Here is a 69697-nt window from a genome sequence, read left to right as displayed (position 1 = left end):
TGCTCCCTCCCTGGAGGTGTTCAAGGCCAGGCTGGATGAGGCCTTGAGCAACTTGGGCAGGTGGGAGGTGTCCCTGCCCACGGCAGGGGGCTTGGAACTGGATCACAGGCTCACAGGATGCCAGGGGTTGGAAGGGACTCAAGGAGATCATCCAGTCCAACCCCCTCTGCCAGAGCAGGAGCAGAGAATCCAGCACAGCTCACACAGGAACACATCCAGACGGGCCTGGAAAGTCCCCAGACATGGAGACTCCACAACCTCTCTGAGCAGCCTGTTCCAGAGCTCTGTCACCCTTCCAGTCAAGAACTTCCCCCTTGTGCTGAGGTGGAACCTCCTGTGCTGCAGTTTCCATCCGTTGCTCCTTGTCCTATCCCAGGGAGCAGCTGAGCAGAGCCTGGCCCCTGCCTCCTGCCCCCCCAGCCCTCAGATATTGATAACCATTTATTAAATCCTCTCTCAGCCTTCTCTTTTCCAGACTGAACAGCCCCAGGTCCCTCAGCCTCTCCTCCCCAGGCACTGCTCCAGTCCCCTCATCATCCTCACAGCCCTCTGCTAGACCCTCTCCAGCAGGTCCCTGTCCCTCCTCGACTGGGAAGCCCCAAACTGAACACAGTACTCAAGATGAGCTCTCAGCAGGGCAGAGTAGAGGGGGGGGGGGGGGGGGGAGGGGGGATGATATTTAAGATCCCTCCCAACCCATTCTGTGACTCTATGAAGCAGGAGCTGATATTCCTGCCCTGCTCAGGGTGAAAATGGCAAGGAGCAAAGGCCATCACTCCAAGGAGCTTCCTGCTTTGATTCTGAGCTAGGCTGCCCTGTATCTACCACCCAAGAGTCCCCACAGGCTCAGGGCTTCCTCACAAGCAGCACAGGAAAGCTTTTGTTCCAATTTTGCAGCTGTTACTGGAGATCCTGAGCACAGCAGCTTTGCATTGCTCACTGGAGGACCTGCTCTTCCAAGAAGAGGACTCTCTTTCCCTGGAATCAAGGTGGGTTGCCAGGGTGCAGGAATTATAAAGAAGTAGGCAGTGAGACCAACAAAAGCACATTACATGGGATTAAAAGCAGAGGAGTACCCCTGGGCTCTTTCCACTTCTCTTCTGTTCTTGCATGGTCAAAGAATAATGGAATGGAAAAGTCAACCAAGGTCCTGTGAGGTCTAGTTTGAGCCAGCCAGACACTGCTGCAGGAGCTGTGGACCACACCAAGCTCCTTCTCCCAGCAGTGATTTGAAAACCTTCAAAAAGCAGAAAGCAGGAGAGCTGCAGAGAGCCCTACAGGGACTCTGGAGTGGCCCCTGGGCAATCTGCTTTAGTTGGAGATGTCCCTGCTCAGTGCAGGGGGGTTGGACAAGGTGACCTTTGATGGTCCCTTCCAACCTGATTCAATCTGTGACTCTTCCCTGGCTAGTTGATATCCATGTTTTAAAAAGATCCAAGGATTTTTAAGTGTCCAGCTTCCCATTCCTTCCTGTGAAAGCCAGGCCTGGAGTCATAGGACCACAGGATGCTGGGGGTTGGAAGGGACCTTCAGAGATCATCCAGTCCAACCCCCTCTGCCAGAGCAGGAGCAGAGAATCCAGCACAGGTCCCACAGGAACACATCCAGATGAGGCTTGAAAGTCTGCAGAGAAGGAGACTCCACAACCTCTCTGGGCAGCCTGCTCCAGGGCTCTGTGTCCCTCACAGTGCAGAAGATCCTCCTCATGTTGAGGTGGAACCTCCTGTGCTGGAGCTTCCATCCATTGCCCCTTGTCCTATCCCAGCTGAGCAGAGCCTGTCCCCTGACTCCTGACCCCCAGCCCTCAGATTATTTATAAACATTTATTAGATCCCAGATGGAGCCTCCTCCACATCCCTGTTCCAGTGTTCCACCACCTTCAGAGTCAAGAACTTTTCCCCCTGCTGCCCAACCTACATTCCAAACCCTTGCTCCTCATCCTATCACCACAAGACCTTTCCCACAAGCCCCCTAAATCCCTCCAGCTCCCCCAGCCTGGGTGCTCTTCAGGTGTCCAGCTGGACTCAGGTGTTTCAACATGACTGGGGAAGAGCTCCTGAAAGCTTGGCCCAGTCTTAGCTCAAAGCAAAGATGATATCTCCCTGGAAGACACCAAACACCTCACCCATCACTACCCAGGGATTACAAGAACAAAAACCTTGCCTGCAAGTTCTCCTGGAGCAAACAAAGAGAGCAACTCAGCCTTTGCTGACTCAGTTGCATCACCTAAGGCAAAATACAAAAAAAAAAAACTTAGGAAAACAAAACAAAAAAAAAAAAAAAAAAAAAAAAAACCAAAACCCAAACCCAAACAGTTTTTGTTGGGTTTTTTATTTTCCTCCTCTTCAATGCAATAAAAATGAAAGGGGATAATGATTAAAGAAGGTCACAGTGATGCAGCAGATAGTAAGACTTGAATGCAACTCAACAAATCATTTCAGTTGCCCTTTTCCCACTTTTATTCCTGCCCCTGTTGGAGCCATCTCAGAACCTCCTGTCACACTGAATGCTTTTAACATGAAGAAACATGATAAGGTTGGGGGCTTTTTGTTCTATTTTTGACTCTGTTCTACAGCTGACAAAAGTCTTTGAAGGTTACAGGGCTCATCTAGCAGAACACTTGAACTTGAGCTGGATCCCCAAAAGCTTTATTCAAAGAACCACAGCATGGCTCAGGTTGGAAGGGAGCTCAGAGATCCTCTCCTCCAACCTCCCTGCCATGGACAGGGACACCTCCCAACTAGACTCAGCTGCTCATGGCCTTGGACAACCCCAGGCAGGAGGCATCCACAAACTCCCTGGGCAGCCTGTGCCAGACTCTCACCACCCTCACACTGAAAAACTTCATCCCAAGATCCACTCTAACCCTGCTCTGCCTCAGCTTCAAACCCTTCCCCCTTGGCCTGGCTCTAGACACCCTCAGCAAAAGTCTCTCTGCAGCCTTCCTGCAGGATCCCTTCAGCTATTGCAAGGCAGCTCTGAGGTCCCCCTGGAGCCTTCTCCTCTCCAGGCTGCACACCCCCAGCTCCCTCAGCCTGTGCTCACAGCAGAGCTGCTCCAGCCCCTGGAGCATCTTTGTGACCTCCTCTGGCCTCCCTCCAGCAGCTCTGTGTCCTTCTTGTGCTGGGGACAGCAGAGCTGGAGGCAGGATTGGAGGTGAGGTCTGAGCAGAGCAGAGCCCAGGGGCAGAATCCCCTCTCCTGCCCTGCTGCCCACACTCCTCTGGCTGCAGCCCAGCTCACAGCTGCCTGCTGGGCTGCAGGAGGGCACTGCTGGCTCCTGGGCAGCTGCTTTCTTCGAGAGCTGCTTTCAACCCACTCTGCACCCAGCCTGGATTTGTGCATGGGGCTGGCCTGATTCAGCTACAGGACCTTGGACACTGATGCTGACAGTTTCCTGCTGACACTTAATCATGGTGTGATTCCTGTCTGTTGGAGTTCAAGGCCAGGGTGGATGAGGCAGCTGAGTCTAGTTGAGAGTCGTCCCTGCCCATGGCAGAGGGGTTGGAGGTGATGATCTCTGAGTTCCCTTCCAACCTGAGCCATTCTAGGATTCAGTGATTAACCCTGGATCTGCTGCCACTGTGCACCTGCACACTGCAGAGAGTGCTGCTGTGCTGTGCCATGCTTCAGAGCATCTTCCCTCTGAAATATTTGACTGAGGCTGTTCTTTAAAACCAATTTTCATTCTTCTCTCAGAACTGAACCAGCAGCAACAACAACAGGAAAGCCAAGCAGCTCAAAGAGAAGCTGCTACTCAGTGTAGCCTCTCCTGTGGAGCTGACCAGCTTTCCATTAAATGCACCTGGAAGTTTGTTTGACTTGATTCCATCTTCAGACTTTTACTTTTTGGTAGGTAACAATCTGAAAGGACTTTTGCCTGTGGAGGTTTGGGTTGGCAGTCTGCAAGAAGTGCTCTTTAGACAGGGTGGCTAAAACCTTCTCCCCTGTACAGATGCAATTTGCAAGCAGCCTGTACTCTGCCTGCAATTAAAAAAAAAAAAAAAACCTACTCAAGCAGGCCAAAAGTCACAGAGAAACCAGGAAAAAAAAAAAAAAAAAAAAAAAAAAGTGGTCAAGAGGTTTGGGCTGAATGACATCAATTAAAGTTTGGCTGTGTTCCAGTGAAGAAAGGAAAATAAATGCAAGGCAGCCACTTCGGAACTGCCTAATGCTGGCTGAGTATGGACAGGCTGGGACAAGGGACTGAGCTGCTGCCTCTTGGGAGGTGAGGTTGAGGGGGGTGAGCACAAGAAGGGGTCACCTGTTAGACCTCAGCCACCACAAGTGTCACTCATAAGCACAGAGTCACAGAACAGGGGAGAAAGAGGAGGGTGGAAGAGACCTCCGGGGTTCATTTAGCTCCCAAGGTTGGCTCCTGCTGGTTGCAGCCCTCCTGTCCACCTCCTGTCTTGGCAGCTTTAGAGCAGCAACCACCTACCCTGTGGAAAGGGCATCCCAATGCATTCATCCTCCCAGAACCAGAAGCACAGAATCATCCAGGCCAGAAAGGTCCTCTGAGATCACCAAGCTCAGCTGCTTCACCCACTCCACCGAGTCTGTCGCTCCAGCATGTCCCCAGGCACCAAATGCGCAGGGGGTTGGAGCAGCTCTGCTGTGAGGTCAGGCTGAGGGAGCTGGGGGTGCTCAGCCTGGAGAAGAGGAGGCTCTGAGGAGACCTAACAGCAGCCTGCCAGCACCTGAGGGAGGCTACAGGAAGGACGGAGAGAGGCTGTTTGCAAAGGGCTGCAGTGACAGGACCAGGGGCAATGGCTTCCAACTGGAGAAGGGCAGAAGGAAGGAAGAAGTCCTTCACTATCAGGGTGGTGGAACACTGCAACAGGTTGCCCAGGGAGATATTTTAGGCCCCAGCCCTGGAGATATTCAAGGTTAAGACTCAGTGAGGCCCTGGGCAAGCTGATCCAGCTGGGGATATCCTTGCTGACTGCAGGGGGGTAGGACTGGATGAGCTTTGGAGATCCCTTCTGGCGCAGACCATTCCATGATTCTATGGCTATCAAACACATCCAGTGATGGCAACTCAACCACCACCCTGAGCAGCCTGTCCCAGTGCCTGGCAACCTTTTCCCTCAGCAGTTTGCCCCCCTTTGAGTGGACACAAACCCTGCTGCAGGCAGGAGGCACACCTTCGAGAGCAGGATGAAACTGGAAGGCTCTCTCTGCATGGGAATCACAGCCAGTTCCTATCATATGACGTGATGGGGCAGGTACATAGCTGGGATGGATGAAACTCGAGAGGGCTGGTGTTTGTCTCCTAGCCTCACTTGTTTTCTGGCTGATTTGGATCTGGAAATATTCCACCACGCGGCCTGAGGCTTATCTGATGGAAGACAACAGTGCGTGGAGAGAGCAAACAGCCACCCTGAGCCTTGCCTTTGTTCCTCCCCTCCTCTGCTCAGCCCCTGTCACTCTCACAGGGCATGTGGAGGTGGCAGGAGGAAGAGGAGCCACACAGAAGCAGCTCCTGAGCACAAGAGGAGGGCAGCCAGAATCACTTCATGTGGAAGTATATTTTGGGTGCTGGAACAACCCTTGGAGAGCTGACACACTCTCCTGTGACCAAATCACTGAGGCTTTGCTCATTGCCTCCCAGCCATGGACTAGCTGCAAGCCCAAATCACTGAGCATGGCTCATTTGCACCCAATCCAGGATTAGCTGCAAACCCAAATCACTCATCTTGGCTCATTTGCACCCAATCCAGGACTAGCTGCAAGCTCAAATCACTCAGCTTGGCTCATTTGCACCCAATCCAGGACTAGCTGCAAGCCCAAATCACTGAGCATGGCTCATTTGCACCCAATCCAGGACTAGCTGCAAACCCAAATCACTCAGCTTGGCTCATTTGCACCCAATCAAGGATTAGCTGCAAGCTCAAATCACTGAGCTTGACTCATTTGCACCCAATCCAGGACTAGCTGCAAGCCCAAATCACTCATCTTGGCTCATTTGTACCCAATCCAGGATCAGCTGCAAAACCAAATCACTGAGTTTGGCTCATTTGCACCCAATCCAGGATTAGCTGCAAGCCCAAATCACTGAGCTTGGCTCATTTGCACCCAAACCAGGATTAGCTGCAAGCCCAAATCACTCAGCTTGGCTCATTTGCACCCAATCCAGGATCAGCTGCAAGCCCAAATCACTGAGTTTGGATCATTTGCACCCAATCCAGGATTAGCTGCAAGCCCAAATCACTGAGCTTGGCTCATTTGCACCCAATCCAGGATCAGCTGCAAGCCCAAATCACTGAGTTTGGATCATTTGCACCCAATCCAGGATTAGCTGCAAGCTCAAATCACTGAGCTTGGCTCATTTGCACCCAATCCAGGATCAGCTGCAAGCCCAAATCACTGAGTTTGGCTCATTGCACCCAATCCAGGATTAGCTGCAAGCTCAAATCACTGAGCTTGGCTCATTTGCACCTAATCCAGGACTAGCTGCAAGCCCAAATCACTGAGCTTGGATCATTTGCACCCAGTCCAGGACTAGCTGCAAGCCCAAATCACTCATCTTGGCTCATTTGTACCCAATCCAGGATCAGATGCAAAACCAAATCACTGGTTTGGCTCATTTGCACCCAATCCAGGATTAGCTGCAAGCCCAAATCACTGAGCTTGGCTCATTGCACCCAATCCAGGATTAGCTGCAAGCCCAAATCACTGAGTTTGGCTCATTGCACCCAATCCAGGATTAGCTGCAAGCTCAAATCACTGAGCTTGGCTCATTTGCACCTAATCCAGGACTAGCTGCAAGCCCAAATCACTGATCTTGGCTCATTTGCACCCAATCCAGGACTAGCTGCAAGCCCAAATCACTCAGCTTGGCTCATTTGCACCCAATCCAGGACTAGCTGCAAGCCCAAAACACTGATCTTGGCTCATTTGCACCCAATCCAGGACTAGCTGCAAGCCCAAATCACTCAGCTTGGCTCATTTGCACCCAATCCAGGATCAGCTGCAAAACCAAATCACTGAGCTTGACTCATTTGCACCCAATCCAGGACTAGCTGCAAGCTCAAATCACTCAGCTTGGCTCATTTGCACCCAATCCAGGACTAGCTGCAAGCTCAAATCACTCAGCTTGGCTCATTTGCACCCAATCCAGGACTAGCTGCAAGCCCAAATCACTCAGCTTGGCTCATTTGCACCCAATCCAGGATTAGCTGCAAGCCCAAATCACTGAGCTTGGCTCATTTGCACCCAATCCAGGATCAGCTGCAAGCCCAAATCACTGAGTTTGGCTCATTGCACCCAATCCAGGATTAGCTGCAAGCTCAAATCACTGAGCTTGGCTCATTTGCACCTAATCCAGGACTAGCTGCAAGCCCAAATCACTGAGCTTGGATCATTTGCACCCAGTCCAGGACTAGCTGCAAGCCCAAATCACTCATCTTGGCTCATTTGTACCCAATCCAGGATCAGATGCAAAACCAAATCACTGGTTTGGCTCATTTGCACCCAATCCAGGATTAGCTGCAAGCCCAAATCACTGAGCTTGGCTCATTTGCACCTAATCCAGGACTAGCTGCAAGCCCAAATCACTGATCTTGGCTCATTTGCACCCAATCCAGGACTAGCTGCAAGCCCAAATCACTCAGCTTGGCTCATTTGCACCCAATCCAGGACTAGCTGCAAGCCCAAAACACTGATCTTGGCTCATTTGCACCCAATCCAGGACTAGCTGCAAGCCCAAATCACTCAGCTTGGCTCATTTGCACCCAATCCAGGATCAGCTGCAAAACCAAATCACTGAGCTTGACTCATTTGCACCCAATCCAGGATCAGCTGCAAAACCAAATCACTGAGCTTGACTCATTTGCACCCAATTAAAGATTAGCTGAAAACCTAAATCACTGAGCATGGCTCTTTGACACCCAGCCAAGGACTAGCTGCAAGCCCAAATCACTCAGCTTGGCTCATTTGCACCCAATCCAGGATTAGCTGCAAGCCCAAATCACTCATCTTGGCTCATTTGCACCCAATCCAGGACTAGCTGCAAGCTCAAATCACTGATCTTGGCTCATTTGCACCCAATCCAGGACTAGCTGCAAGCCCAAATCACTCATCTTGGCTCATTTGCACCCAATCCAGGACTAGCTGCAAGCTCAAATCACTGATCTTGGCTCATTTGCACCCAATCCAGGACTAGCTGCAAGCCCAAATCACTGATCTTGGCTCATTTGCACCCAATCCAGGACTAGCTGCAGACCCAAATCACTGTGCTTGGATCATTTGCACTCAATCCAGGACTAGCTGCAAGCCCAAATCACTCAGCTTGGCTCATTTGCACCCAATCCAGGACTAGCTGCAAGCCCAAATCACTCATCTTGGCTCATTTGCACCCAATCCAGGACTAGCTGCAAGCTCAAATCACTGAGCTTGGCTCATTTGCACCCAATCCAGGACTAGCTGCAAGCCCAAATCACTGATCTTGGCTCATTTGCACCCAATCCAGGATCAGCTGCAAACCCAAATCACTGAGTTTGGCTCATTTGCACCCAATCCAGGATCAGCTGCAAGCCCAAATCACTGAGCTTGGCTCATTTGCACCCAATCCAGGACTAGCTGCAAGCCCAAATCACTGTGCTTGGATCATTTGCACTCAATCCAGGACTAGCTGCAAGCCCAAATCTCTGAGCTTGGCTCATTTGCACCCAGTCCAGGATCAGCTGCAAACCCAAATCACTCAGCTTGGCTCATTTGCACCCAGTCCAGGATCAGCTGCAAACCCAAATCACTGAGTTTGGCTCATTTGCACCCAATCCAGGATCAGCTGCAAGCCCAAATCACTGAGCTTGGCTCATTTGCACCCAATCCAGGACTAGCTGCAAGCCCAAATCACTCAGCTTGGATCATTTGCACTCAATCCAGGACTAGCTGCAAGCCCAAATCTCTGAGCTTGGCTCATTTGCACCCAATCCAGGATCAGCTGCAAACCCAAATCACTGAGTTTGGCTCATTTGCACCCAATCCAGGATCAGCTGCAAACCCAAATCACTGAGCTTGACTCATTTGCACCCAATCCAGGATCAGCTGCAAGCCCAAATCACTCAGCTTGGCTCATTTGTAGCCAGCCAGGACCTATCTGCAGTTTATTTGGTTTTAGCTTAGCAACACCACCTTGGTGCAGGTTCCAGGTTACTCCCCTGCAGGTAAAACTGAGAGTGAGAAGAGCTAAAATCAGTTCTTTATGCCACTGCAGACTTCAGTGAGACCTGGAATCCTTAGGCCTAAACTCTCCAAAGTCCTCCATCTATAGAGCAGGATCCAATAGATGCTTTTGTTTACCTTCTGTCCTTTGATGGCTTGCAGCCTCTTCAGAAAAGGTCATGGCTGAGATCAGGGCTCAGCATTGTCAGCTCTGAACATTCAACAGCATCAGCCAGGCTTAAAAATAAACCAACAAGGAGATCAGGAGATTAAGAGGAAACAATCATCATGCATCTGGTGTTCTTTGTGTTTGCTTTCTCCCTTCTACACTGCTCAGGTTTGTGTTTCCAAGCATTCCTCTAGACCTTTCAGACCTAGATAACTGCTGGCTTTGGAATTAGACTGCAACCTGTTTGCATGGCTGCAGGCATCAAGACTTCAGGGAAAGCAATAAATGTACCAGGAATCATCAGGAAGTTGTCAGGCAGTCTGTGGATTAGCAGCAGACTTGGGTTAATGGTTGGATTCCATGATCTTAAAGGTCTTTCCCAGCCTAAATGATTCTCTGATTGCCCAGGGAAGCCTCATCTCTGGAGGTTTTGAAGGTCAGGCTGGATGTGGCTCTGGGCAACCTGAGTTAGTGTGAAGAGTCCCTGCCCATGGCAGGGGGGTTGGAACTGGCTGATCCTTGAGGTCCCTTCCAACCCTGACAATTGATGGTTGGACTTGATGAAGTAAGAAGGTTGCTTCCTATGAGGACAGGCTGAGAGAGTTGGGATTGTACAGTGTGGAGAAGAGAAGGCTCTCAGGAGACCTTCTTGTGGCCTTCCAGGATCTGAAGGGGGCTCCAAGAAAGCTGGGGAGGGACTTTTGAGGGTGTCAGGGAGTGAGAGGACCAGAGGGAATGTATCCAAGCTAGAGGAGGGGAGGTTTAGATTAGACCTTAGGAAGAAATTCTTCCCCAGGAGGGTGGGGAGAGACTGGCACAGGTTGCCCAGGGAGGTGGTGGAAGCCTCATCCCTGGAGGTTTTTGCAGCCAGGCTGGAGGTGGCTGTGAGCAACCTGCTGTGGTGTGAGGTGTCCCTGCCCATGGATGAGCCTTGAGGTCCCTTCCAACCCTAACAATGCTGTGATTGACCCTAGCAGACTCCTAGGCTGATGTTCTGAATTAGCTGTGCCTTCAAACAGTGTGCACAGGAGAGCTCCTGAGCAGCCCCTCACATCCCAACAGAGCTGGAGTTGAAGAAGGGACTGTGATGTGGTGGAGATCCTGCTCTAGTGCGAGGTTGGAATTAGATGATCCTTGAGGTCCCTTCCAGCCCTGACAGTTCCATGGTCCTATGGTCCATGTGTCCCAGAATGAGGCCACAGCAAACACAGCTGCTGAGAACCTCTGTCCTGCTGTTGTTAAAAGTGGTTCTTCCTTCTCAGAAGGCAGAAGCAGCTTGGTCTGTCCCAGAGGGCTTCTGGCACTGCCCTCACAGCTCTTGCTGCAAGTACACTGAGGAGCAATGGGTTTCAGTGCCCAGCTCTCTGCTCATCCATGGCCCCAGTGGAGACATCCCAGTAGAAATATCACTGCAAAGCACATCTGGCTCTTCAGTACCAGGACTGGAAAGCAACACCCTTCACACATGCCACTAGGCATGGAAAGGGATCAAACACCCCCAACTCAGCACAGCGTTTCAGATCCAGCATCTGAGGCTAGCAGGAGCCTCAGGTACTGCCTGAGAGCAGCTGAAATGTGCAGAGCAGCTCAGAGAAGTAAAAGGAGAGGAGCTGAGTGTGAAGGCAGGTCAGGCAGAGCTGTCTTTAAGGCACTGGTGAGGCCACACCTCGAATGCTGGGTTCAGTTTTGAGCACCTCATTCCAAGAAGGATGTTGAGGGGTTGGAGAGAGTCCAGAGAAGGTCTGGTGGGCAGCAGCTGAGGGACCTGGGGTTGTCCAGCCTGAAGAAAAGGAGGCTGAGGGGAGACCTTCTGGCCTTCTACCACTCCCTGAGAGGAGGTTGGAGCCAGGTGGGGTTGGTCTCTTCTCCCTAGTATCAAGGGATGGCACAAAAGGTCTGATTCTCCTCAGTTAGGAGGAGGTGTAAGATGGTCTTAGCTACATTTGCACCTGCTTAGTGGCCCTGTGTTGAAAGGACAGTGTCAAAGACTGCCTGGGGTCACTCACAGCCACCTCTGTGGCTTCAGAAAGAGGCTTTCAAAGAGCTGAGTTAAGGCACAGACAGTTCTAGAAGGCTGCAGCTGAGAGGGAGTGGGGAGAGCTGTCTCCCTGGTGAGCAGAGCTCAGCTCTGAGGAGACAGCTTTTCAAAGGCTCCAGAGGGAACAGCACAGAGTTGCTGTTGTGGTTGTCCTGGGCTGAGAGTCACACACAGCTGGAAGCAAAAGGAGGAAGCAGTGAAGGAGGAAACAAAAGGCAGACGTCACCTTGGGATCCATTCATCACAGCAAACACTTCCAGGAGGAAGCCAGCAGAAGGTGGCAGGCAGCTGAGCCAGTGGTTGATCCCTCTCACAAGCTGCCTTGCTCAGGGGTCTTGAAAGAATGCAGAGGTGACTCAGTTATTGCAAGGTAAAGTATGGAGTCACAGGATCAGAGGATGTCAGGGGTTGGAAGGGATCTCCAGAGATCATCCAGTCCAACCCCCTGCCAGAGCAGGACCAGAGAATCCAGCACAGGCCATAGGATCAGAGGATGTTAGGGGTTGGAAGGGAATTTCAAAGATGATCAAGTCCAACCCCCCTGCCAGAGCAGGAGCAAAGAATCCAGCACAGGTCACACAGGAACACATCTAGACAGGGCTGCAAAGTCTCCAGAGAAGGAGACTCCACAACCTCTCTGGGCAGCCTGCTCCAGGGCTCTGTGACCCTCCCAGTGCAGAAGTTCCTCCTCATGTTGAGGTGGAACCTCCTGTGCTGCAGTTTCCATCCAGTGCTCCTTGTCCTATCCCAGGGTGCAGCTGAGCAGAGTCTGTTCCCCTCCCTCCCACCCCCCAAGCCCTCAGCTATTGATAGACATTGATCAAATCCCCTCTCAGTCTTCTCTTCTCCAGCCTAAACCCCTGCAGCTCAGCCCTTCCTCAGCCACCTCTGCACCCACACCTGTGAGACAGAACCTCCTTGCTCACAAGTGCAACAGTGCTGGAGGGTTTGCTTCAGGATGGACAGGAGGAACAATTTCTGCCCCCCCAAAAAAAGGGTTGTCAAGGCCTGCAAGAGACTGCCCAGAGCAATGGTGGAGTCCCCATCCCTGGAGATGTGGTGCTGAGGGACCTGTGGTGACCTGGCAGTCAGTGTAGGGTTGGTGGTTGGACTTGATGACCTTAGATGACCTTTTCCAACCTCAGTGATTCCATGATTCTGTTCTGTGTGTTTGATTCTGACTGCTTCATGTTTCTCATAGCCCTCAGGAGAAGGCAAAGGCTGCACTTCGGAGGTCAGAGCAGTCTAAAGGGGTTTGGAAGATCTTCTTTGACAAGGATCAGGGCCTTAAAAAGCAAAAAGCAGCTCCTGACAACGAGCAGCAAACTCCACAAAGCTTTTGAGGCTGAAGGCTGGGCTGAGAAGAACTCTCAGGGTAGAAATGGAGGAAAAAGATGGTTTTGGGGGTAAACTTTTTGGGGGTTCTTTGATAGGATGAAGGCATTCAAAAGCAAAAGGCAGCTCCTGACAACGAGCAGCAAACTCCACAAAGCTTTTGAGGCTGTAGATTGGGCTGAGAAGGATTCTTAGGGCCAGAGGTGGAGGAGGAGAAGGATGTTTTGGGGGCTAAAGAACCCAGACATGCTCCACATGGTACCTGAGCAAGACACCATCACACCTGTACCTGCAGCCCTTGTTTTACCCAAGTGGAAGGAAGCTTTATCCTGCTGCTCCCCAGCACAGTTTGGCTGGTGGTCATCCCTGTCCACACTGGCAGCACTTTGTCAGGATCTACATCAAGTTTCCTACACCAGAAAAAAAAAAAAAAATCTCCTGCTGGGGTGATAGCTGAGGTTGGACAGTGGCTTCTTTGTTCATGCCCTTGCCTGGAGCACAGAGGTGAAGTGACTCAGGAAAATGTTCCCTGTGTACTCCATGTGTGTGGGAAGCAGTTGCAGTCCATCAGGCTGGAGACACTCTGCCAGGTCATCCAGGTGAAATAGTTCTGCTCCCCCTTTCCTCTGGTGGCCAGAAACAAGCTGCAGGCTTTGCCAAGCTTGCTCCAAGCTCCTGGGGAGGGGAAGCAGCTGAGCTGAAAGGCTTGATTGTGGCACAGCAGGGCAGGGCAGGCAGGTGCAAGACCTTCTCTGGACTATATTGGGGTGAAGGAAGGAGAGGGTGGCCAGAGATGGGGAGGGCTAAGGCCATTCTTGGTCATGCAAGCACTGCACCTTGCATGGCTCTAACATCACCTAGGAGGTCTGCCCACAGCTTCCTCCCTCCTAAAACCCATCTCTGAGGACTGGGCTGCTCTTTGCCCTTGTGCATAGCCAGCAGAGCCCCAGGGAGGTGGTGGAAGCCTCATCCCTGGAGGTTTTGAAGGTCAGGCTGGATGTGGCTCTGGGCAACTTGAGCTAGTGTGAGGTTGGAACTGGCTGATCCTTGAGGTCCCTTCCAACCCTGACAACTCTCTGCTTCTATGGATGGTGGCCAGCCAGAGGGCTGTGCTGGGCACCACGTCTCAGCTTGCAAGATCCCCCTGCTGCCGGCCAAACTGAGCCAGACCTCACGTACTCACCTGGAAACGACTCCATGAGCACCACCTTGCAAAACAAAAGGCCAGAGAAAGGAAAGAAAGCAAAGCCCCAAGAGCAGGGTGCTCGACTCACAATGATCTGCATTGTCCCTCCTGCTGTGCAGGGGGAGAACATTAAACAGCTTCTGCATGTGCACACAGATTGCACAACGTGGGGCTGCATGCACCTCCCAAACATTTCTGGCACAAACAGCCAGAAGTGGGGTTGCATGCACTTCCCAAACATCACCTTCAGCACGGTGAGACCTGCTGAGAAGTCAGTGAGCCTTGAGAAACGTCTTGAAAGGTGGTGGAGAGAGGTCCTGTGCCTTCAGTTAGCTGCCTTGGGTCCACGGGAGGTGCCACAGGGCAGCAGGCAGGAGGATGAGGCCAACTGCAGCTGATGAAGAGGGAGGTGAGAAGGAAGGTGAAGTAAGCATTTTTTTGCTGTGTTCCTACAGTGAGAAGAAAAGGGGAGGGAAGGAGGAAGCAACATGCTTTGTAGCACACCATATATGTCCTTCAGCCTCTCCAAGGCTGAAGGGTAATGAGGTTTCATTAGTCAGAAGCAAATGACAGGCTGGGAGCTGATGAGGGCCACCCCAACAAAACCTCCTCTTTCCTTCCCTTTTCTTTGCACTGCAGGACACAGCAAGAATGGTTACTTCATCTTCCTTCTGCATCCCTCTTCATCAGCTGCATTTTGCTTCATCCTCCTGCCTGCTGCCCTGTGGTACCTGCAGCAGACACCTCCTGGGGACTGGAGGTGGCTAACTGGTGATGGTTCCAGTGTCTTCCCCCACCCTCACTGCAAAGGATTTCTTCTCCATCTCCAGTCTAAGTCTGCCCTCCTCGAGCTTCAATCCATCCCTTCTCATCCTATCAGACCTTATCTCCTCCAACCCCCCCTGCCATGGGCAGGGACACCTCCCACCTGCCCAAGTTGCTCAAGGTCTCATCCAGCCTGGCCTTCAACACCTCCAGGGAGGGAGCATCCACAGCCTCCCTGGGCAATCTGTTCCAGTGTCTCCCCACTCTCACTGGGAAGAATTTCTCCCTAATCTCCAGTCTCAATCTCTTCTCTTTCTTCTCTTATCACTACCAGCCCTCCTGTGGACTTGAGGTGGCTAACTGGTGATGGTTCCAATGTCTCCCCACCCTCACTGCAGAGGATTTCTTCCCCATCTCCAGTCTAAGTCTGCCCTCCTCCACCTTCAGTCCATCCCCTCTCATCCCATCCCTGCACCATGGCTTGTTTTGCACTGCTGATCCTTTTTTTGCCCTCTATGTGAAGCTGGCACTGGTCCCAAGGGGATGTTGCAGCCTGACCTCTTGGACCTGCAAGGCCACCTCTGCCCACAGGCATCTGGTGCACTGGCAGGCAGCAGTTAGCCATCCCTCAGAAGCTGTCTGGAGGTGGCATGGGGCAGTGGATGGGCAGGGCATGGAGCTCACCAGACCTGTAGCTGTTGCAGAGACCTCTCTTTGCCTGCAGGGTTGGCTTTGCTGCCAGCTCTCAGTGACAGAACTCCTTGGGGCAGCAGCCAGCTTCTGATGGGAGGGGGAGTTGGAGAGCCAGGGTTGAAGGAACCATTCTTGTGGTGTCCTACAATTAGAAGAAAAGGGAAGGAAAGGAGGAAGCAACATGCTTGTAACACACCATCTATGTCCTTCACCTTCTCCCAGGCAAAAAGGGGTGAGAAAGATATCAACCAAACTGTCGTGAGGTTTCAGGCCTGCACAGAATTGCTGAAGCAAAGGCAGAAACATCAAAATGCTTCTCCAGTCACAAAAGGTGATTAGATCCAAATCCCTTTCAGCTCTACCCAAGACCTCCACCACATCACAGTCCCTTCTTCAACTCCAGCTCTCTTGGGATGTGGAGGGGCTGCTCATGAAGAGCTCTCCTGTGCACATTGTTTGAAGGCACAGCTAATTCAGAACATCAGCCTAGGAGACTGCTGGGGTCAATCATAGAGTCAGAGAATTGTCAGGGTTGGAAGGGAGCTCAAGGCTCAGCCAGTTCCAAGCCCCCTGCCACGGGCAGGGACACCTCACACCACAGCAGGTTGCTCACAGCCACATCCAAAACCTCCAGGGATGAGGCTTCCACCACCTCCCTGGGCAACCTGTGCCAGTCTCTCCCCACCCTCCTGGGGAAGAATTTCTTCCTCACATCCAATCTGAATCTCCCCATTTCTAGTTTTGCTCCTTTCCCCCCAGTCCTATCACTCCTTGACCCCCTAAAAAGTCCCTCCCTAGTTTTCTTGAAGCTCCCTTCAGATCCTGCAAGGCCACAAGAAGGTCTCCTGGGAGCCTTCTCTTCTCCACACTGCACAACCCCAACTCTCTCAGGCTGTCCTCATAGGAGAGCAGCTCCAGCCCTCTGCTCATCCTCGTGGCCCTTCTCTGGACACCTTCCAGCACCTCCAGATCCTTCCTGGAACAGAGGCTCCAGAACTGGACACAGAGCTCCAGGTGTGGTCTCAGCAGATTGGAGCAGAGGGACAGAATCCCCTCCCTGGCCCTGCTGGCCACACTTCTCCTGCTGCAGCCCAGGATGTGTCAATGCATGACTGCATCAGGATGGCCTGAGAGAAATGTTTGGAGGGCAGCCACTGAGTCCTAAAACCAATTCTCCACAGCTCTCTGCCTTCATCACTGTGGTAAGGCAGAGCTGCAGTCCAAGAGCACACTGCTTGCTGCCACCCACAGAACAACTGAAGCACTAAGAAGTGGCCAATTTTTAGACCATCTTTAACTTCAGAACATCTTCTCTGGATCTTGACAGAACTGGAAAGACACTGACATAGGATCACAGCACCACAGAATGATGGCCATGGCACCTGGGACCATGGTTTAGTGAGCATAGTGGTGTTGGACTTGACCTTAGAGCTCTTTTCCAACCCTAATGATTCTGTGATATGGAAGAGGACTCTGTGGGTGTGCTCTAAGTCGTAGAGTCCCGGAATGGTTTGGGTTGGAAGGGACCTTAAAGATCATCTAGTTCTGACCCCTGGGCAGGGACATTTCCTACTAGATCAGCTTGCTCAAGGCCTCCCCCAAGTTGGCTTTGAACACTGCCAGGCTTGCAGCCTCCACAGCTTCTCTGGACAACCTGTTCCAGTGCCTCACTGCCTTCCTGGGGAAGAATTTCCTCCTAATGTCTGATGACATCAATTAAATTCCACAGCTGCCCTCTGATGCTCACTGAGGCTGAAATGGACACCTTGGCTGGGCTATGTCCAAACCCTTCCTGAATTCTTTGCCTGAAGTGCTCTTTCATAACCTGGGCTGGCAACATGGTTTGTGTGGTATGTGACTTTTCCTGCAGAAACTAAGCTCCCTCTGTCTCCAAGCTATAGTGTCCCAAACAAGTCACTACCCAAAAAAGCATTCCTGTCTCAGAAGTGTCAGGTTGCAGCTCTGTCCTGGGAAAGCTCAGCTCCCAAGGCACTCAGAGGAGATGGAAGCTCCATGTCCTTCAGCCGAGCACAGTGCCAGCTGAAATCAGGGCTGCTACAGTAGCAGCTGAGAGGTTAACACTGCCCTGGGTTGCTGCAGCTCAGCAGAGCTCCTGGGTTCCAGTCCTGCAGCAGAGAAGAGGTTTGAGGGTAGTTATCAGGACCCTTTCCCTCCCTAAGTTCCTCTCCCTGCCACTAAATCCTGCTCCAGGGGCTCTCAGCTACTGGCAGAGACCTTTGCAACCCAAGGTTACTCATGAAGTGACTCAGTGCTTGCACCAGCACATCTCAGAGCAGGCTTGGAGGCCAGACAAGGTGTCTGAAGGAGTATTTTACACTTCCATACGCCCTGTAACAATGTGGAGCTGCTGCCAACACAGAGCAAACCCTCAGCAGAGCAGAAGACACAACCCCTAGAGCACAACTGCTGAAGGAAGGCCCAGGAGCTAAATGGCAAAGAAAGCTGCACAAAGGTTTTGCAGGTGCATCCAGCCCAGCATTCCTCAGAGCAGCTCCAGCCAAGTCAACATGCCCTAGGGGGGCAACCTCTGCACAGGGAAGAGAGAAGCACAGAATGGCTCAGGTTGGAAGGGACCTTAGAGATCATCTACTCCTGCACCACTGCAAAGTGATGTGAAGCTCTCCTCCTCCTGTTTAGCAGCACCTTGCATGCATTTTAAACTCACTTGGCCTCCCTGTGAGTGGCTAAAGGAAGACACAGAGCTCCCCAGGCTCTGCCTGAGATTCAGTTTGCACTGTTGAACTGCCAGTTCCACACCTAAGCTGGCTCTGCAATCAGCACTACCCTTAAACTGATATTAATCAGCATCATTCTGTCCTTTGCCAGTACCTCTTACATTAGACTCAGGTTGGAAAATACCTCTGAGGTCATCAAGTCCATAGAAGTGTGGACTTTGGTTAGTTATGGCAGGAGAAGTTCTCCTGTAGATTGAAAAGGACCTTTCTTGATAGCTGAAGATGCACAGTGCTGTGCAATGGGGATTGCTGATACCAATTTATATTCCCATGGTGCAGTGAACAGCAGGACTGGAGAGTGAGATACTGCTTGGACTTGATGGTCCTAGAATGATAGAATGGAAGAGGTTGGAAGGGACCTCTGGAGATCATCCAGTCCAACCCCCCTGCCAGAGAAGGGTCACCCAGGGCAGGGCACAGAGGAACACATCCAGGAGGGTTTGGAAGCTCTCCAGAGAAGGAGACTCCACAACCTCTCTGGGCAGCCTGCTCCAGGCCTCCAGCACCCTCACACCAAACAACTTTCTCCTCCTCTTCAGGTGGAACCTCCTGGGTTCCAGTTTGTCCCTCTTGTTCCTTGTCCTATCACTGGGCACCACCAACCAGAGCCTGGCACCTTCATCCTGACCCCCAGCCCTCAGCTATTGATAGACATTGATCAGATCCTCTCTCAGCCTTCTCTTCTCCAGACTAAACACCCCCAGGACTCTCAGTCTTTCTCCATAGCAGAGATGTTCCAGTCCCTTCATCATCCTCAGAGCCTCTCCTGGACTCTCTCCAGCAGATCTCTGTCTCTCTTGAACTGGGGGAGCCCAAAGCTGGACACAGGATTGGAGCTGTGGTCTCAGCAGGGCAGAGCAGAGGGGCAGGAGACCCTCCCTAGCCCTGCTGGCCACACTTGCTGCACCCCAGGATGCCTTTGGCCTCTTGGGCACACTGCTGACCCATGCAGAACTTGCTGCCCACCAGCACTCCAAGATCTTTCTCCACAGAGCTGCTTCCCAGCAGGACAACTCCTAGTCAGGACTGGTGCCTGGGTTTGTTCCTGCCCTGATGCAGGACCCTGCACTTGTCCTTATTGAACCTCAGGAGGTTCCCCTTTGCCCAGCTCTGCAGCATGGAAGCACAGCCTGGGGGGTCTCTCAGCCACCCCTCCCAGTCATCCAGCTGCAACAATTCCATGCTTCCATGATCCCTTCTAGCTCTGTGTGCTCTGGAATCCCTCTAGGAAAAACTACATTTCTAGAAAGCAGCCCTGTGGTGCTCAGGAGGACACAGAGCAGGTTTGTGCCAAGTGGCTGAGTCAAGGTGAGCAGTTTCTGCCACAGGACTGCAGAATTCTCTTGGCCAAGTCTCACTTTGATTGCTCACTCCTCTGCATCCCCTTTCCTTCAGGACTCCCACCTGAAGCTCGAGCAAACATTACTAATATCCACAGACAGAAAAGAACCTACTCAGTGTTTGTACTGGAGATATGATTCACAGATACCACATTCCATGGACCTTGACTGGTGCTCCAAGCCCTTCCCTTCTGTCCAGACCCAATGATCAGCAAGAGGAACTGAGGCACATCTTCAACACCAGCCCTGAGTTCCTGCTGTACCCTCTGGAGATGCCTCCCAGCCCCTGAGCCGCCGCTGCTTCAGTCAGAGCATTTTACCAACCAGCCTACAAAAAGACAACGTTGAGATCAGTCCATTCTCCCTCTTTGCTTACTGCTTGGGGTTTTGGGGTTTGTTTTTTTTTTTGGGGGGGGGGGGGGTTTGACACCCTGCTGAGCAGCTGAGGGAGCAGCTTGGGAAGCAGCAATCGCTCCCATCCCCGCTCGTGTGACACCGAGGCACCGGCAGCAACTTCCGCTTGCCGTAACGCTCTGTGACTTGAGGGTTGTGCAACACCTTCAGCAAACACTTCCTCATATAAGAGCAAGACCCAAAGCTGAACAACTCACTCCCTCTCATTCACTGCACCAGAGAGGACTGGGAGCAGCGAGGGACAGGCTGGGAACTTGGTTCTCCCTGCCCGCAGAGCCCGCGGCCGGCCAAGCGCGCCGAGATGATTCACCTCCTCCTTGTTTCTCTCCTTTTGCTAGACTGCCTCCAGCAAGGTATGGGTTTGGTTGGGTTTCTTTTTGAGGGAGAGGTTTATTCCTTTATCAGTTGTTGCTCTGGGTGCCTTCTTTTATGATTTTTTTTTTTTTTTTAATTATTAACAGGGAGCTAATAGGGGAAGGAGGAAAGGCGCTGGGAAAGCAAAGGCGTCGCTGAAGTTGGGAGCTGTTTGCTTCTTTTTTTTGCCTCTTTCTCTTCGAGGTGATTAGCTCAAAAAAAAAAAAAATCCCTCAGTTACAGGAGCATTGTGTCAAAAGTGGCCCAGGGATTGCCCTGAAGACCTAGGGGAGCCAATTAACAACAGACTTTGAGCCAATTAATAGCATACTGCCCCTGTGAGCAAGCAGAGACCGCATCCAATTGGGACAACTTCTTGCCCTGACAGCCTTTTGGCCCTAAAAGAAAAGAATTCTGCAGGAATTCAATGAATGGCATTACCTGAGCTAAAAGAGCACCTTCATTACCCATGTGACAGTCCAGCTTAAGAGCTTTGATGTGATTTAACCTTAGCAGGTTTTTTTCCTCCTCTTTCCTCACCCCCACGTGGATTGTTCCTTTCCATTCATGTCAAGAGGCAGCAGCTTTGTTTCCAGCCTGGCAGGCACAAGCAGGCACAGGTTTTTTAGGTGCATAATTACACACACCATTTGTTTGCAGGCAGGGACCTTGATGATTCCATCAGAGCAGCTGAAGAAGTGCCCAGCTCTAAGAAGCCCTTAATTGGCAGCTCCTTCTTAGCTCTTTTCCTAGAGGCCCAAGGAATTTCTTTCCTCCTCATAGCTCCTGACTCAAGACAATGCCTGCAGCAAGGCAAAGACATCACACTGAGCTGATTTAGAGAAATAAATGAAGGAGCTCTAAGAAACTCTTTGTTCCAGGACCAGACCAAACCCTTTTCCTTGAAATGCAGGGAAGGGACACCTTGGGTCCTGAGGCTCCATTCACAGCCAGCCTCAGCTTGAACGCCTCGGCTTTGTAGAGTCTGCCACAGTGAGTGGAGAGATTAACCTGGAGCACAGAAAGTTCTTTCTAGACATATAAAGAGCTCTCTGATTTAGGATGAAATAGGGGTAGGATGGGAATAGGGATAGGAATGGGACAGGGAGGGTAGAATGGGACAGGGAGGACAGAATGGGACAGGGATAGAATGGGGATACGAATAAGATAGGGACAGGAATAGGATGGAATAGGAGTAGGAATGGCTCAGGTTGGAAGGAACCTCAGAGCTTATCTCCTCCAACCCCCTCTGCCATGGGCAGGGACACCTCTCAACTAGACTCAGCTGCTCAAGGTCCCACCCAGCCTGGCCTTGAACACCCCCAGGGAGGAGGCAGCCACAGCCTCCCTGGGCAACCTGTTTCAGAGTCTCATCACCCTCCTACTGAAGAGCTTCTTCCTCAGCTCCAGTCTAACCCTGCTCTCCCTCACCTTCAAATCATTCCCCCTTGGCCTGTCTCTAGACACCCTCAGCAGAAGTCCTTTGCAGCCTTCTCCTCTCCAGACTGAACACCGCCAGGGCTCTCAGCCTCTCCAGTCCCTTCAACATCCTTGGAGCCCTCCCTTGGACTCTCCCAAGTAGATCCCTTGTGCTCTGCTCTTCCACACATAGAAAGCTGCAGGAATTGGATGCCCCACACCTGTGCAAATCTGGCCTTGAGGCTGACAATTAAAATGGGAGTTGCACTCTCCCTTTGTTGTTTGTGGTTTGGTTTGAGTTTGGTGCTTTTCTTCCAACACCAGCCCATTGTTCTCAGGGCTGAGCCCTCCAGAATTTGCCTGTTGAGGTGAAATGACCTTTTGGAGGAGATTAAAGAGCTTAGGAGGCACACAAAAGCTCCTCTTGCCTTGTTGGAAGCTAACACACCCCTTGCAGGACCCTGGTTTCTCAAAAGCTGTGCACCAGCTGCTCTTAACTGACTTCAAATGCTGCTGACCAAGCCTGCAAGCCAAGCCACCAATTAGCTGGGGTCCAGAGTCACTCAGGCTTAGAAGCAGAAAACAAAAAGCCATGCTTTCCAGCAGCACTTTTACTTCCTCAGCAAGTTCTTTACAGCCCTTGCACCAGTACGAAGGGCCATGCATGTTCAGGACTCACCTGGGTTCCTTACCACCTTCACGGGTTTCCTTTTCTATTCTCTATCTCCTATTATGTTCCCCAGCTTTGTTCAAGCCTCTCCTCCAGCCCTGCTGTCACCCTCAGCCTGACTCAACAGAGAATGGTTTGGGATGGGAAGGGACTTTCCAAGGTCATCTAGACCAACCTATTGGCTATTCAGTCTGGAGAAGAGAAGGCTCCCAGGAGACCTTCTTGTGGCCTTCCAGGATCTGAAGGGAGCTTCAAGAAAACTGGGGAGGGACTTTTTAGGCTATCAGGGAGTGATAGGACTGGGGGGGATGGGAAAAAAGTAGAAATGGGGAGATTCAGACTGGATGTGAGGAAGAAATTCTTCCCCAGGAGGGTGGGGAGAGCCTGGCAGAGGTTGCCCAGGGAGGTGGTGGAAGCCTCATCCCTGGAGGGTTTTGCAGCCAGGCTGGAGGTGGCTGTGAGCAACCTGCTGTGGTGTGAGGTGTCCCTGCCCATGGCAGGGGGGTTGGGACTGGCTGAGCCTTGAGCTCCCTTCCAACCCTGACAATTCTATGATTCTGCCTGCAATCAACATGCCCATCCCCAACTACAGCAGGCTGCTCAAAGCCCCAAGCCTGACCTGGAATGGTTCCAGGGATGGGGAATCTCCCACCTCTCTGGGCAACCTGGGCCAGACTCTCAGCATAACCAATTCCTTTCTCCTCTCTAGCCTGAATTTCTCTCTTGAAGTTCAAACCATCACCACTTGTCCTGTCACAACAGGTCCTGCTCAAAAGTCTGACCCCAGCTTTGTTCTCAGCCTCTGAAAGGCCACCAGAAGGTTTTCTTGGAGCCTTCTGCTTTCCAGAGCCTTGCCTTATCTTACCTTGCCCTCTTCTCTAAGAGTCTCCCTATTCAAGTGCTGTCATCACCACTGATGTGGGTTGAACGAGCTGGAAAGCTTTCTAAAGGAGCACTCAAGGCTTGGTCCAGACTTGTTAGGGACCTGGATGGATTTATTTGCTTATCTAGAGGCAGTCTTAACTTGTATGCCATCAGGTGATAAGGTTTGGAGATCATTAATTCCAGCCAGCAGTGGTAAACCTGATTCAGGTCACCTGCAAAACAGGAAGGCAAAGGTTGCTCCTTGTGTGACTGCTCTGCTGCTCCAGCACCCTTACACTAAACAACCTTCTCCTCCTCTTCAGATGGAACCTCCTGGGTGCCAGTCTGTGCCCCTTGCCACCACTGAGCAGAGTCTGGCCCCAGCCTCTTGCCCCCCACAGCTCCTTTAGCTCTTGCTGAGCATTGCTCAGCTCCCCTCTGGGGCTGCTCTTCTGCAGGCTCTCAGCCTCAGGGCTCTCAGCCTTTGCTCCTCACAGAGCTGCTCTAGGCCCCCCAGCATCTTCATGGCACTCCATTGGACCCTCTCCAGCAGTTCCCTGTCCCTCTTGGACTGGAGAGCCCAGAACTGGACATAATGCTCCAGGTGAGACCTCACTGGGGCAGAGGAGAGGAGGAGGAGAACCTCCATCAACTTCTTACCCACGCTCTTCTTCATGCACCCCAGGACACCATTGGGGCCTTCTTGGCCATGAGGGTACATTGCTGGCTCAGGGGCAATTTTTTGGCCACAACACCTCCTCCAAACCTCCTCCTCCTGGAGCTGCTCCCCAGCAGGTCCCCCCTCACCTGTACTGCTGCAGGAGGTTGTTCCTCCCCAGGTACAGGACCCTATACTTGCCCTTGCTGAGCTTCACAAGGTTCTCACCATGAGGAGGAACTTCACTGTGAGGCTCACAGAGCACTGGGACAGGCTGCCCAGAGAGGTTGTGGAGTCTCCTTCTCTGGAGACTTTCAAGCCCCATCTGGATGTGTTCCTGTGTGACCTGTGCTGGATTCTATGGTCCTGTTCTGGCAGGCGGGTTGGACTGGATGATCTTTGAAGATCCCTTCCAACCCCTAGCATCCTATGATCCTCTCCCCCAGCTCTCCAGCCTGGCCAGGTTTCACTGAATTGCAGATCCTGAGGAGGTGTCAGCCACCCCCCTCCCAGCTTTGTACCACCACAAGCTTTGGTGCATTCTGCTCAGCAGAGGCAGAGCAGAGAACACGGGAGGTAAATAAGTGGTGGAACAGCTGAAAAACTGTAGAGCCCAGAAGGATCAGCCTTGACAGGGAGGAAAAGTGAGGTCCAGAGCCCACTATTATCTTCTCATAAAGCCACATCTGCTTCTCCCTAGGGAGCATGAGGAAGGAATTACCTGGAGTTGAGCACTACGACGTCGTCTACCCACGGAAGCTGCACACAGCGCAGAAAAGAGCTGCAGAAAGAACCAGAGAGGTACTAAAAGGGGTGAGGTGGTTTGATGGCTTTGGCTGGGAGGTGGGGGAGGGTTTGCTGGAGGCAGAGCAGCCTCAATTTTCAAGGGACTCAAATGTTTGTCTCCTGCACAAGGAAATGAAAGAGGAAACCTGGAAGAGTGAGCTCACTGCCGGTGCCGATGGGCTGCAGGGTAAGGTCCCTGTGCAGAACCACTGGGTTGGAAGGGGCCCTCAAAGGTCCTCTTCTCTAACTCCCCTGCACTCAGCAGGGACACCTCCAACAAGATCAGGTTGCTCAGAGACCCATCGAGCTTGACTTTGGGGCCTCCACCACCTCCCTGGGCAATCTGCTCCAGTGTTCCACCACCCTCACTGTAAACAACTTGTTCCTGATGTCCAACCTAAATCCACCCTGCTCTAGTTTCAAACCATTGCCCTTCATCCTAGCCCTTGGAAACAACTTCTCCAACCTTCTTGTAGCCCCCTTCCAATACTGAAATGCTGCTCTAAGGTCTCCCTGGAGCCATCTCTTCTCCAGGCTGAACAACCTCAACTCTCCCAGCCTGTCCCCATAGGAGAGGTTCTCATCTTTGTGGACTCATTCCAGCAGGTTCCTGTGTTGAGGACTCCAAGAACTCCAGAGCTGGACACCTTATGCCAGCATGGGTGTCTCCTGCATGTCCATCTCTGCAGAGATGGAGGCTCTGGTAGCTTTTCAATAACCTAGGGGACAGCTGAATTTGAAGTAAATTCACTCAAATGCTTCAAACTGAGCATGCCCTGAGAGGTTATGAAAATGTTTGAAATCCAACCTCTGCTGCAGCTCTTCCCCAAGTATGCAGAGAAATGGAGATCCCCCTGCAAAGCTGAACTGGTTCCTCTCACTCCAAAAAAAAAAAAAAAAAAAAAAAAAAAAGACAAAGCAAAGTTCTGTGCCTGCCAGAATGGTTCTGCTTGTTCTGTACCTGCCAGGATACAAATTTGTGGTGGGAAGAGGAGGAAAAGAATGCAGCTGGCAGCTCAGTAACTAAGAGACAGCTCACAGTGAGGTCAGAAATTCCAACAGGCCACCTCCTAAGCCTTCAATCTCTTTGCAGACAGAATATGAGGACACAAGGAAGTATGGAATCACAGCCAACGGAGAGGAAGTCATCCTGCACCTCCAGAAAAATAAGTAGGTTTGGTTCAGTTCTTTCCTTCAGCATTTTTCCTCCCTCTGAGGGACTCTGCAGGGGGTTTGGGGTACTAAGAAACAGGAGGGAGGCTCCTGGAAGGAGGAGGTGTTTTGGTACATCCAACCTTTCCCCTCCAGTGATGGAGGAGGAGGGAGGAAGGAGATGACTGCCCAGGTAGACAACATTGCTGTGAGGGAAGGGCACCTGCTCTGCTCACCCTGTTAGCTCCTGCCCAGTTAGCTCCTAAATGGCTAAATCATGGAATCACGGAATGGGTTGGGTTGGAAGAGACCTCAGAGGTCATCTGCTCCAAACCTCCCTAGGGCCACCTCTAAACTAGACTCAGCTGCTCAAGGCCTTCAACACCCCCAGGGAAGAGGTATCCACAACCTCCCTGGGCAGCCTGTGCCAGACTCTCACCACCCTCACACTCAACAACTTCTTCCTCAGCTCCACTCTAACCCTGCTCTGCCTCACCTTCAAACCATTCCCCCTTGGCCTGGCTCTAGACACCCTCAGCAAAAGTCTCTCTGCAGCCTTCCTGCAGGATCCCTTCAGCTATTGCAAGGCAGCTCTGAGGTCCCCCTGGAGCCTTCTCCTCTCCAGGCTGCACACCCCCAGCTCCCTCAGCCTGTGCTCACAGCAGAGCTGCTCCAGCCCTTGGAGCATCTTTGGCTGACCTCCCTCCAGCAGCTCTGTGTCCTTCTTGTGCTGGGGACAGCAGAGCTGGAGGCAGGATTGGAGGTGAGGTCTGAGCAGAGCAGAGACTCTTTAAAGTTTTCATAGGATTTCTGCACCCCTGGCTAGTCTCTGGTTCTATTTCTTTGTTCCCTGCTGGTAGGAAGTGCAGGGAACAAGAGAAATATCCCTGAGATGGGCTCTGTGTGCTTTACAGAACCAGAAAATGAAGTAATAAAACCCACAAGAACTCTTAAGAACTGGGCTTGCAGCACTCTGCTGCTGCTGAACTTTGAGTAGCCTGAACTTTGATTATTCTGATGTATCATAGGATCATTAGGCTTAGTCAAGCCCTCTGAGATCACAGATCCCAGGATGTTAGGGGTTGGAAGGGACCTCTGGAGATATTCAAGTCCAAGCCCTTGCCAGAGCAGAGGCAGAGAATCCAGCACAGGTCACACAGGAACACATCCAGATAGGGCTGCAAAGGCTCCAGACAAGGAGACTCCACAACCTCTCTGGGCAGCCTGCTCCAGGCCTCTGGGAGCCTCCCAGTGCAGAAGTTCCTCCTCCTGCTGAGCTGCAACCTCCTGTGCTGCAGTTTCCATCCAGTGCCCCTTGGCCTAGCCCAGGGTGCAAGTGAGCAGAGCCTGGCCCCTGCCTCCTGCCCCCCAGCCCTCAGCTCTTGAGAGACATTGAGCAGATCCCTCTCAGCCTTCTCCTCTCCACACTCAGCACCCCCAGGGCTCTCAACCTCTCCTCCCCAGGCAGTGCTCCAGGCCCTTCAGCATCCCTTGTAGGTCATCCAGTCCAACCCCACCACCATCCCCACTAAACCATGGCCCCAGGTACCATGGTCACACCTTCCTGGAACACCTCCAGGGATGGGAACTCCACCACCTCCCTGGGCAGCCTGGCAGTGCCAAAATGTTTGATGGAACCTGAAAGCAAGGAGAGCTCTTCCTGACTCCATGAGAGCCAAAGCATTGAAAAGCAACCTGAAGAGGGGCTAAAGAGGCAGGGAGCTGCCAGCTTGGTTCCAGACAAAGCATCCACAGCAAATTCCCCAGCTGCCCAGAGGAACCCAAAGTAAAGCCCAGCTGACATTTCCTGCTTGCTGGCTCTGCCACAGTGTTTAAGATGGGATCAAAGCCATCTTCCTTCCCTAGGTCCTGTTTTAATGGCTGTGTAAATACAGCAGTGCTACAATCAGGTGATGTTAGAGGGAGATTGCAATCAAATGCTAAAGAGAGATTGCAACCAAATGTTAAAGAGAGATTGCAACCAAATGCTAAAGAGAGATGGCAACCAAATGCTAAAGAGAGATTGCAACCAAATGTTAAAGAGAGATTGCAATCAAATGCTAAAGAGAGATTGCAACCAAATGCTAAAGAGAGATTGCAACCAAATGCTAAAGAGAGATTGCAACCAAATGTTAAAGAGAGATTGCAATCAAATGTTAAAGAGAGATTGCAACCAAATGTTAAAGAGAGATTGCAACCAAATGTTAAAGAGAGATTGCAACCAAATGCTAAAGAGAGATTGCAACCAAATGCTAAAGAGAGATTGCAATCAAATGTTAAAGAGAGATTGCAATCAAATGTTAAAGAGAGATTGCAATCAAATGTTAAAGAGAGATTGCAACCAAATGCTAAAGAGAGATTGCAACCAAATGCTAAAGAGAGATTGCAACCAAATGTTAAAGAGAGATTGCAACCAAATGTTAAAGAGAGATTGCAACCAAATGCTAAAGAGAGATTGCAACCAAATGTTAAAGAGAGATTGCAACCAAATGCTAAAGAGAGATTGCAACCAAATGCTAAAGAGAGATTGCAACCAAATGCTAAAGAGAGATTGCAATCAAATGTTAAAGAGAGATTGCAACCAAATGCTAAAGAGAGATTGCAACCAAATGTTAAAGAGAGATTGCAACCAAATGCTAAAGAGAGATTGCAACCAAATGCTAAAGAGAGATTGCAACCAAATGCTAAAGAGAGATTGCAACCAAATGCTAAAGAGAGATTGCAATCAAATGCTAAAGAGAGATTGCAATCAAATGCTAAAGAGAGATTGCAATCAAATGCTAAAGAGAGATTGCAACCAAATGCTAAAGAGAGATTGCAACCAAATGCTAAAGAGAGATTGCAACCAAATGTTAAAGAGAGATTGCAACCAAATGTTAAAGAGAGATTGCAACCAAATGTTAAAGAGAGATTGCAACCAAATGCTAAAGAGAGATTGCAACCAAATGCTAAAGAGAGATTGCAATCAAATGTTAAAGAGAGATTGCAACCAAATGCTAAAGAGAGATTGCAATCAAATGTTAAAGAGAGATTGCAACCAAATGCTAAAGAGAGATTGCAATCAAATGTTAAAGAGAGATTGCAACCAAATGTTAAAGAGAGATTGCAACCAAATGCTAAAGAGAGATTGCAACCAAATGCTAAAGAGAGATTGCAATCAAATGCTAAAGAGAGATTGCAATCAAATGCTAAAGAGAGATTGCAACCAAATGCTAAAGAGAGATTGCAACCAAATGTTAAAGAGAGATTGCAACCAAATGCTAAAGAGAGATTGCAATCAAATGTTAAAGAGAGATTGCAACCAAATGCTAAAGAGAGATTGCAATCAAATGTTAAAGAGAGATTGCAACCAAATGTTAAAGAGAGATTGCAACCAAATGCTAAAGAGAGATTGCAACCAAATGCTAAAGAGAGATTGCAACCAAATGTTAAAGAGAGATTGCAATCAAATGCTAAAGAGAGATTGCAACCAAATGCTAAAGAGAGATTGCAACCAAATGTTAAAGAGAGATTGCAATCAAATGCTAAAGAGAGATTGCAATCAAATGCTAAAGAGAGATTGCAACCAAATGCTAAAGAGAGATTGCAACCAAATGCTAAAGAGAGATTGCAACCAAATGTTAAAGAGAGATTGCAATCAAATGCTAAAGAGAGATTGCAATCAAATGCTAAAGAGAGATTGCAACCAAATGCTAAAGAGAGATTGCAATCAAATGCTAAAGAGAGATTGCAATCAAATGCTAAAGAGAGATTGCAACCAAATGCTAAAGAGAGATTGCAACCAAATGTTAAAGAGAGATTGCAACCAAATGCTAAAGAGAGATTGCAATCAAATGCTAAAGAGAGATTGCAACCAAATGCTAAAGAGAGATTGCAACCAAATGCTAAAGAGAGATTGCAACCAAATGTTAAAGAGAGATTGCAACCAAATGCTAAAGAGAGATTGCAATCAAATGCTAAAGAGAGATTGCAACCAAATTTTAAAGAGAGATTGCAACCAAATGTTAAAGAGAGATTGCAACCAAATGCTAAAGAGAGATTGCAACCAAATGTTAAAGAGAGATTGCAATCAAATGCTAAAGAGAGATTGCAATCAACTGTTTGTCTCTGCTTTAAGCTCACTTAAATATTTGGAAGAGGAGGTTGTGGGGAGGAGAAGGGAAATGATCTTGTACTCAATCTCACTCCTGGGATGGTGGCAGCTTGGGGGAGTTGGCCAAGGTGCAGTGACTGAAGGCAGCTTGGGAGAAGAAACCAACTCCAGCCTCACTCCAGCCTCCTTGCAGGGAGCTGTAGAGAGCAGTGAGGACTCTCCTCAGCCTCCTCCTCTCCAGGGTAAGAATTGGATTAGCAGGAGAAGCTGGAAGGGCTCTCAACCTTTTGAACAGGCTGCCCAGGGAGGTCCTCATCTGCTGGGTAGCTTTCCAGCCTCACCAGCACTGTGAATGAGCTGATCACCAAAAATACCCTCAACAACCTGGGTGGTGGTTGGAGTTCCCTGCAGAGTTTGCTGTGTTGTGCACTTGTCCCTTCTCCAGGTGTGAATTATAACTTCTCTTGCCTCCCTGCAGGCATCTCTTAGCTACAGACTACACTGAGACAGTTTACTCTGATGATGGGCAACAGATAACTACAAGTCCTCAGATCAAGGTAAGAGCAAACCTCTTCTTTCCCTCACCCTTGCAGCCCTGAGGAGGATCCACAGCTCTTTGAAGTTTCACTTCAGCTTTCCCTAGGCTGAGCAGTTCTCCCAGCTGCAGGTTTGGGTTGGAGGGTGGTTAAATGTCCACAGCAAACTGCTGCTGTTCAGGTTTTGGGTTCCCTTCTTCCTTGGTTGTCTGCCCTGGGAGAGGAGGGAATTTGTCTGTCTGTCACTGTGTCTGTGGTGAGCTTTCTGAAGCAGCTGGCTTTACCTTTCCTGCTCCTTCTTGATGGGGCAAGTCCAGAGAAGGGCAATGAAGCTGGGGAAGGGTCTGGAGAACAGGGCTGGGGAGGAACAGCTGAGGGACCTGGGGGTCTTTAGTGTGGAGGCTGAGGGGAGACCTTCTGGATCTCTACAACTCCCCCAAAGGAGGTTGGAGCCAGGTGGGGTTGGTCTCTACTCCTTAGGACAAAAAGAAACAGCCTCAGGTTGCACCAGGGGAGTTGGAAACAAGGAACAATTTCTTCCCCAAAGGGTTGTCCAGGCCTGACCCAGGGCAGTGGTGGGGTCCCCATCCCTGGAGGGCTTTCAAAGCCCTGGAGATGTTGTGCTGAAGGCCATGGGTTGGTGGTGCCCTGGCAGTGCTGGGTTAAGGGTTGGGCTTGAAGGTCTCTTCCAACCAAAATGATTCCATGATTCCATGAAATAGCAGCACAGATCAGACAGAAAGAAAAGATTTTCAGCCAGGGTTCTAAGCACTGTCATTTAGGGTCATTAAGGTTGGAAAAGACCTTTAGGATCATTGAGTCCAGTCAGAACCACTAATTTATATCCTGAAGCTCCACATCTACAGCTTCTTGAATGCCTTCAGGGGTGGGGACTCCACCACCTCCCTGGGCAGCCTCTTCCAATCCCTGACCTCTCTTGCAGCAAAGAAATTTTTCCTAATCTCCAACCTCACCCTCCCCTGGCACAACTCCAACCCATTTCCTCTCATCCTATCTCTGGCTGCTTGGGAGAAAAGTCCAACACCAGCCTCACTCCAACCTCCTTCCAGGAAGCTGTAGAGAGCAATGAGGTCTCCCCTCAGCCTCCTCCTCTCCAGGCTAAACACCCCCAGCTCCCCCAGCCACTCCTCATATGATGCCCTCCAAACCCCTCACCAGCCTTGGTGCTGTTCTCTGGATGTGCTCCAAGACCTCAATGTCTTTTCTTATCCTGTGGTGCCCAGAACTGAACCCAACACTCAAGCTGTGGCCTCAGCAGGGCCACAGGATGCCTCTGAAGGGAGAGGGAAGATGGGACTGGTGGCTTTGGCAGACCTATGGAGGTTGGAGCCAGGTGGGGTTGGAGGTTGGAGCCAGGTGGGGTTGGAGGTTGGAGCCAGGTGGGGTTGGAGCCAGGTGGGGTTGGAGGTTGGAGCCAGGTGGGGTTGGAGGTTGGAGCCAGGTGGGGTTGGAGGTTGGAGCCAGGTGGGGTTGGTCTTTACTCCTTAGGACAAAAGGAAACAGCCTCAGGTTGCACCAGGGGAGTTGGAAACAAGGAACAATTTCTGATTCAGACCTGTCAAGAGTCAGGCACAAGGTTTGTCCTGCAAGCAGAGGGGAGCTTTCCACCTTGGTGTGTGATGGACACAGCCCCTGAGCTGGTCTCTTCTTCTGCCAGCCAAGGGAGTGGAGCCAGCCTCATTCCCCTGCTTTCTACCTGCTGACTTTGCCCTCCTGGCTGTGCCCGTTCTGCCCAGCTCCTGCCTCTTATCTGGGTGAGATCAGACATGCTGACAAGGGCACACTGCCTGCCTGGCTGGCTCACATGTCCAGCCATGCTCCCAGCAGAGGCACTGCAGGCTGAGCCCAGGTGGCTGCTCTGAGCCATGACAAATCAGTCAGGGAGTGAGGCAGACACAAAAGGAAGTGACTGCAGAAGTCCTTTTGTCAGCTGTGCTCTCATGGGGCTGACCTCCAACAAAGCTCTCCCCTGAAGCTTTGTGGCCAATGCCATCTCCTGTCCTTCACTCTGTGTTCTTTGGAGTACAAACCCTAAAGCTCTCTGGCATGGAGCAGTCAGCAGGGAGAATCTGGAGTGAAGTTAAATGGACAGCAAAGGTTCTGGGGTGGGTTTTCTGGTGGAAAAATGATGTCACTGCTGATGGCTCCAATGGCTTTCACTCCCCAAATGGATTCTGTGAGCAGTAAAGAGCCCCTAAGCCTGCTCAGAGACCAGCTCAAACAGGTCCAGCTGTGCTGGAGAAGGAATTCCTACACTTTGGACACTGTTATGACCTCAGAGGTATGTGTCTGGTATCCTCAGGCTCATAGAATCGCAGAATGGGAGGGGCTGGAAGACCTAGAGATCATCCAGTCCAACCCCCCATCCAGAGCAGCATCACCCAGGGCAGGGCACACAGGAACACAGCCAGGAGGGTTTGGAAGCTTTCCAGAGAAGGAGACTCCACAACCTCTCTGGGCAGCCTGCTCCAGGCCTCCAGCACCCTCACACCAAACAACTTTCTCCTCCTCTTCAAGTGGAACCTCCTGGGTTCCAGCTTGTCCCTCTTGTTCCTTGTCCTGTCCCTGGGCACCACCAACCAGAGCCTGGCACCTTCATCCTGACCCCCAGCCCTCAGCTATTGATAGACATTGATCAGATCCCCTCTCAGCCTTCTCTTCTCCAGACTAAACACCCCCAGGACTCTCAGTCTGTCTTCACAGCAGAGATGTTCCAGGCCCTTCAGCATCCTCAGAGCCTCCCCTGGACTCTCTCCAGCAGATTTCTGTCTCTCTTGAACTGGGGAGCCCCAAACTGGACACAGCATTGCAGCTGTGATCTCAGCAGGGCAGAGCAGAGGGGCAGGAGACCCTCCCTAGTCCTGCTGGCCACACTTGCTGCACCCCAGGATGCCTTTGGCTCTCCAGAAGTCACATTGCTGGCCCGTGGAGAACTTGCTGTCCCCTAGGATTCCAAGGTCTTTCTCCATGGAGCTGCTTCCCACTGAAAAATCACTGGATCTAGGCCAGTTCAGTGCAGTCATTGAGTCTGACAGGATGATTTTTTTTTCCCCTTCCTAACCAGGATCACTGTTACTATGAAGGCCACATCCAGGATGATGCTGATTCCATAGCAAGCATCAGTGCTTGCAAAGGTCTAAGGTAAGATGCAGCTCTGGTTTCCATAGGGTACCAAGGGCAGAATATCCAGAATGGAGTTATCTGTGAGGATAAATTTTCCTCATCTCCAGTCTCAGTCTCCCCTCTCCCAGCACAAAGCCATTGTCCCTCATCCTGTCACTCCAAGCCCTTGGCAAAAGTCTTTCCCCAGCTCTCCTGCAGCTCCTTCAGGTACTGCAAGGCTGCTCTAAGGTCTCCCTGGAGCCTTCTCTTCTCCAGCCTGAACAGCCCCAACTCTCCCAACCTGTCCTCATAGGAGAGGTGCTCCAGCCCTCTGCTCTTCTTCATGGTCTCCCCTGGACCTGCTCCAGCAGTTTGAGGTCTTTCTTATGCTGGTGGCACCAGAACTGGGCTCAGTGCTCCAGGTGGGGGTCTCATGAGAGCAGAGTAGAGGGAGACAGTCTCCTGCTTGAAGACTTCACTGCCCAGCCAGATCCTTCCCTTGACTCAGCAGCTTTGATTCCTGCTTTTAAACTGTTGCCCACTCTGCCTGGATGCTGCCAAACTATTCCACTTGTCCATGTGCAATGGTCCACAGGCTTGGGCTGAGTGCTGGCAGGGAGGATGTTGCTACCCTGACCCCATCCTGGGGATTCAGCAGGTCAGGGTCTCTCTGATTTTCTTAGTGGCTACTTTGAGACCCGTGGCCAGAAGTACCTCATTGAACCCTTGGGGGCTTCAGACACAGAGGAGCATGCAGTCTACAAGTATGAGAAGCTTGAGCAGAAGTCCATAAAAACCTGTGGCCTGATCAACAACACCTGGGAGGGGGATTCAGCTGACCCCATCAATGACATCTTCAAATCCAGCAACAGCCCAGAGGTAAGCACAGACTCAAACAGCAGCTCCCTAAGGAGATGGCAGAAAGGAAACCACAGCCAGGGGAGAACTCTGTGAGGAGCACACATCTCAACTTTGGCTGAGAAGAAGCAATGGTGCCCAGAGAAGCACAAGCAGATCTTGAAGAAGCAGTGCAAAATCTCCAAGATCTGAGAGTCCAGAGCCTCCAGCTGAGTTTAGCCTCTCTGCATGTACTAAAAGGTTTAGCCTCTCTGCGTGCTCAGAGATCCATGGAATGGGTTGGGTTGGAAAGGACCTTAAAGCTCATCCATGGCCAGGGACACCTCCCACCAGCCCAGGTTGCTCAAGGCCTCATCCATCTAGGAATAGGATGGGATAGGAATAGGATGGGATAGGAACAGGAATGGCTCAGGTTGGAAGGGACCTCAGAGCTTATCTCCTCCAACCCCCCCTGCCACGGGCAGGGACACCTCTCAACTAGACCCAGCTGCTCATGGCCTTGAACACCCCCAAAGAGGAGGCAGGACAGGGATAGAATGGGACAGGGATAGAATGGGACAGGGATAAGATAGGGACAGGGATAGGATGGGATAGGAACAGCAATGACTCAGGTTGGAAAGGAACCTCAGAGCTTATCTCCTCCAACCCCCCCCCTGCCGTGGGCAGGGACACCTCTCAGCTAGACTCAGCTGCTCAAGGTCTCATCCTGCCTGGCCTTCAACACCTCCAGGGAGGAGGCAGCCACAGCTTCCCTGGGCAACCTGTCCCAGTGCCTCCTTACCCTCACTGGAAAGAATTCCTCCCTAATCTCCAGTCTAAATTTCCCCTCCTCCAGCCCAAAGCCATTGCATCTTCTCCTATCCCTCCCAGCCCTTGTCAAACATCCCTCCCCATCTCTCCTGTAGCCCCTTTCAGGTGCTGGAAGGCTACTCAAAGGTCTCCCCAGAGCCTTCTGCGGGCTGAACAGCTCCAACTCTCTCAGCCTGTGCCCATTTGCATCTGCAAATACCTAAATGCTCTTCACCCTGCATAATCTCAATACTCACAGCAGCATTCAACCTGCTTTTCACCCCTTTAAAACAAGGCAGCCCCATTCCCAACGGGCTGGCCAAAGCAACACCCTCACAACTACCACGTGGGCTGGGAATTGCAGAGCTTGAGACTGAAAACTGCCCTGAGGAGTCATTTGAATGCATCTTTTTTTGTTATCTTACTCTTTTTTTGGTAGATAAAAGCATACCTGAAATCCAAAAAGTACCTGGAAGTTTACATAGTTGCAGACAACACTTTGGTGAGTAGTGAAATGGTTTGGTTCTCATCTCCCTGGCTGGCACAGGCTGACCCAGGCAGGTGGTTGAATCCCCATCCCTGGGGGTGTCTAGAAGAGGCAGAGATGTGGTGCTGAGGGCCATGGTTCAGCACCAGACTTGGTAGAGATACAGAATGCTTGGGCTGGATGAGCTTGAAGGGCTTCTCATAGAATCATCACAGAATGGCTCAGGCTGGAAGGGAGCTCAGAGATCATCTCCTCCCAACCTCCCCACCATGGGCAGGGACACCTCTCAGCCAGACTCAGCTGCTCAAGGCCTCATCCAGCCTGGCCTTGAACACCCCCAGGGAGGAGGCAGCCACAGCCTCCCTGGGCAGCCTGTGCCAGACTCTCACCACCCTCACACTCAACAACTTCTTCCTCAGCTCCACTCTAACCCTGCTCTGCCTCACCTTCAAACCATTCCCCCTTGGCCTGGCTCTAGACACCCTCAGCAAAAGTCTCTCTGCAGCCTTCCTGCAGGATCCCTTCAGCTATTGCAAGGCAGCTCTGAGGTCCCCCTGGAGCCTTCTCCTCTCCAGGCTGCACACCCCCAGCTCCCTCAGCCTGTGCTCACAGCAGAGCTGCTCCAGCCCTTGGAGCATCTTTGTGACCTCCTCTGGCCTCTCTCCAGCAGCTCTGTGTCCTTCTTGTGCTGGGGACAGCAGAGCTGGAGGCAGGATTGGAAGTGAGGTCTGAGCAGAGCACAGGAGAGAGGCAGAACCAACCAAAAAGGATTCTATGATTCCACAGGGTACTTCTTTTTTTGCTAAATCCCTTTTTCCCTTCCCTTTATCCTAACACTCTCCATTTCCTTTTTCAGTACAAGAAGTATGATCAAGATGTCTCAACTGTGAGGCAAAGGATATTTGGAATAGTCAATTACATCAACACGGTGAGAGCAGGGTGCTGGGGACAGAAAGGACTTCTGATTGTCCTCCTTTTGCAAACACCCCAAAGTTTCATCCTTAGAACACAGGGAAGAGGGAAAACTGAACTTGGTTGTAATTTATGAACCAAAGCGAACACCTCTGCCCCTCTTATCCTGTTCTTTGCCTTCAGGTTTCTGTACAGGCAGGTTGGGACCATATTTTCTTAGCATTTGTGACAGTGAGTGACTGAAATCCTTCAAAAGGCAAGGAAAAGGTTCCCCAAAGGCAAGGAAAAGATTCCCCAAAGGCAAGGAATGGATTCCCCAAAGGCAAGGAAAAGGTTCCCCAAAGGCAAGGAATGGATTCCCCAAAGGCAAGGAAAGGGTTCCCCAAAGGCAAGGAAAAAGTCATCAAAGGCAAGGAAAGGATTACCCAAAGGCAAGGAAAGGAACCCTCTATTACAAGAGGGATATGGACATGCTGGAAGGTGTCCAGAGAAGGGCCATGAGGATGAGCAGAGGGCTGGAGCTGCTCTGCTATGAGGACAGACTGAGAGAGTTGGGGTTGTGCAGTGTGGAGAAGAGAAGGCTCCAGGGAAACCTTCTTGTGGCCTTCCAGGACCTGAAGGGGGCTCCGAAAAAGCTGGGGAGGGACTTTTTAGGCTATCAGGGAGTGACAGGACTGGGGGGAATGGAATAAAGCTGGAAGTGGGGAGATTCAGACTGGATGTGAGGAAGAAGTTCTTTCCCATGAGAGTGGTGAAAGCCTGGAATGGGTTGTCCAGGGAGGTGGTTGAGGCTCCATCCCTGGAGGTGTTTGCAGCCAGGCTGGATGAGGCTCTGGCCAGCCTGATCTGGTGTGAGGTGTCCCTGCCCATGGCAGGGGGGTTGGAACTGTCTGATCCTTGAGGTCCCTTCCAACCCTGCCTGCTTCTCTGATTCTAACCCAAACAGTTCTCAGATTCTATGACACAAGCGAAGCAACTTCCAGGATGTTGTTTTTTTTTGTTTTTTTTTTTTTTTTTTTAATGGAAGCCTTCCCAAGGTTCCTCAGGTTCTCAGCATCACTGTGTCTCTCTGCTGCAGGTTTATAAGCCCATCAACATCTATGTGGCTTTGGTTGGCCTTGAAATCTGGACAGATGGGGACAAATGCCCCCTGGGCCACGTTGCCAGCTTCACCCTGGACAGCTTCTCCAAGTGGCGCCTCTCGGACTTGCTGAAGAGGAAGAGGAACGACAACGCTCAGCTCCTCACGTGGGTGTCCTCCTGCTCCCTCCTGCCACTTCCAAACACCTTCAAGGGCTTCAAAAATTGCTCCCCCCACCACGATGTGCTCAGAGCCTTCAACCTGCTGAGGGCAGCAAGCCTCAACTTCAGAGCTGCTCCCTGCTCCTTGCTCCCCTGCAGCGCATCTCACTCTGCTTTTCTTCTTCCTTCCAGAGGCTACGACTTTGAGGGCACAACCATTGGCTTGGCCTTTCTGAAATCCATCTGCAGTGAGATTTATTCTGCAGGTATTATTCAGGTCTGCTTTAGTTTTGTTTTATTTGATTTTTCTTTCTTTCTTTCTTTCTTTCTCTCTTTTTTTTTTTTTTAAAGGCTTTTGTTCTTGTTTGGGGTTTTTGGTTGGGTTGGGTCGGGTTTGATTTTTCGCTCCACCAGCAAAGGTTCTTGATGCAAATTATTGCCTGTGCCACACTCTGGTTCTCTCTCTGGTTCATATCATGGTTTTTTTTATTAGACTGCAGAAATTCAGAGGCAAAGGTTGGATGTGAAATGGGAGAGCAGAGGGAAAATAAGGCACACACAAAGCAGGGGATCTGTCTTAGCTACCTGCCAACATCAAACCCTTGGGGACAGCAGGCTCCAACAGGGTCAGAAGAGAGCAGTAACTAATCCTGTGCCTCTGTCCAGTTCAGAACTGGGAATTGCCTCTGGTTTTCATGGTGCACATCCCCACTTCATCTCCTCACCTACTGCACTTTACTCCAGCCCAAACAGGGAAGCAGAGCCCAGACTTTTACCAGCACCACCAGGAGCTCAGCTCTTGCACTCAGCTTCAGAGCTGGGCTTGCTGCTAAGAGGAATGATCCCCATGAAGGTTCAGCTTTTCCACACCATAGGGGAATCCCAACATACTTTTCCAGGTGTCAGGATGCACTTTGCAGCATCAGGATTTGCCCTGCCATGCTGGGAGAGGACCACCTTGCTCTTCATAAAACTGGATTTCCCTCAATAATAAAAACAAAAGGCAGGGAAATTCTGCTCCAACCAAGGATTTCCCACCAGGAAAATCCTCTCTCCCACCAAGGATTTCCCACCAGGAAAATCCTCCCTCCCACCAAGCATTTTCCACTAGGAAAATCCTCTCTCCCACCAAGGATTTTCCACCAGGAAAATCCTCTCTCCCACCAAGCATTTTCCATCAAGGAAAATCCTCTCTCCCATCAAGCATTTCCCATTAAGTAAAATCCTCTCTCCTACCAAGGATTTCCCACCTGGAAAATCTTCTCTCCCACCAAGGATTTTCCACCAGGAAAATCCTCTCTCCCACCAAGCATTTCCCACCAGGAAAATCCTCTCTCTTCCACCAATCATTTCCCACCAGGAAAATCCTCTCTCCCACCAAGCATTTCCCACCAGGAAAATCCTCTCTCCCAGCAGGCAAGACAAAACACAGCATCTGCCTTTCCTCTGCATGCACAGCAGCCCTGTAGATAACTCTAGAGCTCTCTGGCACCCATGGGACTCACCCTAAGCACAGAGGCAGCCACCCAGAGAGAGGATTGAGATGATTCAGAGATTCAGCTGTTGAGTTCCCTTCCACACTCAGGTGTTTCTTGGCAGCCTGACTTCCTCCTGTGTATCTAAAGACTGAACCACACCAATCCACTCCTGCTCATTAGTGCTCCCATCCCACTGCTGCTCTGCTCCAACCCAGCACCAGCTGTGGCAGGGATGCATGGACCGAGGACCATCTCAGCCCTCAAGTAGGAGTCAGGGTAGTGTCACTTGAAGAAAACCTCTCCTGTTTTTTTTTTTTACCCACAGGGCTTCTCTGATGTTCCTACTTGCTCTGAAGTGCTCACTGAAACCAAACAGCTTTGCTCCTATCTCTGCAGGACCACAACAGGAATGAAATTGCAGTTGCAGCTACCATGGCCCATGAGATGGGACACAACCTTGGCATGAGTCATGACACCCAAGCCTGCACATGTAGTGGTGTTGTCTGCATCATGACAGACACAGTCAGGTAGGAGTTTGGATCAAGGGCCAGGCTGTGACTGCCTGGGGTGGTGCAAGATGAGCTTTGGATCCGTTTCCAGAAGTGGGGACAGGCTGGGAGAGTTGGGAACTGTTCAGGCTGGAGAAGGGAAGGCTCCAGGGAGACCTTAGAGCAGCCTTCCAGTACCTGAAGAGGGCTACAGGAGAGCTGGGAAAGGACTTTGACAAGGGCTTGTGGTGACAGCATGAGGGGGAATGGATTGAAGTTTGAGGAAGGGAGATAGAGCTTGGAGTGGTATGAGAAGGAGCTACAGGAGAGCTGGGGAGGGGCTTTTGACAAGGGCTTGGAGTGATATGAGAAGGGACAATGGTTTGGGGCTGGAAGAGGGGAGACTGAGACTAGAGATGAGGAAGAAACTCTTCCCAGTGAGGAAGGGGAGACATTGGAACAGGTTGCCCAGGGAGGTCGTGGATGTCCCCTGCCTGGAGGTGGTCAAGGCCAGGCTGGATGAGCTGGGGAGGGGCTTTTGACAAGGGCTTGCAGTGACAGGATGAGAGGGAATGGATGGAAGTTTGAAGAGGACAGATTTAGACTGGAGATTGGGAAGAAATTCTTTCCAGTGAGGGTGGGGAGAGGCTACAGCAGGTTGCCCAGGGGGGTGGGGTGGATGTCCCTTCCCTGGAGGTGCTGAAGGCCTACACCAACTAATGTAACTCCTCCTGCTTTCTCACCCCAGCTCTATCATCCCCAAGAGATTCAGCTCTTGCAGCCTCCAGAGCTTTGAGACCTTCATGATGAGTAAGATGCCTGCATGCTTAACGAACATCCCAGAGGTGAACAGCATCGTCGCGCCCCCAACCTGCGGCAACCACTTCGTGGAGAAGGGAGAGGAATGTGACTGTGGCACTCCTGAGGTACCTCCACCCCCTGGGGACAAAGCAACACTTGGGAGAAGCAAAGAGTTTTATTCAGGCTTGGGAGGTCGCCAGTTCAGAGCTGGCTGAAATATTTATCACAGGATCGTTTCGGCTGCAATCACAGAATCAGAGAATTGTCAGGGTTGGAAGGGAGCTGAAGGAGCAGCCAGGTCCAAACCCCCTGCCATGGGCAGGGACACCTCACACCACAGCAGGTTGCTCACAGCCACCTCCAGCCTGGCTGCAAACACCTCCAGGGATGAGGCTTCCACCACCTCCCTGGGCAACCTGTGCCAGTCTCTCCCCACCCTCCTGGGGAAGAATTTCTTCCTCACATCCAATCTGAATCTCCCCATTTCTAGTTTTGCTCCATCCCCCCTGTCCTATCACTCCCTGACACCCTCAAAAGTCCCTCCCCAGCTTTCTTGAAACCCCCTTCAGATCCTGGAAGGCCACAAGAAGGTCTCCTGGAAGTCTTCTTCTCCACACTGCACAACCCCAACTCTCTCAACCTGTCCTCATAGGAAGCAACCTTTTTACTTCATCAAGCCAGCACTGCCAGGTCACCTCTAAGCCATGTCCCTCAGCCCCTGTGCTCATCACATGGTTGATCTGTGATGCAGTCACCCCCATAAAGTGCATGTCAAAAGGTGGGTGTGGTGTGGGGGATGCTGTGCTGACAGAGGAACTGAGAAGGGGAGGAAAAAAAAAACCCAACCAAAACCCATCCAGAGAAAACCACCTCAGCAGAAGCAAGCAACATCCCCAGGTGGCTTCCATCAGCACTTTCATAACCAAACCCACTTCAACTGCTGGCATGGATCCTGGTGAAAATGCTTTTCAGAGAAGCCAAGTGCAGGTCCAAGATTCCTGCCCTCCCTCAGTAACAGGGTGGTTGGTGGGGAAGACAGAGCAGAGGGGATTTAAGGCCTGGGGGAGAGAGCAGAGCTCTGACTGCTGCTTGTGTCACAGGAGTGCACCAACAAGTGCTGTGACCCCAAGACCTGCAAACTGACAGCAGGATCCAGCTGTGCACAAGGAGAGTGCTGTGAGAACTGCCAGGTAAGGCTCCTCCTCACCTCTGGTTTCTGTGCCTGTGAGGAAGCAGCAATGGAGCTTTCAAAAGAGCCATTCCCCTCTGCTTGTAATCACTGACAGGGCACTGCAGTGCCAGCTGAGCTTTGGCCATCCCAAACCACTCCACAGCTACCAATTCTCTCCAGCTTTCTGCATCCTGGAGAAGCCACAGAGCCAGAGAACCACAGAGCCAAAGAGCCACAGAGCCAGAGAGCCAGAGAACCACAGAGCCACAGAACCATTTTGATTGGAAAAGCCCTTTGAGCTCATCCAGTCCAACCATTCCCAAACTCTACCAAGGCTGAGGCTGAACCATGGCCCTCAGCACCACATCTCTGTGGCTTTAAAACCCCTCCAGGGATGGGGATTCTTCCACTTCCTTGAGCAGCCTTTGAGAACCCTTTCAGGGAAGGAATTTCTTCTGATGTCCAACCTCAACCTCCCCTGGGGCAACTTGAGGCTATTTCCTTTAGTCCTATCATTTATTCCTTGGGAGAAGAGACCACCTGTCTCCAACCTCCTTTCAGGGAGTCATAGAGGGTTGGAAGGGACCTCAAGGATCAACCAGTTCCAACCATGGCAGGGGGGTTGGAACTGGCTGATCCTTGAGGTCCCTTCCAACCCTCTATGCCTCACAGCAGAGCAGGTTGCTCACAGCCACCTCCAGCCTGGCTGAAAAAACCTCCAGGGATGAGGCTTCCACCACCTCCCTGGGCAACCTCTGCCAGTCTCTCACCACCTGCCTGGGGAAGAACTTCTTCCTTATGTCCAGTCTAAATCTAACCACTTCCAGCTTTGCTCCATCCCCCTCAGTCCTATCACTCCCTGACATCCTAAAAAGTCCCTCCCCAGCTTTCTTGGAGCCCCCTTCAGATCCTGGAAGGCCACAAGAAGGTCTCCTGGGAGCCTTCTCCTCTCCAGACAGCACAACCCAACTTTCTCAGGCTGTCCTCATAGCAGAGCAGCTCCAGCCCTCTGCTCATCCTCATGGCCCTTCTCTGGACACCTTCCAGCACCTCCAGATCCTTCCTGGAACAGAAGCTCCAGACCTGGACTCAGTACTCCAAGTGGGGTCAAGTTTCGTTTGTCCAGCTAGGGGTCTGGGTTCTTTCTTCAGCTTCTGCCCCCCCCAAATCAAGGATAGGTGTAACCCATCACATCCCCCCTTGCAGTTCAGGAAGCCAGGAGTCATCTGCAGAGCAGTGCAGCACGACTGTGACCTGGCTGAGATGTGCACAGGCTCCTCTGCCAGCTGCCCTGCCGACCGCTTCCGCGTCAACGGCCACCCCTGCGGCTACGGCCAGGGCTACTGCTACATGGGCAGCTGCCCCACCAGGGACAGCCAGTGCAAAGCTGCTTTTGGACCAGGTGAGTACAAGGCAGTGCTGGGGCAAAAAAAAAAAAAAAAAAGTTTGCCTAGGTCAAAGGAAAGAGAGAGAGAGAGAGAGGCAGGCTTCATCTACTAGCAAATCGTCAGAGGATCAGAGGGTGTTAGGGGTTGGAAGAGAGCTCCAGAGATGATCCAGTCCAACCCCCCTGCTAGAGCAGGACCAGAGAATCCAGCACAGGTCACACAGATCACAGGATGCTAGGGGTTGGAAGGGACCTCCAGGGATCATCCAGTCCAACCCCCTCCCAGAGCAGGATCATAGAATCCAGCACAGGTCACAGGATCAGAGGATGTTAAGGATTGAAAGGGACCTCCAGAGATCATTCAGTCCAACCCCTCTGCCAGAGAAGGATCGCAGAATCCAGCATAGGTCACAGGATCAGAGGGTGTTAGGGGTTGGAAGGGAGCTCCAGAGATCATCCAGTCCCACCCCCTCCCAGAGCAGGATCATAGAATCCAGCACAGGTCACACAGGAACACATCCAGATGGGGCTCAAAGGAAAGAGAGAGAGGCAGGCTTCGTCTGCTAGCAAGTGGTCAGAGGATGAGAAGATGTTAGGGGTTGGAAGGGACCTCCAGAGATCATCCAGTCCAAGCCCCTGCCAGAGCAGGATCATAGAATCCAGTACAGGTCACACAGCTCACAGGATGTTAGGGGTTGGAAGGGACCTCTGGAGATCTTCGAGTCCAACCCCCCTGCCAGAGCAGGATCATAGAATCCAGCACAGGTCCCACAGGAACACATCCAGACAGGGCTTGCAAGTCTCCAGAGAAGGAGACTCCACAACCTCTCTGGGCAGCCTGCTCCAGGCCTCTGTGAGCCTCCCAGTGCAGAAGTTCCTCCTCCTGCTGAGCTGCAACCTCCTGTGCTGCAGTTTCCATCCATTGCTCCTTGTCCTATCCCAGCTGAGCAGAGCCTGGCCCCTCCCTCCTGACCCCCAGCCCTCAGATGTTTATAGACATTTATTAGATCCTCTCTCAGCCTTCTCCACAGAGCTTTGGTAAGTCAGGAACAGCAAATCTGTGTCAATCAGTCACAGAATCGTGAAGGTTGGAAAAGGGTTGGACTTGATGATGGGGTTGGACTTGATGTTCTTCAAAGGTCCCTTCCAACCTCTAACATCCTATGACCTTCAGGATCATTGAGTCCAGCCAGAGCTCAGCTACCATGAGCACTGAACTATATCCTGAAGCTCCACATGTTCAGATTGCTTGAACCCCTCCAGGGATGGGGACTCCACCACCTCCCTAGGCAGCCTGTTCCAATCCCTGACCTCTCTTGCAGCAAAGAAATTTTTTCCTAATCTCCAAACTAACCCTGCCCTGGCACAACTCCAACCCATTTCCTCTCATCTTATCTCTGGCTGCTTGGGAGAAGAGTCCAACACCAGCTTCACTCCAACCTCCTTTCAGGGAGCTGTAGAGAGCAATGAGGTCTCCCCTCAGCCTCCTCTTCTCCAGGTCCCTCAGCTGCTCCTCGTGTGACACCCTCCAAACCCCTCACCAGCCTCATTGCTCTTCTCTGGACATGCTCCAGCACCTCAGTGCCTTACACTGTGGTGCCCAGAACTGAACCCAGCACTCACCAGGGCCCAGTACAGGGGCACCATCACTTCCCTTACTCCTGCTGGGCACACTGGTTTTGATCCAGGCCAGGATGCCATTGAGGTCTGGTCTGTAGCATGGACTTAGTTCTTGTTTTGCTGTCTGACACTAAGTGGTGATAACCACAGGAGCTGAACAGACAACACAGCCAATTTGCAGAGAAGTGGGAAGCAGGAAGCCTGTTCCTCTTCTGCATTTGTAAGATAGGTCTGGGATGGAGCTGGGTGAACATTCTCTGCTTGGTAGGAAGAGGAAATGTCTCTGCTTCAGATTAATGCCCAAATTTAGCACTGCTTTCTGTGTCTGAAGGAGTGTGGTAGCTTTAACCTCTTCCCAGTCTTAAACCATCCCCAGGTGCTTCTCTTAGCCGAGGTCAGCTGGGTTGTACTGGAGAAAGAGAGAGAGAGCACAGGAGAGGTTCACAGTCTCACAGTAATCAGAGGTTGGAAGGGACCTCAAGAGATCCTCAGGTCCAACCCCCCTGCCAGAGCAGGAGCACTTAGGGCAGTCTGCACAGGAATGCATCCAGGTGGGTTTGGAAAGTCTCCAGAGAAGGAGACTCCACAACTCCCCTGGGCAGCCTGTCCCAGGGCTCTGTCACCCTCACTGGAAAGCAGTTTCTCCTCATGTTGAGCTGAAATCTTCTCTGTTCTAGTTTGAACCCATTGTTCCTTGTCTTATCACTGTGCACCACCCAAAAGAGCCTGGCCCCCTCCACTTGACCCCCACCCCTCAGGTATTGATAGACATTGATCAGATCCCCACTCAGCCTTCTCTTCTCCAGACTAAACAGCCCCAGGGCTCTCAGTCTCTCTTCACAGGGGAGATGCTCAAGTCCCCAAATCATCCTCATGGCTCTCCGTTGGATTCTCTCCAGCAGGTCTCTGTCTCTCTTAAACTGGGGAGCCCCAAACTGGACACAGCATTGCAGCTGTGGTCTCAGCAGGGCAGAGTAGAGAGGTAGAAGAACTTCCCTAGACCTGCTGGGTCTGCTCTGTGCACACAGCAGAATGAAGACATCAAATGTCAGGCTTGGGGCAAATGTCCCTTTCCCAGCAAGGAAAACGGAGGATTCACAGAGGCACAGAATGGGTCGGGTCGGGTTGGGTTGGAAGGGACCTCCAAAGGTCATGCAGCTCCCCTGGCAGGGGACACTGGCACTGGAGCAGGTTGCTCAAGGCCTCAGTTATCAGTCCTCACCTGAACTAACCCTTTTTTTTTGCATCTCCCTCTTCCCCAGAGGCCACTGAAGGGGCAGCTTCCTGCTACCAGATGAACGAGAGGGGAGTGTACTACGGCTACTGCCGCAAGGAGCAGGGCAGCCACGTCCCCTGCCAGAAGAAGTAAGCACTGTGCCACAGACCTTGCAGGGCCTTGGGAGGAGAGAGACCATTCCCATTCCACTTAAGAGGCAGAAGCCACCTCCCTTTGTGTTGGGTTTTTCCTTGCTCACTTTGAATGCTTGTGGTAAAGCCAAGCCATGAAGTGCAGCCAGGGCAAGCGGAGGGTCCAGCCCCTAGGAGGGAGCAATGAGCCCCAGCAGCAGCACAGGTGAGGGGGGAAGGAGCTCCACAGAGAGGCTGTGAAGTCTTCTTCTCTGGAGTGCTTCCAACCCCACCTGGTCATTGTGATCCTGGGCAAGCTGTCAGTGGTGCCCAAGGACAGGCCAAGGGGTAAGGGGCACAAACTGGCACCCAGGAGGTTCTATTTGACCAAGAGGAGAAAGTTGTTTGGTGTGAGGGTGCTGGAGCAGGCTGCCCAGAGAGGTTGTGGAGTCTCCTCCTGTGGAGAGCTTCCAACCCACCCTGGGCATTGTGATCCTGGGCAAGCTGCTGTGGGTGATCCTGCTGGAGAAGGGGGGTTGAACTGACTGAGCTCCAGAGCTCCCTTCCAAACCCTAACCATGCTGGGATTCTAACAAACAGTTTTCCAGATGATGAGATCAGCCTGAGAAGGAGCAGGGATGTGCACAGCCACACACAGCCCTGCCTGTGAGGTTACTCTGTGTGTCCTGGGGAGCATGGGGAAGGGGCGTATGGGGAGGGAACTTGAACCCCAGGTGAGCTCAGAAGAGACCTCAGCTAAATCCTCATTCCTACAAATGACTCTGGGCTCCCTAAGAAGCTCAGGAGGAATTAAGAAGCTGCAATTTTCTGCTCACAACCCAACCCCAGAACCTGCCTCCTCCTGTTCACAACCCACCCCCAGAACCTGCCTCCTCCTGCTCACAACCCACCCCCAGAACCTGCCTCCTCCTGCTCACAACCCACCCCCAGAACCTGCCTCCTCCTGCTCAAAACCCACCCCCAGAACCTGCCTCCTGCTCACAACCCAACTCCAGAACCTGCCTCCTGCTCACAACCCACCCCCAGAACCTGCCTCCTGCTCACAACCCACCCCCAGAACCTGCCTCCTCCTGCTCAAAACCCACCCCCAGAACCTGCCTCCTCCTGCTCACAACCCAACCCCAGAACCTGCCTCCTCCTGCTCACAACCCACCCCCAGAACCTGCCTCCTGCTCACAACCCACCCCCAGAACCTGCCTCCTGCTCACAACCCAACTCCAGAACCTGCCTCCTGCTCACAACCCACCCCCAGAACCTGCCTCCTTCTGCTCACAACCCAACCCCAGAACCTGCCTCCTGCTCACAACCCAACCCCAGAACCTGCCTCCTCCTGCTCACAACCCAACCCCAGAACCTGCCTCCTGCTCACAACCCACCCCCAGAACCTGCCTCCTCCTGCTCACAACCCACCCCCAGAACCTGCCTCCTCCTGCTCACAACCCAACCCCAGAACCTGCCTCCTCCTGCTCACAACCCAACCCCAGAACCTGCCTCCTCCTGCTCACAACCCACCCCCAGAACCTGCCTCCTCCTGCTCACAACCCAACCCCAGAACCTGCCTCCTTCTGCTCACAACCCAACCCCAGAACCTGCCTCCTCCTGCTCACAACCCAACCCCAGAACCTGCCTCCTCCTGCTCACAACCCACCCCCAGAACCTGCCTCCTGCTCACAACCCACCCCCAGAACCTGCCTCCTGCTCACAACCCAACCCCAGAACCTGCCTCCTCCTCACAACCCACCCCCAGAACCTGCCTCCTCCTGCTCACAACCCAACCCCAGAACCTGCCTCCTGCTCACAACCCACCCCCAGAACCTGCCTCCTCCTGCTCACAACCCACCCCAGAACCTGCCTCCTGCTCACAACCCACCCCAGAACCTGCCTCCTCCTGCTCACAACCCACCCCCAGAACCTGCCTCCTCCTGCTCACAACCCAACCCCAGAACCTGCCTCCTCCTGCTCACAACCCACCCCCAGAACCTGCCTCCTCCTGCTCACAACCCAACCCCAGAACCTGCCCCCTCCTGCTCACAACCCACCCCCAGAACCTGCCTCCTCCTGCTCACAACCCACCCCAGAACCTGCCTCCTCCTGCTCACAACCCACCCCCAGAACCTGCCTCCTCCTGCTCACAACCCAACTCCAGAACCTGCCCCCTGCTCACAACCCAACTCCAGAACCTGCCTCCTCCTGCTCACAACCCACCCCCAGAACCTGCCTCCTGCTCACAACCGACCCCCAGAACCTGCCTCCTGCTCACAACCCACCTCCAGAACCTGCCTCCTGCTCACAACCCACCCCCAGAACCTGCCTCCTCCTGCTCACAACCCACCCCCAGAACCTGCCTCCTCCTGCTCACAACCCACCCCCAGAACCTGCCTCCTCCTGCTCACAACCCACCCCCAGAACCTGCCTCCTCCTGCTCACAACCCACCCCAGAACCTGCCTCCTGCTCACAACCCACCCCCAGAACCTGCCTCCTCCTGCTCACAACCCACCCCAGAACCTGCCTCCTCCTGCTCACAACCCACCCCCAGAACCTGCCTCCTCCTGCTCACAACCCACCCCCAGAACCTGCCTCCTGCTCACAACCCACCCCCAGAACCTGCCTCCTGCTCACAACCCACCCCCAGAACCTGCCTCCTGCTCACAACCCACCTCCAGAACCTGCCTCCTCCTGCTCACAACCCAACTCCAGAACCTGCCTCCTGCTCACAACCCAACTCCAGAACCTGCCTCCTGCTCACAACCCAACCCCAGAACCTGCCTCCTCCTGCTCACAACCCAACCCCAGAACCTGCCTCCTCCTGCTCACAACCCACCCCCAGAACCTGCCTCCTCCTGCTCACAACCCAACCCCAGAACCTGCCTCCTGCTCACAACCCACCCCCAGAACCTGCCTCCTGCTCACAACCCACCCCCAGAACCTGCCTCCTGCTCACAACCCACCCCCAGAACCTGCCTCCTCCTGCTCACAACCCACCCCCAGAACCTGCCTCCTCCTGCTCACAACCCACCCCCAGAACCCAAATTCCTCTCTGCAGCTTTCTCTTGCCACTTCCCATCCACACCAAATCCAAGCTGGAGGAGGCACCAGCTCAGCTCAGCTCAGGTGGTTTTGGCTGTGCTGTGTCGTGTTTCCAGCAGCTCTTCTTCTTCTTCTTCCCAGGGATATCATGTGTGGAAAGTTGTTCTGCTCTGGGGGGGAGGAGATGCCTCGTGATGGCAGCTTGGTGATTTTTCATTCCTGCAAAGCAAGTTTTCCTCCAAGTGGAGTAGATGACCCAGGGATGATTCTGGATGGAACCAAGTGTGGCAATGGGATGGTCAGTAGAGAAAAGTTCTTCCTTATTTCTCTCCCCTTTTTTCACTCTTGATTTTGTTGGAGCTCCTGTAGCAGACAAGAAAGATTTTTAAACTGAAGTGGACAGGCTGAGAGAGTTGGGGTTGTGCAGTCTGGGGAAGAGAAGGCTCCAAGGAGACCTTCTTGTGGCCTTCCAGGATCTGAAGGGGGCTCCAAGAAAGATGGGGAGGGACTTTTGAGGGTGTCAGGGAGTGATAGGACTGGTAGGGGGATGGAACAAAACTATAAGTGGGGAGATTCAGATTGGATGTTAGGAAGAAATTCTTCCCCATGCAGGTGGGGAGAGACTGGCAGAGGTTGCCCAGGGAGGTGGTGGAAGCCTCATCCCTGGAGGTTTTTGCAGCCAGGCTGGAGGTGGCTGTGAGCAACCTGCTGTGGTGTGAGGTGTCCCTGCTCATGGCAGGGGGGTTGGGACTGGCTGAGCCTTGAGCTCCCTTCCAACCCTGACAGTTCTGTGATTCCACGTGGGTCTAAGATCAAAACCCTTCATGTGGCTCTAAGCCTTAATCCCTTGTATGGGTCTCAGACCCAGCTCCTCACATAGGTCTCAGACCAAGCTCCTCACAGGGATCTCAGATCCAGCTCCTCACATAGGTCTCAGATCCAGCTCCTCACATGGGTCTCAGATCCAGCTCCTCACATGGGTTTCAGACCAAACTCCTCACAGGGATCTCAGATCCAGCTCCTCACACAGGTCTCAGACCAAACTCCTCACATGGGTCTCAGATTCATCTCCTCACATGGGTCTCAGATTCATCTCCTCACATGGGTCTCAAACCAAACTCCTCACATGGGTCTCAGATTCATCTCCTCACATGGGTCTCAGATTCATCTCCTCACATGGGTCTCAAACCAAACTCCTCACATGGGTCTCAGATTCATCTCCTCACATGGGTCTCAGATTCATCTCCTCACATAGGTCTCAGACCAAACTCCTCACATGGGTCTCAGATTCATCTCCTCACATGGGTCTCAGATTCATCTCCTCACATGGGTCTCAGATCCAGCTCCTCACATAGGTCTCAGACCAAACTCCTCACATGGGTCTCAGATTCAGCTCCTCACATAGGTCTCAGACCAAACTCCTCACATGGATCTCAGACCCAGCTCCTCACATGGATCTCAGACCCAGCTCCTCACATGGGTCTCAGACCCAGCTCCTCACATGGATCTCAGACCCAGCTCCTCACATGGATCTCAGACCCAGCTCCTCACATGGGTCTCAGACCCAGCTCCTCACATGGATCTCAGACCCAGCTCCTCACATGGATCTCAGACCCAGCTCCTCACATGGATCTCAGACCCAGCTCCTCACATGGATCTCAGACCCAGCTCCTCACATGGGTCTCAGATTCATCTCCTCACATGGGTCTCAAACCAAACTCCTCACATGGGTCTCAGATTCATCTCCTCACATGGGTCTCAGATTCATCTCCTCACATGGGTCTCAAACCAAACTCCTCACATGGGTCTCAGATTCATCTCCTCACATGGGTCTCAGATCCAGCTCCTCACATAGGTCTCAGACCAAACTCCTCACATGGGTCTCAGATTCAGCTCCTCACATAGGTCTCAGACCAAACTCCTCACATGGATCTCAGACCCAGCTCCTCACATGGGTCTCAGACCCAGCTCCTCACATGGATCTCAGACCCAGCTCCTCACATGGGTCTCAGACCCAGCTCCTCACATGGGTCTCAGACCAAGCTCCTCACATGGATCTCAGACCCAGCTCCTCACATGGGTCTCAGACCCAGCTCCTCACATGGATCTCAGACCCAGCTCCTCACATGGATCTCAGACCCAGCTCCTCACATGGATCTCAGACCCAGCTCCTCACATGGGTCTCAGACCCAGCTCCTCACATGGATCTCAGACCCAGCTCCTCACATGGATCTCAGACCCAGCTCCTCACATGGATCTCAGACCCAGCTCCTCACATGGATCTCAGACCCAGCTCCTCACATGGGTCTCAGACCAAACTCCTCACATGGGTCTCAGACCAAGGTCCTCACATGGATCTCAGACCAAACCACCCTCCCATGTGTCTGAGTCCCCTGCAGCCCCTTTTCTGCACCTCCTTTTTCTCTCCAGCTCTCTCTCCACAGCCATGGGCCAGCTCTGCACACTCTGGAGGTGCTCAGTCCCTTGGCTAACCTTTGCTCTGTACATTCCAGGTGTGCAGCAATGGAGAATGTGTCTATGCTGAAGATGTCTTCAGGTCAACCAACTGCTCTGCCAAGTGCTCTGGCCATGCTGTAAGACTCCAGCTCTTAAAAGACACTTCAAAAAATATTATATCAGCTACAGACCTTATTGGTCTGCAGCATTTCAGGGCAGCATTGGTGACAGCAGCCACTGGGGTAGGAATTTGCACACCTGGGGCCATCAGAAGCTTCCTGTGTTAATTTTCCTCAAAGGAAACCTGAGCTGATACCAACAGCAACAATTTTTTTTCCTACAGAGGTCACAGGGGATGGACACAGATTGTGTCCCCGACCCTGCCTCTGAGCCACAGCATCCCAGCAATTCTCTCTTCTGTTTGGGGAAGGTGATTGTGTTCATCTTCTTTGAGCACTGAGAGATGTGCAGATGTAAAGAGTGGTTTTGTGCTGTGTGCTGGAGCTTTCAGAAACACCCAGCAGGTCAGGAGAGAGGGGATTCTGCCACTCTGCTCTGCTCTGGGGAGACCTTACCTGGAGGACTATGTCTGCTTCTAGAGCCCTGGGACATGGACCTGCTGGAGAGGGTCCAGAGGAGGCCTCAAAGAAGATCAGAGGGCTGGAGGACCTCCCAGACTGGGAGAGTTGGGGCTGTTCAGCTCCAGGGAGACCTTAGAGCTGCATTTCAATGTCTGAAGGGGACCTGCAGGAAGGCTGGGGAGGGACTTTTTACAAGGGTTTGGAGAGACAGCACAAGGGGCAGTGGCTTGAAACTGGAGCAGGGGAGATTTAAATTGGACACCAGGAGGAAGTTCTTCCCCATGAGGGTGGGGAGACACTGGAACAGGCTGCCCAGGGAGGTGGTGGAGGCTCCATCCCTGGAGGCATCCAAGGTCAGGCTTGGTTGGGCTGTGAGCAACCTGCTCTAGTTGAGGATGTCCCTGCTGCCTGCAGGGGGGTTGGGGTTAGATGATCTTTGAAGGCCCCTTCCAAGCCAATGCATTCTGTGTTTCTGTGATGCTGTAAGGCAGCAGACACTCAGCCCTGCCCTTTGCAGTACAGAGCTGCTGCTCTGCCTGCTGAATTTCAGCCCAAGGCAAAGGAGAGGAAGTTTCCAGACCTGGCTTCAAGAAGCTTATCAGGACCCTGACCACTGCAACTGGCTGGCAGGAGATCTCCACTCCCATTTCCAACCTGAAGCTCTCTGTGCTTCCCTAGGTGTGTAACCACGAGCTGCAGTGCCAGTGTGAGGAAGGATGGGCACCACCAACCTGTGACAGCTCATCCACACTCATCAGTAAGTGCTGCATGGGGGCCTGTCCTCTCCTCTAACCCCAGCCAGACAGCCTGAGCCTGCAGTGGGTGCCAGACTTCCTTTGCAGACATCCAGGGCTCTGATTTCTCTGCATCTTGAAGCTGCTGCAGCCCTGAGGAATGCCTGGAGTGAGTCAGTTTGCTTTCTGAGCTGACAGAAGTGGTGCACCCAGGAGGCTGCTCAGAGCAGCAGGCTCTGCTGTTCCCCACCCTGAGATAACAAACAGACCACCTGGGCTCACGGGGTCAGATTTGAGAGCAGGAAAGCTCCCAGGGGCTTTGCTGTCATGGAGCCAAGCAAGTTCATTCCTTTATCATCTGCATGCAGCTGGCCTTTAGCTGATCTGCCTCTGAGGGGAAAATAACTTTGTGTACAGCAGGTCAGAGGGCTGGAGCACCTCTCCTACAAGGACAGGCTGAAAGAGTTGAGGTGGTGCAGCCTGGAGAAGAGAAGGCTCCAGGGGGAGACCTTGGAGCTGCATTTCAATAGCTGAAGGGGACCTGTAGGAAGGCTGGGGAGGGACTGTTGGGAAGGGCTTGGGGTGATAGGATGACAGGCAATGGTTTGAAACTGGAGCAGGGCAGGTTTAGGTTGGACACCAGGAGGAAGTTCTGCACCATGAGAGTGGTGAGAGACTGGAACAGGCTGCCCAGGGAGGTAGTTGAGGCTTCATCCCTGGAGGCATCCAAGATCAGACTTGATGTGGCCCTGGGCAGCCTGATCCAGTTGGAGAAGTCCCTGCTGCCTGCAGGGGGGTTGGAGAAGATGACCTTTGGAGGTCCCTTCCAACCCAAACCATTCTCTGATTCTGTGATCTTGGAGTTCTTTCCAACCTTTGTGACTCTCTGTTTCCCATCACCAGCTGTGGCAGGAGAAGCAGTCCTAAGCCTGAGGAAGGCCTTTGACTCCATCCCCCACAGCAAACTCCTGGCCAAGCTGTCAGCCAGGAGCACTCTGGGCTGGGTTAGGAACTGGCTGAAGGGCTGAGTCCAGAGAGTGGTGGTGAATGATGCCCAGAGAGTGGTGGTGAATGGTGCCCAGGGGGTGGTGGTGAGTGGTGCCCAGAGAGTGGTGCTGAGTGGTGCCCAGGGGGTGGTGGTGAGTGGTGCCCAGAGAGTGGTGGTGAATGGTGCCCAGAGAGTAGTGCTGAATGGTGCCCAGAGAGTGGTGGTGAATGGTGCCCAGAGAGTGGTGCTGAGTGGTGCCCAGAGAGTGGTGCTGAGTGGTGCCCAGGGGGTGGTGGTGAGTGGTGCCCAGAGAGTGGTGGTGAGTGGTGCCCAGAGAGTGGTGGTGAATGGTGCCCAGAGAGTGGTGCTGAGTGGTGCCCAGAGAGTAGTGCTGAATGGTGCCCAGAGAGTGGTGGTGAATGGTGCCCAGAGAGTGGTGCTGAGTGGTGCCCAGAGAGTGGTGCTGAGTGGTGCCCAGGGGGTGGTGGTGAGTGGTGCCCAGAGAGTGGTGCTGAGTGGTGCCCAGAGAGTGGTGCTGAATGGTGCCCAGAGAGTGGTGGTGAATGGTGCCCAGAGAGTGGTGCTGAGTGGTGCCCAGAGAGTGGTGCTGAATGGTGCCCAGAGAGTGGTGATAATTGGTGCCCAGAGAGTGGTGCTGAGTGGTGCCCAGAGAGTGGTGGTGAATGGTGCCCAGAGAGTGGTGGTGAATGGTGCCCAGAGAGTGGTGCTGAATGGTGCCCAGAGAGTGGTGGTGAGTGGTGCCCAGAGAGTGGTGGTGAATGGTGCCCAGAGAGTGGTGGTGAGTGGTGCCCAGAGAGTGGTGCTGAATGGTGCCCAGAGAGTGGTGGTGAATGGTGCCCAGAGAGTGGTGCTGAGTGGTGCCCAGAGAGTGGTGGTGAATGGTGCCCAGAGAGTGGTGGTGAATGGTGCCGAGAGAGTGGTGCTGAGTGGTGCCCAGAGAGTGGTGCTGAATGGTGCCCAGAGAGTGGTGCTGATTGGTGCCACATCCAGCTGGCAGTCAGGCACCAGTGGTGTCCCCCAGGGATCAGTGCTGGGCCCCATCCTGTTCAGTATCTTTATTGATGATCTGGATGAGGGCATTGAGTCCATCAGCAGTAAGTCTGCAGACCACACCAAGTTGAGGGCAGGAGTGGATCTGTTGGAGGGTAGGAGGCTCTGCAGAGGGACCTTGCCAGGCTGGACAGATGGCAGAGTCCAACAGGATGGCATTCAACAAGTCCAAGTGCCAGGGGCTGCACTTTGGCCACACCAACCCCAGGCAGGGCTGCAGGCTGGGGACAGAGTGGCTGAGAGCAGCCAGGCAGAGAGGGACCTGGGGGTGCAGGTTGGCAGCAGCTGAACAGGAGCCAGCAGTGTGCCCAGGGGGGCAAGAAGGCCAATGGCATCCTGGCCTGGATCAGCAACAGTGTGGGCAGCAGGAGCAGGGAACTCATCCTGCCCTGTGCTCAGCACTGCTCAGGCCACACCTTGAGTGCTGTGCCCAGTTCTGGGCTCCTCAGTTTAAGAAGGACATTGAGAGACTTGAAGGTGTCCAGAGAAGGGCAACAAGGCTGGGGAGGGGTCTGGGGCACAAGGCTGGGGAGGGGTCTGGGGCACAAGGCTGGGGAGGGGGAGGGGGCTGGAGCACAAGGCTGGGGAGGGGTCTGGGGCACAAGGCTGGGGAGGGGTCTGGGGCACAGCCCTGTGAGGAGAGGCTGAGGGAGCTGGGGGTGTTCAGCCTGGAGAAGAGGAGGCTCAGGGCTGACCTCATTGCTGTCTACAACTCCCTGAGGGGAGGTTGTAGCCAGGTGGGGGTTGGGCTCTGCTCCCAGGCTACCAGCACCAGAACAAGAGGACACAGCCTCAAGCTGTGCCAGGGGAGGTCTAGGCTGGGTGTGAGGAGAAAGTTCTTCCCAGAAAGAGTAATTGGCCCTTGGGATGTGCTGCCCAGGGAGGTGGTGGGGTCCCCATCCCTGGAGGTGCTCACAAAAGGATTGGATGTGGCACTTGGAGCCAGGGTTGAGTTAGTCATGAGGTGCTGGGTGATAGGTTGGGCTGGATGATCTCTGAGGTCTTTTCCAACCTTGTTGGATATGATTTTATGACAAAGAGGGTCTAGACCTTGAGGGGGGGGGGGGGGAAGTTTGTGATGGGAAACTGTTCAGTAAGAGTGGAACATTTAAGAACCAGCTGCTTGTGTCCTCTCTTCATGACAGGCTTTGCTGTTGTTGTTGGGGTGCTGGTTGTCCTTGCAGCCACAGCAACCACAGCTCTGCTGCTGATCCGTTGCAGAGTGTTCCAGAAGAGGTAAAATGCTGCCCCCAGAGAGCCAAAAATCCCTAAAGCCAAGCAGCTCCTGCACAGGTTTTAGCCTGGGGTTTGCTGAGGGAGGAGAGGGGAGGGAGTCAGGCACTGGGAAGCCAAGGAAGTTGGGCTGTGATCTTTGGGGAGATGGTTCAGAAAGCTCCTAGCTGGGGGAGGAATGAAGTCCTGGAAGTGTGAGAGGGATGGAGGGAGAAAGAAAGGGAGGGGGAAAGAAAGGGAGAGAAAAATAAAGGGAGGGAGAAAGAAAGGGGAGGGGGGGAGAAAGGGAGGGAAAAAGGAAGGGAGGGAGGGAGGGAGGGAGGGAGAAAGGGAGAGGGGGGGAAGTGGGAGGGGGAAAGGGAGAGGGGGGAAGGGGGAGGGAGAAAGAAAGGGAGGAAGAAAGAAAGAAAGAAAAGGAGGAAGGAAGAAAGGGGGGAATAAGAGAGGGAAGGAAGGGAGGGGTGGAGAAAGGGAGAGGGAAAGGGGAGGGAGAAAGAAAGGGAAGGAGAAAGAAAGGGAGGAAGAAAGAAAAGGGGGGGGGAAGAAAGGGTGGGATAAAGAAAAGGATGGAGAAAGAAAGGGAGAGAGGGAAAAGGGAGGGGAAGAAGAAAAGGGGTGAAAAAGAAAAGGGAGGGACGGAAAAAGGGAGGGAGGGGAACTGACAAGGCCCTGGCTGTGTACCACAGCAGCTGGGATGAGGCAGGCACTCCACTCCAGCAGGTATTTTTTACCTCAGCCAGGTAAGGTTTACACTTATATGTGATGTTTGCATAGCTGCCAGAGCAGGAGGGGACCTGGAGCCTCTAACCAAGTCTTTGTGGATCAAGAAGAAAGACACAGAGAGCAGCCTGTGCTGGCAGTACCTGCCCAGAAGGTAAGAGCAGGGAGGCACTGGCTCAGCTGCCATCCCCCTGGGACTGTGACCAAGGGCTTGAACCATCCAAACTGATCAGGCAAAGGGTGCTGCACTTCCACCAGGGGTTCCAAGCACTTCTCTGTGCCTGAGGGGGTGGTGCTGTGAATCCCAGCATGGAGAGGGAGTGGAGAAAGCAGGTGGCCCTGAGTCCTGGAGTGAGTGCAGTAAAAGGGCAGGTGAAGGTGAGGGAGGAGATAAGGGCTCCAGCCCATTTTCCTGTTCCCTCTTTCCAGATCAATGATAAGAAACTTCTCCTTCCCATACCTCCACCACAGGAGACCAAACCACAGCTCCAGAGGGTGAGTACTTGGAGAGGATTTCTGTGCCTTCCTGCTGGCTTTGGGGGCAGCAGCAGAGAGCAGCACCTGTGGTGGTGGGAGGCTCACAGTGACAGCCTGATCCCAAAGGCTGGGGAGATCTCTGCCCTCCAGACACAGCCCTGCAGGTTTCCTCAGGGCCAGAGAGCAGAAAGCACCTCTGCTTCTGAAACCAGAGTGTCCTTTAACCCTAGTGATGTGTGGGACATGGGGTGGTTGGGGTCAGACTAAAAGAGGGAGAGATTTAGATGGAGAGAAGGAAGAAATTCTTTCCAGAGAGGATGGTGAGACACTAGTGAGACATTCTTCAGTATGAAGGGGATGAGACTCTGAAAAAGGTTGCCCAGGGAGGTTGTGGCTGCCCCCTTCCTGGAGGTGTTCAAGGCCAGGTTGGATGAGAACTTGAGCAACAGGTTGAGAGAGTTGGGGTTGTTCAGTCTTGGGAAGAGAAGGCTCCCAGGAGACCTTTTTGTGACCTCCCAGGATCTGAAGGGGGCTCCAAGAAAGCTGGGGAGGGACTTTTGAGGGTGTCAGGGAGTGATAGGACTGGGGGGGATGGAACAAAACTAGAAATGGGGAGATTCAGATTGGATGTTAGGAAGAAATCCTTCCCCATGAGGGTGGTGAGAGACTGGCAGAGGTTGCCCAGGGAGGTGGTGGAAGCCTCATCCCTGGAGGTTTTTGCAGCCAGGCTGGAGGTGGCTGTGAGCAACCTGCTGTGGTGTGAGGTGTCCCTGCCCATGGCAGGGGGGTTGGGACTGGCTGAGCCTTGAGCTCCCTTCCAACCCTGACAATTCTCTGATTCTATGAAAGAAAAGTGAGACACTGGGAGGTAAGACACTGGAACAGGTTGCCCAAGGAGGTGGGAGATGCCCCACCCCTGGAAATATTCAAGGTCAGGTGGTTTGGGACTCTGAGCAACTTGCTCTAGTTGGGGGTGTCCCTGCCTGCTGCAGGGGGGTTGGACTGGCTGAGCTTTAGAGGTCCTTTCCCACCCAAACCATTGGATAATTCCAACAAGCCTGTAGGTTCCCAGGGGAGCATGAGTATCCCAACATGTCTCTAGGGTCAGGATGCTTCACCTCCTCTTCTTTTACAGCCTGCCATGAGGCCCAAAGGTCCCCCACCTCCTGTTCCTTCTACCAAGCCAACTTCTTCTCACACAGTAGAGATTTGTGTAAGTACCACCCTGCCACTTCTCACATCCAAGCTGCCCAGGGAGGTAGTTGAAGCCCCATCCCTGGAGATATCCAAGGTCAGGCTTGAAAGGGCTCTGGGCAACCTGATCTAATGGAGGATGTCCCTGCTGACTGCAGGGAGCTTGGACTTGATAGCCTCTGGTTGTCCCTTCCAACCCAAACCATTTTTCTCAACACCCACCTTGGCCACAGGACCACCTTTGGCTTCCAGGCAGCTGAGTGTGGATCCTCAGTGCAGATGAATTTAAACACTGAGAAGAGCTCAGTGGTCTTCTGAAAGAGGAAACTCTACAGCCCCCCATGCCCTTGGGCTGTTGTGGCCTCTTGTGTGTGGGCAGATTCATTCACCTCTGGCTGTTCCACTGGGAGGTAGCAGCAGCAGCAGCTGAGGTGTGCAGAGGTGCAGTAGCTGAGGTCTGCAGGGGTGCAGTAGCTGAGGTCTGCAGGGGTGCAGTAGCTGAGGTCTGCAGAGGTGCAACAGCTGAGGTCTGCAGAGGTGCAGCAGCTGAAGTCTGCAGGGGTGCAACAGCTGAGGTCTGCAGGGGTGCAACAGCTGAGGTCTGCGGATGTGCAGCAGCTGAGGTCTGCAGGGGTGCAACAGCTGAGGTCTGCAGGGGTGCAACAGCTGAGGTCTGCAGGGGTGCAGCAGCTGAGGTCTGCAGGGGTGCAGCAGCTGAGATCTGCAGAGGTGCAGGAGCTGAGGTCTGCAGAGGTGCAACAGCTGAGGTCTGCAGAGGTGCAACAGCTGAGGTCTGCAGAGGTGCAGCAGCTGAGGTCTGCAGGGGTGCAGCAGCTGAGGTCTGCGGATGTGCAGCAGCTGAGGTCTGCAGGGGTGCAACAGCTGAGGTCTGCAGGGGTGCAACAGCTGAGGTCTGCAGGGGTGCAGCAGCTGAGGTCTGCGGATGTGCAGCAGCTGAGGTCTGCAGGGGTGCAACAGCTGAGGTCTGCAGGGGTGCAGCAGCTGAGGTCTGCAGAGGTGCAGCAGCTGAGGTCTGCAGGGGTGCAACAGCTGAGGTCTGCAGAGGTGCAGCAGCTGAGGTCTGCAGGGGTGCAACAGCTGAGGTCTGCAGGGGTGCAACAGCTGAGGTCTGCAGAGGTGCAGCAGCTGAGGTCTGCAGGGGTGCAGCAGCTGAGGTCTGCAGAGGTGCAGCAGCTGAGGTCTGCAGGGGTGCAACAGCTGAGGTCTGCAGGGGTGCAGCAGCTGAAGTCTGCAGGGGTGCAGCAGCTGAAGTCTGCAGGGGTGCAACAGCTGAGGTCTGCAGGGGTGCAGCAGCTGAGGTCTGTGGATGTGCAGCAGCTGAGGTCTGCAGGGGTGCAGCAGCTGAGGTCTGCGGATGTGCAGCAGCTGAGGTCTGCAGGGGTGCAACAGCTGAGGTCTGCAGGGGTGCAGCAGCTGAGGTCTGCAGGGGTGCAGCAGCTGAGGTCTGCAGAGGTGCAGCAGCTGAGGTCTGCAGAGGTGCAGGAGCTGCTCAGAAGGGAAAGCCTCATGACACTGAAACCTCTCTTTTGTTACAGATACCAGAGAGCAAGGCTGCTCCTCTCCCTGTTCCCAAGACTAAACCTCTACCTCCACCCCCACCAAAGGTAAACCACTTCACAGAACACAGAATGTCTTTGGCTGGATGCTGAAGGGATTGGATCACTGCCCTGGGAGGAGAGGCTGAGAGCCCTGGGAATGCTTAGTCTGGAGAGGAGAAGACTGAGAGGGGATCTGATCAACGTCTATCAATAGCTGAGGGCTGGGGGGCAGGAGGGAGGGGACAGGCTCTGCTCTGCTGCACCCTGGGATGGGACAAGGGGCAAGGGATGGAAAATCCAGCACAGGAGGTTCCACCTCAGCATGAGGAATAACTTCTGCACTTGGGAGGCTCACAGAACCCTGGAACAGGCTGCCCAGAGAGGTTGTGGCGCCTCCATCTCTGGAGACTTCCAAGTCCCATCTGGATGTGTTCCTGTGTGACCTGTGCTGGATTCTCTGCTCCTGCTCTGGCAGGGGGCTTGGACTGGATGATCTCCAGAGGTCCCTTCCAACCCCTCCTGTGAGCCTGTGGAAGGAACCTTCCCTGATGTGCAGAGCAGCTGTTTAGGGATGCAATTCCTTGCAAGTGCCTCAGACAGATTGTGATTTAACTCTTTCTTGTAATCATGTAGGCTTTGAAACCTCCAACTAACCCCAGAGTATGAAGGAGCTGAAGCAGGGCTGGTCGAGGTGCCTGAAATCTTCAGGGGCAATTTGTTTGTCCCTTGACTCATCCACTTTTGGCAAAGGCAACCAAGATAGTCTTCCTCTTCTCCTCAAAACAACTACAACTGGTTGGCAGCTGCTTTGAAGGGAAAAAAAAAAAAACAACAAAAAACAAAAAAGTTGGGTTTCAAAGAGGTTGGATGAGGCCTTGAGCAACCTGGGCTGGTGGGAGGTGTCCTTGCCCATGGCAGGAGGGTTGGAATTGGATGATCTTGAAGGTCCCTTCCAACCCAACCTGTGAACTCTTTGGAGATGACTTCAAGCTTCTGTCCAAAAGGAAAGGAAGCAGAATTGCTACTTGCACTGAGGTGTAAACTGAGAGTAAATTATGGGATTTGCTTGATATGTCCTAATGTTGAGGCCACCACCACAGGCTGTGGCTGCACTGGGATGTCCTGGGACTACACTGCTGTGCTGGGACCAGAGCTGAGATCCTCAGGAATGTTTTGGCATCCCAGGAGATGGAAACAGCAAACCTTTTGCTCCATTTCTGGCTCTTTGCCAGCCCTCTCTTCAGCACCACTCAGTCCTCCTCCTCCATGTGGCAAGCTCTGGAAAAAGAGAAATCCTTCCTGCCCTTTGGAGAATGGTTTGTGTCCCCAAGGCCTGAGCTGGCCTTGGAATAAGATTGGATACTGGAAGTGCATTGATCATTTTGGATGGGACTCTGTCATTCATCCTCAGACTACCTGTTGGAGAAGATTCTCCTGCTGAGAAGGTAGAAGTGGAGTTCTGGTGGGTGAGAAGCTGGACATGAGCCAACAGTGTGAGCTTGCAGCCCAGATGGGCAGCCTGGGCTGCATCCAAAGCAGTGTGGCCAGCAGATGAGAGAGGGGATCCTGCCCCTCTGTTCTGCTCTGCTCGGGGCAGACCTCACCTGCAGTGCTGTGTCCAGCTCTGGGGCTCTCAGCACAGAAAGGACATGGAGCTGATGGAGAGGGTCCAGAGGAAGGCTACAAAAGTGATCAAGGGGCTGGAGCAGCTCTGCTCTGAGGACAGGCTGAGGGAGCTGGGGGTGTTCAGCCTGGAGAAGAGAAGGCTCCAGAGAGATCTAATAGCAGCCTGCCAGTACCTGAAGGGGGCTACAAGAAGGCAGCAGAGGGACTGTTTCCAGGGGCAGTGCTAGGACAAGGGGCAATGGTTTGAAATAAAGAAGAGTAGGTTTAGATTGGATGTTAGGAACCAGTTCTGCACCAGGAGGGTGGTGGAACACTGGAACAGGTTGCCCAGAGAGGTGGTTGAGGCTCCATCCCTGGAGATATTCAAGGTGAGGCTCAACAGGGCTCTGGGCAACCTGATCTGGTTGGGGATGTCCCTGCTGACTGCAGGGGGTTGGACTGGATGAGCTTTGGAGGTTCCTTCCAACCCAAGCCATGGCTCCATATGCTCCAGGAGTCAGACCTCTTGCTGCTCACCAGTACTTCCAGAGCTCCAGCTGTGCCTGTTTCAGCAGAGTTCCAGCTACCACCAGTGCACTTAGAAGAATTTAGCAAAGCAGAGTCAACAAAACCCTTCATCATGGATTCCATTTGCCCCTCAGCTCCAGAAACATCCCAGCATTTCTCTTTCCAGGACATGCACTCCTCAGTGGTTTTGTTTCATTGCTCCTGTGTTGCTGTAGGGCTGCTGATGAGGCCTGGGCTGGGCACTGGCGGTTGTTATTGTGGGACAGAGTGGCAGCAGGAGGCTTTGCCCACTGCTTTGTGGCTGAGGGGTTCTTCATTCCTCCTGCCCTGTTGGCATCAGCACTGTGGGTACTGTTGGCATAGGGCTGCATGGCACTGTTGGCATTGATGTTAATGATGTGGGGAGGGTGCTGGCAGCACTGCTGGTGTTAGCCTTGGCACTGATGGTGTGCATGAGGTGGGCACAGACATTTGTAACTCAAAGGTCACAGAGATGTTTGGCAAGGAAGAAAAAATTGTAGCGGGGGGAAAGGAAAATAAAAAGGAAAAGAAAAGAAAGGAAGAAAGAAGAAAAGACAAAAAAAGAAAAGAAGAAAAAGAAAGGAGGGAAAAGGAAGTTTAAAAAAAAAAAGGAAAATGAAAAGAAGAAAAAGACAATAAGGAAAGGAAAAGAAGAAAAAGGAGGAAAAAGAAAAGATGAAAAAGAAAAGAAGAAAAAGGAGGAAAAGGAAGAAAAAGAAAAGAAAAAGGAGGAAAAAGAAAAGATGAAAAAGAAAAGAAGAAAAAGGAGGAAAAGGAAGAAAAAGAAAAGAAAAAGGAGGAAAAAGAAAAGATGAAAAAGAAAGAAGAAAAAGGAGGAAAGGAAGAAAAAGAAAGATGAAAAAGGAGGAAAAGAAAAGATAAAAAAAGAAGAAAAGGAGGAAAAGGAAGAAAAAGAAAAGATGAAAAAGGAAAAGAAAAGAAGAAAAGAAAGAAGAAAAGGAGGAAAAAGAAAAGATGAAAAAGAAAAGAAGAAAAAGGAGGAAAAAGAAAAGATGAAAAAGAAAGAAGAAAAAGAAAAGGAGAAAGGAAGAAAAAGAAAAGATGAAAAAGGAGGAAAAAGAAAGATAAAAAAAGAGAAAAGGAGAAAAGAAGAAAAAGAAAAGATGAAAAAGGAGGAAAAAGAAAAGAAGAAAAAGAAAAGAAGAAAAAGGAGGAAAAAGAAAAGATGAAAAAGAAAAGAAGAAAAAGGAGGAAAAAGAAAAGAAAAAGAAAAGAAGAAAAAGAAAAGATGAAAAAGGAGGAAAAAGAAAGAAGAAAAGAGGAAAAAGAAAAGAGGAAAAAGAAAAGAAAAAAGGAGGAAAAAGAAAAGAGAAAAAGAAAAGAAGAAAAAGGAGGAAAAGAAAAGAGAAAAAGAAAAAAAGAAAAGAGGAAAAAGAAAAGAGGAAAAAGAAAAGAGGAAAAAGAAAAGAGGAAAAAGAAAAGAGGAAAAAGAAAAGAGGAAAAAGAAAAGAGGAAAAAGAAAAGAGGAAAAAGAAAAGAGGAAAAAGAAAAGAAGAAAAAGGAGGAAAAAGAAAAGATGAAAAAGAAAAGAAGAAAAAGGAGGAAAAAGAAAAGATGAAAAAGAAAAGAAGAAAAAGGAGGAAAAAGAAAAGATGAAAAAGAAAAGAAGAAAAAGGAGGAAAAAGAAAAGATGAAAAAGAAAAGAAGAAAAAGAAGGAGGAAAAGAAAAGATGAAAAAGAAAAGAAGAAAAAGAAAGGAGGAAAAAGAAAAGATGAAAAAGAAAAGAAGAAAAAGAAAGGAGGAAAAAGAAAAGATGAAAAAGAAAAGAAGAAAAAGAAAGATGAAAAAGGAGAAAAAGAAAAAAGAAAAAGGAGGAAAAAGAAAAGATGAAAAAGAAAAGAAGAAAAAGGAGGAAAAGAAAAGATGAAAAAGAAAAGAAGAAAAGGAGGAAAAGAAAGATGAAAAGAAAAGAAGAAAAAGAAAAGAAGAAAAGGAGGAAAAAGAAAAGATGAAAAAGAAAGAAGAAAGAAATAGAAAAAGGAGAAAAAAAGAGAAAAAGGAGAAAAAGAAAAGAAGAAAAAGGAGAAAAGAAAAGATGAAAAAGAAAGAAGAAAAAGAAAAGAGAAAAGGAGGAAAAGAAAGAAGAAAAAGGAGGAAAAGAAAGATGAAAAGAAAAGAAGAAAAAGAAAAGATGAAAAAGGAGGAAAAAGAAAAGAAGAAAAAGAAAAGAAGAAAAAGAAAAGATGAAAAAGGAGGAAAAAGAAAGAAGAAAAAGGAGGAAAAGAAAAGATGAAAAAGAAAGAAGAAAAAGGAGGAAAAAGAAAAGATGAAAAAGAAAAGAAGAAAAAGAAAAGATGAAAAAGAAAAGAAGAAAAAGAAAAGATGAAAAAGGAGGAAAAAGAAAAGAAGAAAAAGGAGGAAAAAGAAAAGATGAAAAAGAAAAGATGAAAAAGAAGGAAAAAGAAAAGGAGGAAAAGAAAAGAAGAAAAAGAAAAGATGAAAAAGGAGGAAAAGGAAAAGGAGGAAAAGAAAAGAAGAAAAAGGAGGAAAAAGAAAAGATGAAAAAGAAAAGAAGAAAAAGGAGGAAAAAGAAGAAAAAGAAAAGAAGAAAAAGGAGGAAAAAGAAGAAAAAGAAAAGAAGAAAAAGAGGAAAAAGAAAAGAAAAAAGAAAAATAATAAAAGAAGAAAGAATAAAAGAAAATAAAGACAAGAAAAAAAATAAAGGGAAAAAGAAAATAGAAGAAGGAAAAGAAAGGAGGAAAAATAAAAGAAGGAAAAGAAAGGAAAGGAAGGAAAAGCAAGGAAAGGAAGGTAAAGAAAGGAAAGTAAGGAAAAGAAAGGAAAGGAAGGAAGGAAAAGGAAAGAAAGGAAGGAGAAAAAAAGAAAAGAGAGGAATAAAATTCGACTGGACCCAAAGTAGTCAAGATTTTATAGAGGTTGCCCAGAGAGGTTGTGGAGTCTCCTTCTCTGGAGAGATTCCAGCCCCTCCTGGCTGTGTTCCTGTGTGACCCTGCTCTGACAGGGGGTTGGACTGGATGATCTCTAGAGGTCCCTTCCAACCCCTAACACTCTGATTCTGTGAAACCTTCTACTCAAGCTTGTGAAGCAGAGCAGAGCTGATCCATGGCTGGTTTGGATGCATCCATCACCTTTGGGTGCTGAGCACACAACTGCACAGTCCCTTGCTCTTTAGTGACCACCACTGCTGCTGCCAGGTGCTGCAGATCCAACCTCTCTGATACAGAAATGAATCCTGACAACAGCAGTTCCTGGCTCTGGGCTGGGCTTGCTTTGAGGCTACCAGCCCAAGTGGCCTCTGCACAGCACAGATGTGATGAAATTCCAGGAGCAAAGTGGGGTTTGGCTTCAGGTTTGACTGGAAGAGCCTCCCTTTCTTCCCCTTTGGATAATGGCTTCTGGGAGTCAGAAATGGATCTCAGCCTGTGTCTGACTGCCACAGAAAGATCCTCCAGGACTTGAGGTTTTTTTTTTATGAGCTGTAATTAATGTATTTAGAAAGATTTCTTTATTAAAAGGATTCTGCCTAAGCTGGAGGTGGTTGCTTTGGTTGGCCACAGGGCAGCCTTTGCACATGAAACACAAGGCAAGGGCAGCAGCATTGCCCAATCCCTAAAACTACCACTTGGGAGTCCAAAAGATCATTCCCAGCTCCAGCCAAAGCCTGCCAAGTTAGGGCAGCAAAGCTGAGTTCAAGGTGGGATAAGGGCTGGGATGATAACACAGCAGAATTTTCCTGCCACCTAACAACAACAACAACAACAACAAAAACTCTTTCTTCATAGTTTCCAACCCCTGGAATTTGTGAGAAAGAATTTTCCAAGGATGTTAGAGAATGGTGGAATGCACTGGGTAGCAAAGGATATCTAGAGGTCATCTAGTCCAGCCTCCCTGTTGGATGAGTACAGAGGAGGCCACAAAGATGATCCAAGGGCTGGAGCAGCTCTGCTGTGAGCACAGGCTGAGGGAGCTGGGGGTGTGCAGCCTGGAGAGGAGAAGGCTCCAGGGGGACCTCAGAGCTGCCTTGCAATAGCTGAAGGGATCCTGCAGGAAGGCTGCAGAGAGACTTTTGCTGAGGGTGTCCAGAGCCAGGCCAAGGGGGAATGGTTTGAAGGTGAGGCAGAGCAGGGTTAGAGTGGAGCTGAGGAAGAAGTTGTTGAGTGTGAGGGTGGTGAGAGTCTGGCACAGGCTGCCCAGGGAGGCTGTGGCTGCCTCCTGCCTGGGGGTGTTGAAAGCCAGGTTGGATGGAACCTTGAGCAGCTGAGTCTAGTTGAGAGGTGTCCCTGCTCATGGCAGAGGGGGGGTTAAAGTAGAAGACCTCTGAGGTCCAATCCAACCTAAGTCATCCTATGATGATTCTACAATTCAAAGTCCTCCTGGGCATTGTTATCCTGTGTGATTCACTCTGGATGACCCTGCTCTAGCAGGGGGTCAGACTGGATGACCTTCAGAGGTCCCTTTCAACCCAGGGCATTCCATGATTCTACTCCTATCTTTGGAAAATTATTTCTCACATTCTGTGAAACCCTGAGAGCCCAGACCCACAGCACTTTATGAGGCTCAGCTTCTCCTTTTTGGGGCAATCCCAAGCACTGATACAGCCTGGGCAGGGACTGGCTGGAGAGCAGCTCTGGAGAAAAGGCCTTGGGGGTGCTGGGGGAGGAGAAGCTCAGCAGGAGCCAGCAGTGAGCACTTGCAGCCCAGAGAGCCAAGCAGAGCCTGGGCTGCAGCAGGAGAAGTGTGGCCAGCAGGGCCAGGGAGGGGATTCTGCCCCTCTGCTCCACTCTGCTGAGAAAACACCTGGAGCTCTGTGTCCAGCTCTGGAACCTCTGTTCCAGGAAGGATCTGGAGGTGCTGGAAGGTGTCCAGAGAAGGGCCATGAGGGTGAGCAGAGGGCTGGAGCTGCTCTGCTCTGAGGACAGCCTGAGAGAGTTGGGGTTGTGCAGTCTGGAGAAGAGAATTCTCTGAGGAGACCTTCTTGTGGCCTTCCAGTATCTGAAGGGGGCTCCAAGAAAGCTGGGGAGGAATTTTTTTTTTTTTTTAGGGTGTCAGGGAGTGATAGGACTGGGGGGGGGGAATGGAAAAAAACTAGAAATGGGGAGATTCAGATTGAATGTGAGGAAGAAATTCTTCCCCAGGAGGGTGGTGAGAGACTGGCACAGGTTGCCCAGGGAGGTGGTGGAAGCCTCATCCCTGGAGGTTTTTGCAGCCAGGCTGGATGTGGCTGTGAGCAACCTGCTGTGGTGTGAGGTGTCCCTGCCCATGGCAGGGGGATTGGAACTGGATGAGCCTTGAAGTCCCTTCCAACCCTGACAGTTCTGATTCTATGATTCTCGGGCCAGCATCCCTACGGCAGGGGACTGCCCCGTGGTGGAGCACAGGTTTCGTCCTCCACCAAGGCTTCTCCGCAGGGACCATCTCGTGTTGCGTGATGTGAATGTGACATCTACTGTCCAAAAGCCTCTACTGCAGGAGCAGCTTGAGCCCAGGAACACTGAAGACATCCTCAGCCCTCCCACTGCCAGCAACCTGCAGTACCTAGAGGAGCAGGAGATCCTCAGACCCCTCTGGAGCCTCACACCTTCCACCACCCTACACCAGCCCGGTCCGGCTGTCCCCTCGTTCCCAGCTCAGTGTCCCCTGCTCAGTGTGGTTTGCCATGCACAGAGGGGAAGCAGAGCCCAAGCTCACCTGCTGGCATCAGGCAGGAAGACACAGAGGGGCCTTTGGCACAGTGCAGTCACCACCAGCGAGGTGGCACTGACTTGAACCTGCATTTGGCCACGCAGGAGCCAAGTGCTGGATCCTTGTCTTGCTCCCAGCCCCAAAGCAGAGCAGTTTAGCCCAGGGTTTGGATTGGGTCTTTCAGCAGGGGAAAGCACTCCACTCTTCCACTTCCTTTTACTCCATGAGACACCACAAATGCCTTTTTTTTTTTTTTTTTCATCCTGTTCCTCTTCAGTCTCTGAAGTCCCCACCCTTTTTCCATCCCTCTTTTCCTTCCTTCCACCTCTGCCTGAGGGATGTTGCTACCAACAGAGAGCAAACCTTTTGCTCCTTGCACCCCTCAAAGCAAACCTCACTGCCAACAGGTTCTGGGGTGGGGGTTGGTCCTGAAAACGCAGCACGCACTGGGACCCATCCCAAGAGCCAGATTTCCTCAGCAGCTCCTGGCAGGCCCTGTGAGTGGTGCAAATTCAGCTCTTGCCATTAGAGGGCAATGGGGCATGGAGAAGCAGCTCCTCTTCCTCGCTCTCGGATGACTGCTATCACCTCAGCCCAATCGATTCGGGACTCGCTGCCTCCCCTGACCTTGGGCTGTGGATTCAGGAGGCATTAACAAGGACGCCAGCAGCCAGGAGGAAGGAAGAGTGGGGGAGACTGGAGCCCAGCCAGCTTGTCAGACACACAGGCACCAGACAGCTAATGAATAGGCTCAACCCAAGCCTTCAAACACGACACCACAGCCAGGAGATGCTTTAAGCTCCAGGCAGCAAGAGGCAGCCCCTAATTGACTCAGGTTTTAGTGCCCAGAACACCAAACGTTTTTCCTACCAGCCCTTAGCAGAATGAATAATAAATGTCACTTCTAACACGAAGTGGAATGTTCCCTTCCCTCCCCCCCACCCCCCACCCCCCTTTTGCTTCCTGACACCAGGAGGTCTTCCATAGTGCTGCATAAATCATTGCCAGCCTCATAAAGAAGTGGCTAAAAGGCTGCAGGCTGAGTCCACTGATGTGCAAAGCAGTGAGAGCTGGTTGGGAACATTGAAGATGTTGAAGTGGTGGAGTCACCATCCCTGGAGGGCTTCCAGAAACGTGGAGACACGGCAGCTGGGGACATGGTTTTGTGGCCATGGTGGGGTTGGGTGGAAGATGAGACTGAGATGAGGTTGAGAATGAGACTTGATGATCTTGGAGATCTTTTCCAACCTTAATGATTCTGTGATTCTGAGCTCTCCTAGCTGGCAGACCCTGAGAATTCAGGTCCAGCTGGACCCAGTGGCTCTGCAGTGCTAGCAAACAAATGGCTCTTGGAGCCATGACCTCTGCCACTGGCTGGAAACATCAACAAATGTCACCCTCAGCCAACTGACTACCTCGTGTTGCTTATCAGCTGCTGAGAAACTCCAGGTTTTCAGCAGCAGCTTATTGATGACTTCCTGAGTGTGGCACTGCTGGGTGCTTCCAGCCTTCCTCTGTGACAATGGAAAGCCCTAGGGAAGGAGCAAGGGGAGCTGTTGTGGTGCCCTGGCCCCCAGACCACTTCATAGTCAGCTTCAGAAAAGTGGCACAGATATTGAGAGGCTGTTCCTGACATTAGAGCCATAAAGAATCCCACTTAGTGCATGGCCCTGGCCTTTAGAAGGTCTAAGAGGTGAAAAAGTAGAGGCTGCAATGT

The 69697-nt window shown here is 51.9% G+C and overlaps 1 protein-coding gene across 1 annotated transcript; it reads left to right on the top strand.

The window, feature by feature from the left end:
- Nucleotides 1-20164: 20164 nt before the first annotated feature.
- Nucleotides 20165-60827, top strand: ADAM28 (ADAM metallopeptidase domain 28). The gene is made up of 24 exons (XM_054396627.1): nucleotides 20165-20216; nucleotides 24529-24629; nucleotides 25708-25784; nucleotides 30338-30416; nucleotides 33481-33557; nucleotides 34202-34397; nucleotides 35605-35667; nucleotides 36509-36580; nucleotides 37643-37812; nucleotides 37999-38083; nucleotides 39681-39811; nucleotides 40521-40698; nucleotides 41674-41763; nucleotides 42951-43146; nucleotides 46014-46116; nucleotides 49289-49445; nucleotides 51661-51741; nucleotides 52864-52942; nucleotides 56124-56214; nucleotides 56986-57085; nucleotides 57361-57426; nucleotides 58544-58621; nucleotides 60159-60227; nucleotides 60795-60827. The coding sequence occupies exons 1-24, from the start codon at nucleotides 20165-20167 to the stop codon at nucleotides 60825-60827; spliced, it is 2424 nt and encodes an 807-aa protein (XP_054252602.1).
- The last annotated feature ends 8870 nt before the right edge of the window (nucleotides 60828-69697 follow it).

Source organism: Indicator indicator, chromosome 38 (assembly GCF_027791375.1).
Source record: "Indicator indicator isolate 239-I01 chromosome 38, UM_Iind_1.1, whole genome shotgun sequence".
Lineage (NCBI taxonomy): Eukaryota > Metazoa > Chordata > Aves > Piciformes > Indicatoridae > Indicator > Indicator indicator.
The sequence above is the reverse complement of the archived record's forward strand: the minus strand, read 5'-3'. Positions and strand labels throughout refer to the sequence as shown.

Coding starts and splice junctions, on each gene's coding strand:
- ADAM28 (XM_054396627.1), top strand. CDS start 20,165: ATGATTCACCTCCTCCTTGTTTCTCTCCTTTTGCTAGACTGCCTCCAG. Junction 52,943..56,123: donor CAGCTCATCCACACTCATCA/GTAAGTGCTGCA, acceptor TCTTCATGACAG/GCTTTGCTGTTGTTGTTGGG. Junction 56,215..56,985: donor TGCAGAGTGTTCCAGAAGAG/GTAAAATGCTGC, acceptor ATGTTTGCATAG/CTGCCAGAGCAGGAGGGGAC.